At 32.7% G+C, this 72089-nt stretch overlaps 2 protein-coding genes and 1 pseudogene across 6 annotated transcripts in view; 2 read left to right on the top strand and 1 right to left on the bottom strand.

The window, feature by feature from the left end:
- The window catches only part of LOC143224647 (uncharacterized), a 17883-nt gene extending 9432 nt beyond the window's left edge, over positions 1–8451 (top strand). The window contains exons 5-7 of the mRNA XM_076452777.1: positions 1–160; positions 7533–7694; positions 8341–8451. The exon at positions 1–160 is cut by the window's left edge and continues 55 nt beyond it. Coding sequence (XP_076308892.1) covers positions 1–160; positions 7533–7645 — 273 coding nt within the window. The 3' untranslated portion in view covers positions 7646–7694; positions 8341–8451. The remainder of the gene's footprint in view (positions 161–7532; positions 7695–8340) is intronic.
- An 18805-nt stretch (positions 8452–27256) lies between these two features.
- On the top strand, positions 27257–36847 carry LOC143224649 (protein GVQW3-like). Of its 4 annotated transcripts, none has more exons than XM_076452780.1 (4): positions 27257–27454; positions 28501–28571; positions 33663–33772; positions 35097–36847. In XM_076452780.1, the coding sequence occupies exons 2-4, from the start codon at positions 28514–28516 to the stop codon at positions 35112–35114; spliced, it is 186 nt and encodes a 61-aa protein (XP_076308895.1). In that variant the 5' UTR covers positions 27257–27454; positions 28501–28513; the 3' UTR covers positions 35115–36847. The 4 variants fall into 4 exon arrangements, with proteins under 4 accessions (XP_076308895.1, XP_076308893.1, XP_076308896.1 ...); XM_076452781.1 differs by having other exon boundaries at positions 27449–27553; XM_076452778.1 differs by lacking the exons at positions 33663–33772; positions 35097–36847 and adding an exon at positions 29905–33655 and having other exon boundaries at positions 27268–27454.
- A 1031-nt stretch (positions 36848–37878) lies between these two features.
- On the bottom strand, positions 37879–64034 carry LOC143224646 (target of rapamycin complex subunit lst8-like; annotated as a pseudogene). Its single transcript, XR_013013387.1, has 9 exons — positions 63898–64034; positions 61850–61987; positions 60494–60545; positions 43740–43911; positions 42298–42448; positions 40141–40218; positions 39044–39169; positions 38496–38725; positions 37879–38041 (listed from the first exon to the last, which is right to left on the bottom strand). The product of XR_013013387.1 is annotated as a target of rapamycin complex subunit lst8-like (transcript).
- Between the last annotated feature and the right edge of the window lie 8055 nt (positions 64035–72089).

Genomic DNA, 72089 nt, shown 5'->3' with positions numbered 1-72089 from the left:
CCAAGCTCACCGTCCCTATTACGTGTAAATTATCCCCAAGATTCAAATCCTACAGTGGAAACAGAAAATAGGGTTCCATCAATTTCTCCTTCCAAAGTTTCTGTGCAAGATGTTTCGTCTCTTTCAGATGTTACAGTACCTTTACAAAGTATACAACCAGGTATTAATGACTTTCATAAAACAAAGTATTGTGAGAAATATAATTTTATTGTTGTTATACTTTACTACAATATATAAATTAATACTACAAGGTATTGATGATGTTTAAAGATAAGTTATTGTAAGAAATATTATTCTTATACTTTACTGCAAGATATAAATGAATACTACCAAGTATAGATGATTCTTTGATAGATTGTTTAGGCAGAGTATTCATGATGAAACTTTGTAGAATGGACGGCAGCTGCCTGTTGTAGAGATACAATTGTAGAAGACGATGTTTTGAAAGTCTTCCGCCTTTCATCTTGAAGTCTGTGCGTGTGTAGGTGCTGACCATCTTTTATAGTGTCCTGTTGGATTGTGGAGAGCGTGTTGTGATTGGTTGGATTATCACTGTTTCTGATTGGAGGAGAGATTTCCTGTAGATTTAACCAATGACAGCCACAGGTTACTCACCTGTAATCCAGAATCTATGTTAAGTGAAGGTTTAATAGTGTTAATATAAAATGATTCTTTCATTTTTCTTGTCTTCCAGAATATGTCTGTGTTGATGATTCTAGTTTTCTCACAGTTTATTTTGTTTCCAGTTGATGTGGCATGCTCTGCCATGGCTGAATTTTGTCTTTTCATGAGTCTTGTACTATATTTATGTTCTTTTATTCTTGTCGAGTTTTCTTCCTGTTTCTCCAATATATGTATCATTGCATGAACACGAATTTTGTAGAGGATGTTTTGGAGATTCTCTTTGGTAGGTCACTGTTTATTTTTTACCAGAATGACCTTAAGGTCTCCCAAACCCTATGGCTGAACAATTCCGACATCAAACTTACACCATTTTCAGAAAGACCGAGAAACCAAAACCAAACATCACTAAACATGAATGAAGCACATTGAACCTTCTAAAACAAGACAACAACATGATTCTACCAGCAGACAAAGGAAACAGTCATCCTAGATGTCAACAGTTAGATCAAACAGTTACTAGACAAACACCAATATAATAAGATCACCATGATCACCAGAGAGACTCTTCAATAGAGTGCTGAACAAATTAAAGAAAGAAGGCTTAATCAACAAAAAAACTAACCAAAGACTTAAGTTCCAATGAAAATTTCCCTCCTTTGTTTTAACGGACTACCTATGGTACACAAACCTTATATACCTCTAAGGCCTATTATCAGTGCTCAAAACTCACCTTGCCATCAACTGGCTACTTTGCTAGTACCTATCTTATCTCCACTATGTGGAAACACAGAACGTCACGTTGAAAACTCAATAGATTTCATAAGACAGCTCAGAAAGCTACACATCAAATTCCAGGATACTATGTTCAGTTTTGATGTCACAGGTCTGTTTATCAATGTTTCAACCTCAGAAATCCTTCACATCACCAGAAAACGACTGCTGAATGACAACTCTCTACCACACAGAAAAGATATGAAAATAGACTTCATAATGGAACTAACAACCATTTGTCTACAATCAACCTATTTCCAATACAATGAGGAATTCTACAAACAAACAAATGGTGTAGCCTGGGGTCACCACTCTTTTCCAGCCTTGCAGACACTTTCATGGAAGACATTGAAGAAAGAGCCATTTCATCCACACTGATAAAACCAAGTTTCTTCAGGCGTTATGTCGACGACACCTTCGTTATTTGGCCCCACAGTCATGAAAACTTACCAGCTTTCTTAGAACATCTCAATTCCATGGACAAAAGAATCCACTTCTATGGAAATAGAGAAACAAAACAAATAACCACATATGTATACAGAAAACCCACCCACATGGACAGATACCTACACTTCCAGTCCTATCATCTAACCTCGATGAAATGTGGTATAATCCAATGCCTAAACAAGAGAGCGGAAAACATTTGTGATAAGACATCTATCAAGCAGAGCGCCAAAAGATCGTAGAGAGTTTAAAACAGAATGGTTACACTTCCTTCTTCATCAAAACTCCTTGAAGACCACAACAGAAAGAAAACATCAGTAAGTCACCACCATTTAATTACCATATCTATAACATTTCAGTGAAAAACTGAAACACATAGCCAACAAATTCAACATAGAAGTCCGGTGAAAATCCTACAATACCTTAAGGTCCATTCTAGTAAAAAAACAAACAGCGAATTACTAAAGAGAATCTTAAAAACGTCATCTGTGAAATTCCGTGTTCCTGCAACAATACATACATTAGAGAAACAGAAAGAAAACTCTCGACAAGAATAAAAGAACATAAATATAGTACAAGACTCATGAAAACACAAAATTCAGCCATGGCAGAGCATGCCACGTCAACTGGACACAGAATAAACTGCGAGAAAACTAGAATCATCAACACAGACAAATTCTGGAAGACAAGAAAAATGAAAGAATCATTTTATATTAACACTATTAAACCTTCACTTAACATAGATTCTGGATTACAGGTGAGTAACCTGTGACTGTCATTGGTTAAATCTACAGGAAATCTCTCCTCCAATCAGAAACAGTGATAATCCAACCAATCACAACACACTCTCCACACTCCACCAGGTCACTATAAAAGATGGTCAGCACCTACACATACCTATTTGAAGACGAAAGGTGGAAGATTTTCAAAACGTTGTCCTCTACAACAGGCAGTTGTCATCCATTCTACAAAGTTTCATCATGAATAGATGATGTTTAAAGAAGATAAGTTATAGTAAGAAATATTGTTGTTATACTTTACTGCAAGATATAAATTAATACTACCAGGTATTGATGATGTTCAAAGAAGAAGAGATACTGTTAGAAATATGGTTATACTTTACTACAAGATATAAATTAATACTACCAGGTATTGATGATGTTCAAAAGAAGAAGAGATACTGTTAGAAATATATGTTTATACTTTACTACAAGATATAAATTAATACTAACAGGTATTGATGATGTTCAAAGAAGAAGAGATACTGTTAGAAATATTGTTGTTATACTTCACTACAAGATATAAATTAATACTACCAGGTATTGATGATGTTCAAAGAAGAAGAGATACTGTTAGAAATATTGTTGTTATACTTTACTACAAGATATTAATTAATACTACCTTCAGGTATTGATGATGTTCAAAGAAGAAGAGATACTGTTAGAAATATTGTTGTTATACTTTCACTACAAGATATAAATTAATACTACCAGGTATTGATGATGTTCAAAGAAGAAGAGATACTGTTAGAAATATTGTTGTTATACTTTACTACAAGATATAAATTAATACTACCAGGTATTGATGATGTTCAAAGAAGAAGAGATACTGTTAGAAATATTGTTGTTATACTTCACTACAAGATATAAATTAATACTACCAGGTATTGATGATGTTCAAAAGAAGAGATACTGTTAGAAATATTGTTGTTATACTTTACTACAAGATATAAATTAATACTACCAGGTATTGATGATGTTCAAAGAAGAAGAGATACTGTTAGAAATATTGTTGTTATACTTCACTACAAGATATAAATTAATACTACCAGGTATTGATGATGTTCAAAGAAGAAGAGATACTGTTAGAAATATTGTTATACTTCACTACAAGATATAAATTAATACTACCAGGTATTGATGATGTTCAAGAAGAAGAGATACTGTTAGAAATATTGTTGTTATACTTTACTACAAGATATAAATTAATACTACCAGGTATTGATGATGTTCAAAGAAGAAGAGATACTGTTAGAAATATTGTTGTTATACTTTCACTACAAGATATAAATTAATACTACCAGGTATTGATGATGTTCAAAGAAGAAGAGATACTATTAGAAATATTGTTGTTATACTTTACTACAAGATATAAATTAATACTACCAGGTATTGATGATGTTCAAAGAAGAAGAGATACTGTTAGAAATATTGTTGTTATACTTTACTACAAGATATAAATTAATACTACCAGGTATTGATGATGTTCAAAGAAGAAGAGATACTGTTAGAAATCTTGTTGTTATACTTTACTACAAGATATAAATTAATACTACCAGGTATTGATGATGTTCAAAGAAGAAGAGATACTGTTAGAAATATTGTTGTTATACTTTACTACAAGATATAAATTAATACTACCAGGTATTGATGATGTTCAAAGAAGAAGAGATACTGTTAGAAATATTGTTGTTATACTTTACTACAAGATATAAATTAATACTACCAGGTATTGATGATGTTCAAAGAAGAAGAGATACTGTTAGAAATATTGTTGTTATACTTTACTACAAGATATAAATTAATACTACCAGGTATTGATGATGTTCAAGAAGAAGAGATACTGTTAGAAATATTGTTGTTATACTTCACTACAAGATATAAATTAATACTACAGGTATTGATGATGTTCAAAAGAAGATACTGTTAGAAATATTGTTGTTATACTTTACTACAAGATATAAATTAATACTACCAGGTATTGATGATGTTCAAAGAAGAAGAGATACTGTTAGAAATATTGTTGTTATACTTCACTACAAGATATAAATTAATACTACCAGGTATTGATGATGTTCAAGAAGAAGAGAGATACTGTTAGAAATATTGTTGTTATACTTTACTACAAGATATAAATTAATACTACCAGGTATTGATGATGTTCAAAGAAGAAGAGATACTGTTAGAAATATTGTTGTTATACTTCACTACAAGATATAAATTAATACTACCAGGTATTGATGATGTTCAAAGAAGAAGAGATACTGTTAGAAATATTGTTGTCATACTTTTGTTTACTACAAGATATAAATTAATACTACCAGGTATTGATGATGTTCAAAGAAGAAGAGATACTGTTAGAAATATTGTTATACTTTACTACAAGATATAAATTAATACTACCAGGTATTGATGATGTTCAAAAGAAGAAGAGATACTGTTAGAAATATTGTTGTTATACTTCACTACAAGATATAAATTAATACTACCAGGTATTGATGATGTTCAAAGAAGAAGAGATACTGTTAGAAATATTGTTATACTTTACTACAAGATATAAATTAATACTACCAGGTATTGATGATGTTCAAGAAGAAGAGATACTGTTAGAAATATTGTTATACTTTACTACAAGATATAAATTAATACTACCAGGTATTGATGATGTTCAAAGAAGAAGAGATACTGTTAGAAATATTGTTGTTATACTTCACTACAAGATATAAATTAATACTACCAGGTATTGATGATGTTCAAAGAAGAAGAGATACTGTTAGAAATATTGTTGTTATACTTTACTACAAGATATAAATTAATACTACCAGGTATTGATGATGTTCAAAGAAGAAGAGATACTGTTAGAAATATTTTTTATTATACTTTACTACAAGATATAAATTAATACTACCAGGTATTGATGATGTTCAAAGAAGAAGAGATACTGTTAGAAATATTGTTATACTTTACTACAAGATATAAATTAATACTACCAGGTATTGATGATGTTCAAAGAAGAAGAGATACTGTTAGAAATATTGTTGTTATACTTTTACTACAAGATATAATTTAATACTACCAGGTATTGATGATGTTCAAAGAAGAAGAGATACTGTTAGAAATATTGTTGTTATACTTTACTACAAGATATAAATTAATACTACCAGGTATTGATGATGTTCAAGAAGAAGAGATACTGTTAGAAATATTGTTGTTATACTTCACTACAAGATATAAATTAATACTACCAGGTATTGATGATGTTCAAAGAAGAAGAGATACTGTTAGAAATATTGTTGTTATACTTTACTACAAGATATAAATTAATACTACCAGGTATTGATGATGTTCAAAGAAGAAGAGATACTGTTAGAAATATTGTTATACTTTACTACAAGATATAAATTAATACTACCAGGTATTGATGATGTTCAAAGAAGAAGAGATACTGTTAGAAATATTGTTGTTATACTTTACTACAAGATATAAATTAATACTACCAGGTATTGATGATGTTCAAAGAAGAAGAGATACTGTTAGAAATATTGTTGTTATACTTTACTACAAGATATAAATTAATACTACCAGGTATTGATGATGTTCAAAAAGAAGAGATACTGTTAGAAATATTGTTGTTATACTTCACTACAAGATATAAATTAATACTACCAGGTATGGATGATGTTCAAAGAAGAAGAGATACTGTTAGAAATATTGTTGTTATACTTCACTACAAGATATAAATTAATACTACCAGGTATTGATGATGTTCAAGAAGAAGAGATACTGTTAGAAATATTGTTGTTATACTTCACTACAAGATATAAATTAATACTACCAGGTATTGATGATGTTCAAGAAGAAGAGATACTGTTAGAAATATTGTTGTTATACTTTTACTACAAGATATAAATTAATACTACCAGGTATTGATGATGTTCAAAGAAGAAGAGATACTGTTAGAAATATTGTTGTTATACTTTACTACAAGATATAAATTAATGGCTCAGTCTCTTGTGATACGCGTTATTTTACCATACAAACAATGTTGCTACAGTGACTTCAGTTTCTGAATATAATTCTTTGTCTTCTTACTCATTTCTCTGGCTTCAACAAGTTTGTTAGATTAGTCAGTAAGAGTGATGCAACTGTGAAGTGTATTAAGCTGTCAGTTAATTGTCTTAGGTTTGTTTAAAACATTTTAAGGTTGTTGTGAAGTAAACATTCATTAATGAAGTAGTGCCATAAGAGCTGTCTGTACTTCTAACAGACTGGAAACATTTGTTAATGAAGTAGTACCATAAGAGCTGTACTTCTAACAGACTGGAAACATCCATTAATGAAGTAGTACCATAAGAGCTGTACTTCTAACAGACTGGAAACATTTGTTAATGAAGTAGTGCCATAAGAGCTGTACTTCTAACAGACTGAAAACATTCATTGTCATCGCACAATAAATTTTTCATTAGAAAATAAATTATTTTCAGGGTATTGGTAAATTCTTACATAAGATAATATTAGCTGTATATTTGTGAATATTTAATATTATCTTGGATACAAAATAGTCATGAATACAGCTTTTTAAATACACTAATCTTGCTTATAAAGATTAGAATACATTGTTATATTGTTTGTGTACTGTCACTGTCAAAGATATTTTTGGATGTGGCACATAAAAGACTAAATGTGGAGAAATTTCCTACTATATTTGTTTATTATTTTCTAAAACGTGTTTTTAAAATCAGTTCTATTCACAAATAAAATGTAAAGTTTATATTGGAAGAATTTATAGCTGTTGTTATTACAAATGACTAGCTAGTTTGAAATATATACAATGACATGTTAATCTGCAAAAAAACAATTATTTATTAGAGACTAGTATTTAATTTCAACTTTTTATTATCCAAATTATTTCAGGAGAAACTCCACCATTAACTCTTCAAGAGAAAAATGGCCTAACTGTTGTTGTTCATTTTGGTAAAGACTCTCCGAGCAGATGTCACTGTGATGGTTGTATCAACTATGAGTAGAAATTCTTGCCCAGTTAAAAGTTTCTACTTTCAGGCTGCAGTACCAAAAGTAATTAACCTAAAAGATAATTGGTGTTTATCTGTATTATTAATTTAGCAAAAACACTGTCCAATCAAACATTCTTCTCTGTTGTGTGACTGATTGATTAATACTTTCTGCATTATTCTATGTAAGGAACAGTGGTTTAACAGTTGTCACTATCTTAATAATTATAGGAAGTGTCCTGGAAAAAAAAATTTATTTTAACAACAGCAGTTAAAAAAATAAGATTATTTTTTACGGTTACAATGTGAACGCAATCATACAAATAATACTCCATTTATCCAACAATAAACAGGATTTTTGTTATCACAATCTTGGAATCATTGGTCATTCATATTACTAATAATACTGGTTTGTGTTTAACAATACTACTGTTCATTTTCTTTTGTAGTAGTAACAGATCTGAACCCATTCTTGTTCACTCTGTCTTTATTTAAGATTACAGATTTTCATATTTAAAAACTGTTTAACCCTCAAACAACAGGAATGCTATACATAGCAGCATCAGTTGATGATGGACACCATTTTTCTGATATGTTTATTTAGTTTTAAAGGTTTAAAATAAAAATGACATTATTATTTGTTGTTTTTAGCCTGTCTGTATGGAGAGATTACATGTTAAGGTTAATTATTAAAAGCTTTTCTGTTTCAGACTATGAGAATCAAACTGCAACCCCCTTCTGCCACAGATCTGCCACCTTACAACCCTATTCTACCCCCAGCAGCCATCACCCAAGTTATGCTGCTTGCAAACCCCAATAAAGTAAGTTAACATCTAACAGTATAAAATTTATGTGTCTTTGAGAAACATTAAAGACAGAAATGTACAGTCAGATCTCTGAAACAGTGCTAAAAATGTTTAAGTAATAAACTCAGAGAATAGTTTTCTTAACTCTATCAGCTCTGTTAATTATGATGTGAAACATGTTAATGGTTCTAAGCATGTGTATTTCAGCTTCAAGTTTTTTACTGAGCTACCAGAATGTTTTATACAGGATACAATGACCTGAATAAAATTTATCAAAACAATATGAAAATTGCAAGCCTCTGGTTTTGCAACCATGAAATGCAGTTGTACTTTTAAATTTAATACCAGAAGAGAAACCTACAAAGTGAATGATATCTTTTTAGACGTGATTAAAGTTTTCAGTATGTTTTACCCCTTCTTCATGATGAAAGTAATATATAAAGTTTGTCACAAAGTACCCAACTGAAGAATGTGCCATTTTCAGGCTATATTCACAAGAAATCTTGTGTCATAAATATCATTAGTATTGAAACTTACATGAACATGATACCAGTATGATGTTAATACTTCAAATAAACAGTTATCTTCTAACTTACATGATATTAATAGGATGTGAATACTTCATATAAACAGTTATCTTTTAACTTACATGATATTAATAGGATGTGAATACTTCATATAAACAGTTGTCTTTTAACTTGCATGATATTAGTAGAGGTGAATACTTCATAGTTATGTTTTAATTTACATTATCAGTATGATGTTAATACTTCATAGTTATCTTTTAACTTACATAGTATTAGTAGGATGTGAGTACTTCATAGTAAGTTATATTTTAACTTGCATGGTATTAGGAGGATGTGAATACTTCATAGTAAGTTATATTTTAACTTACATGGTATTAGTAGGATGTGCATACTTCATAGTAAGTTATATTTTAACTTTGCATGGTATTAGGAGGATGTGAATACTTCATAGTAACAGTTGTCTTTTAACTTACGTGATATTAGTAGGACATGAATAATTCACAGTAACAGTTGTCTTTTAACTTACATGGTATTAGGAGGACATGAATACTTCATAGTAACAGTTATATTTTAACTTACATGGTATTAGTAGGATGTGCATACTTCATAGTAAGTTATATTTTAACTTTGCATGGTATTAGGAGGATGTGAGTACTTCATAGTAAGTTATATTTTAACTTTGCATGGTATTAGGAGGATGTGAATACTTCATAGTAACAATTGTCTTTTAACTTACGTGATATTAGTAGGACATGAATACTTCATAGTAACAGTTGTCTTTTAACTTACATGGTATTAGTAGGATGTGCATAATTCATAGTAAGTTATATTTTAACTTTGCATGGTATCAGGAGGATGTGAATACTTCATAGTAACAGTTGTCTTTTAACTTACGTGATATTAGTAGGACATGAATACTTCATAGTAACAGTTGTCTTTTAACTTACATGGTATTAGGAGGACATGAATACTTCATAGTAACAGTTGTCTTTTAACTTACATGGTATTAGGAGGACATGAATACTTCATAGTAACAGTTGTCTTTTAACTTACATGGTATTAGGAGGACATGAATACTTCATAGTAACAGTTGTCTTTTAACTTACGTGATATTAGTAGGACATGAATACTTCATAGTAACAGTTATATTTTAACTTACATGGTATTAGGAGGATGTGCATACTTCATAGTAACAGTTATATTTTAACTTACATGGTATTAGGAGGATGTGCATACTTCATAGTAACAGTTATATTTTAACTTACATGGTATTAGGGAGGATGTGCATACTTCATAGTAAGTTATATTTTAACTTACATGACATCAGTAGGATGTAAATACTTCATAGTAAGTTATATTTTAACTTACATGACATCAGTAGGATGTAAATACTTCATAGTAAGTTATATTTTAACTTACGTGACATCAGTAGGATGTAAATACTTCATAGTAAGTTATATTTTAACTTACGTGACATCAGTAGGATGTAAATACTTCATAGTAAGTTATATTTTAACTACGTGACATCAGTAGGATGTAAATACTTCATAGTAAGTTATATTTTAACTTCACGTGACATCAGTAGGATGTAAATACTTCATAGTAAGTTATATTTTAACTTACGTGACATCAGTAGGATGTAAATACTTCATAGTAAGTTATATTTTAACTTACGTGACATCAGTAGGATGTGAGTACTTCATAGTAAGTTATATTTTAACTTACATGGTATTAGTAGGATGTGAGTACTTCATAGTAAGTTATATTTTAACTTACATGGTATTAGTAGGATGTGCATACTTCATAGTAAGTTATATTTTAACTTACATGGTATTAGTAGGATGTGCATACTTCATAGTAAGTTATATTTTAACTTGCATGACATCAGTAGGATGTAAATACTTCATAGTAAGTTATATTTTAACTTCATTGATATTAGTAGGATGTAAATACTTCATAGTAAGTTATATTTAACTGCATTGATATTAGTAGGATGTAAATACTTCATAGTAAGTTATATTTTAACTTGCGTGATATTAGTAGGATGTGCATACTTCATAGTAAGTTATATTTTAACTTGCATGGTATTAGTAGGATGTGCATACTTCATAGTAAGTTATATTTTAACTTGCGTGATATTAGTAGGATGTGAGTACTTCATAGTAAGTTATATTTTAACTTGGGTGGTATTAGTAGGATGTGAGTACTTCATAGTAAGTTATATTTTAACTTACATGACATCAGTAGGATGTGCATACTTCATAGTAAGTTATATTTTAACTTACATGACATCAGTAGGATGTAAATACTTCATACTAACAGTTTTCTTTTAAAAGGTTTTCTTACCGCATTAGAGACTTTAGGTTTTTTGTTGCATTTTTACCCAAAATTTCATTATAAAAGGCACAGTTCACAAGTTACGTACACTTGGACAGTTAAAATTTTATCTTTTGCTTCAAGTATGTTGGTATATAGTTATCAAAAACAATCAAAAATAATATAATGTTCTTTCCAAATGGACAAATTAAAATAAATAATGCTGAACATTTTCAAACTTCTTGAATATCTAAAGTAAAATGTTCTGGTCAGTGATAGAAAAGGAATGAATTTACTGATTTGTTTTGTGAATTTGAACAATTCAATTATGCTACAGTCACAACAAGTTTGTGTGATGGTATTGTTATGCTACAGTCACAACAAGTTTGTGTGATGGTATTGTTATGCTACAGTCACAACAAGTATGTGTGATGGTATTATGCTACAGTCACAACAAGTATGTGTGATGGTATTATGCTACAGTCACAACAAGTATGTGTGATGGTATTATACTACAGTCACAACAGGTTTGTGTGATGGTATTATTATGCTACAGTCACAACAAGTATGTGTGATGGTATTGTTATGCTACAGTCACAACAAGTATGTGTGATGGTATTGTTATGCTACAGTCACAACAAGTATGTGTGATGGTATTGTTATGCTACAGTCACAACAAATATGTGTGATGGTATTATACTACAGTCACAACAAGTATGTGTGATGGTATTATACTACAGTCACAACAAGTATGTGTGATGGTATTATACTACAGTCACAACAAGTATGTGTGATGGTATTACACTACAGTCACAACAAGTATGTGTGATGGTATTGTTATGCTACAGTCACAACAAGTATGTGTGATGGTATTATACTACAGTCACAACAAGTATGTGTGATGGTATTATACTACAGTCACAACAAGTATGTGTGATGGTATTATACTACAGTCACAACAAGTATGTGTGATGGTATTATACTACAGTCACAACAAGTATGTGTGATGGTATTATTATGCTACAATCACAACAAGTATGTGTGATGGTATTATTATGCTACAGTCAGATACAGTTAAAACAATAATGTAGAGAAACCTGAAAGACAAGTAACTAGTGCTTTGACAATATAAAAAATGTTCCATTGAAATCATAAAATTTTCAAGTAAAAATTAGAAAAGTATATAATAATTTCTACCAGAAGAGTTGGACAAATCTGCAGTTACGATAATGAATAATCTTATTTCTGAATAAGTGTTAAACCTCAAAAGATTTCTGTGATGGCTTTAGGTTATCAGCTGGTATAGGTAATAACACTTTTATTACTAAAGCAAAGAATAACATTTCAACTTTCCTAGGTCATCTTCAGTTTGCTGGGCACATCTTGGGGACAAGAGTATAATGGGTACGGGATTGTAGGGGGCATTGCAGGTGGATGTTAGGTTTTTAATTAGTATAGGTATAAAGGTGTTCCATTATTAAGGTTCAATTTTGGTTTTAGTTGCTGTATAAGTTGGACTTCTTTGATTTTGCATTTATTTATATTTGTTTTCCTACTTTGTATCTAGGTGTTTTCTATGGTTATGTTGTGTTTATTTGATTTGCAGTGTTCATAAATGTATGAAGATGTGTTTTTGTGTTCTATGAATCCAGTTTTTGATATAGAAGTTGTGGCAGTTGTTGCATTGTATTTTATAAATAGTGTTAGTGTTGTATTTGTCAGTGTAGTTTTTACATGGTATAGACCTCAGTTTTGTATCTGTTTTTAAGTAAGTTTGGTGTTTACTGGAATGTTGTATTTTTTCCAAATGTTTGTTATTTTTTCACTGATGTTGGGAACACATGGTATTTAGCAGTGTAAGGTTTTGTAGTTTGTTGTATCTTGGGATTTATTACTATTTGTTTATTGTTGATTCAGGTGTGTGAATATAATTTTTTCAATTGTTTTTGGAGGAAATTTGTTGATGTTGATCAAGTGTTGTTTTATTTTGTTCATTTCATTGTTAATTTTATGGGGTGAGTTTAGTTTTGTGGCTATGTTTATTTGGTTTCTTAATATGTTGAGTTTTCATTTTGTTTTGTGTGTTAAGCCCCAGAGAATATATAATCCAGTATGGGTGATTTTTCATGGATTTCTGTTTTGAATTGTGTATCAATTCTTTTGATCTTGAGGTTAAGAAATGCTGTTTGGTTAGTTTTTTTCCTGTTCACAGATGAACTTGATATTGGGGTGTATAGAGTTAACATGGTTGAAAAAACTAAGTGTTTGTTCTGTAGATGTGAATCCAGTAGTGTATCATCAACATACCTGTACCAGTATAGTGATGGGTGTAAGGCTGAATTGATTGCTTGAGATTCAATCTTGTCATAAAAATGTTGGCTAGAACTGGTGACACAGAATTCCCCATACTTAGGCCATTTATTTGTAGGTAGTGAATCATGTAAGGGTTTTTAATTGGTTCCTGGGAATGTGTATCAATGGGTTGGGGTCTTGGATATAAAGTTCTAAGGCTATCTTACAAGCTTCAGTGGTTAGGATTTCTCTGAAGAGAGAGATTACATCAAAACTGGATAGTCAAATAGCACACGTGCACGTGACAGTGCTGTAGTCGAATAGCACACATGCACGTGGCAGTGCTTTAGTCAAGTGGCACACATGCACGTGGCAGTGCTGTGGTCAAGTGGCACACATGCACGTGGCAGTGCTGTAATCAAGTGGCACACATGCACGTGGCAGTGCTGTAATCAAGTGGCACACTTGCACGTGGCAGTGCTGTAGTCAAGTGGCACACGTTCACGTGGCAGTGGTATAGTCAACTGGCACATGGAATCATAGGACAGACAGTACACTTTAACTTTAATCAACCTTGAATACCAACAGTAAAGTCCTTCAGTGACAATAATGTGAATTTATTACACATTTCACAATATCATGGACCTACTCATCCAACTCTTGATTGTATCACATGTTGTATATGTTAGGATATTCTCACATTACCGTCACAATATTATGGACCTACTCATCCAACTCTTGATTGTATCATATGTTGTATATGTTAGGATATTCTCACATTACTGTCACAATATCATGGACCTACTCATCCAACTCTTGATCGTATCATATGTTGTATATGTTTGGATATTCTCACATTACTGTCACAATATCATGGACCTACTCATCCAACTCTTGATCGTATCATATGTTGGATATGTTAGGATATTCTCACATTACTGTCACAATATCATGGACCTACTCATCCAACTCTTGATCGTATCACATGTTGTATATGTTAGGATATTCTCACATTACTGTCACAATATCATGGACCTACTCATCCAACTCTTGATCGTATCACATGTTGTATATGTTAGGATATTCTCACATTACTGTCACAATATCATGAACCTACTCATCCAACTCTTGATCGTATCACATGTTGTATATGTTAGGATATTCTCACATTACTGTCACAATATCATGGACCTACTCATCCAACTCTTGATTGTATCATGTTGTATATGTTAGGATATTCTCACATTACTGTCACAGTATCATGGACCTACTCATCCAACTCTTGATCGTATCACATGTTGTATATGTTAGGATATTCTCACATTACTGTCACAATATCATGGACCTACTCATCCAACTCTTGATTGTATCACATGTTGTATATGTTAGGATATTCTCACATTACTGTCACAATATCATGGACCTACTCATCCAACTCTTGATTGTATCACATGTTGTATATGTTAGGATATTCTCACATTACTGTCACAATATCATGGACCTACTCATCCAACTCTTGATTGTATCATGTTGTATATGTTAGGATATTCTCACATTACTGTCACAATATCATGGACCTACTCATCCAACTCTTGATTGTATCACATGTTGTATATGTTAGGATATTCTCACATTACTGTCACAATATCATGGACCTACTCATCCAACTCTTGATTGTATCATATGTTGTATATGTTAGGATATTCTCACATTACTGTCACAATATCATGGACCTACTCATTCAACTCTTGATTGTATCACATGTTGGATATGTTAGGATATTCTCACATTACTGTCACAATATCATGGACCTACTCATCCAACTCTTGATTGTATCACATGTTGTATATGTTAGGATATTCTCACATTACTGTCACAATATCATGGACCTACTCATCCAACTCTTGATTGTATCACATGTTGGATATGTTAGGATATTCTCACATTACTGTCACAATATCATGGACCTACTCATCCAACTCTTGATTGTATCACATGTTGGATATGTTAGGATATTCTCACATTACTGTCACAATATCATGGACCTACTCACCCAACTCTTGATTGTATCACATGTTGTATATGTTAGGATATTCTCACATTACCGTCACAATATTATGGACCTACTCATCCAACTCTTGATTGTATCATATGTTGTATATGTTAGGATATTCTCACATTACTGTCACAATATCATGGACCTACTCATCCAACTCTTGATCGTATCATATGTTGTATATGTTTGGATATTCTCACATTACTGTCACAATATCATGGACCTACTCATCCAACTCTTGATCGTATCATATGTTGGATATGTTAGGATATTCTCACATTACTGTCACAATATCATGGACCTACTCATCCAACTCTTGATCGTATCACATGTTGTATATGTTAGGATATTCTCACATTACTGTCACAGTATCATGGACCTACTCATCCAACTCTTGATCGTATCACATGTTGTATATGTTAGGATATTCTCACATTACTGTCACAATATCATGAACCTACTCATCCAACTCTTGATCATCACATGTTGTATATGTTAGGATATTCTCACATTACTGTCACAATATCATGGACCTACTCATCCAACTCTTGATTGTATCATGTTGTATAAGTTAGGATATTCTCACATTACTGTCACAGTATCATGGACCTACTCATCCAACTCTTGATCGTATCACATGTTGTATATGTTAGGATATTCTCACATTACTGTCACAATATCATGAACCTACTCATCCAACTCTTGATCGTATCACATGTTGTATATGTTAGGATATTCTCACATTACTGTCACAATATCATGGACCTACTCATCCAACTCTTGATTGTATCATGTTGTATATGTTAGGATATTCTCACATTACTGTCACAATATCATGGACCTACTCATCCAACTCTTGATTGTATCACATGTTGGATATGTTAGGATATTCTCACATTACTGTCACAATATCATGGACCTACTCATCCAACTCTTGATTGTATCATGTTGTATATGTTAGGATATTCTCACATTACTGTCACAATATCATGGACCTACTCATCCAACTCTTGATTGTATCACATGTTGTATATGTTAGGATATTCTCACATTACTGTCACAATATCATGGACCTACTCATCCAACTCTTGATTGTATCATATGTTGGATATGTTAGGATATTCTCACATTACTGTCACAATATCATGGACCTACTCATTCAACTCTTGATTGTATCACATGTTGGATATGTTAGGATATTCTCACATTACTGTCACAATATCATGGACCTATTCATCCAACTCTTGATTGTATCACATGTTGGATATGTTAGGATATTCTCACATTACTGTCACAATATCATGGACCTACTCATCCAACTCTTGATTGTATCACATGTTGGATATGTTAGGATATTCTCACATTACTGTCACAATATCATGGACCTACTCATCCAACTCTTGATTGTATCACATGTTGGATATGTTAGGATATTCTCACATTACTGTCACAATATCATGGACCTACTCACCCAACTCTTGATTGTATCACATGTTGGATATGTTAGGATATTCTCACATTACTGTCACAATATCATGGACCTACTCATCCAACTCTTGATTGTATCACATGTTGTGTAGGTTAGGATATTCTCACATTACTGTCACAATATCATGGACCTACTCACCCAACTCTTGATTGTATCACATGTTGTGTAGGTTAGGATATTCTCACATTACTGTCACAATATCATGGACCTACTCACCCAACTCTTGATTGTATCACATGTTGTTTATGTTAGGATATTCTCACATTACTGTCACAGTATCATGGACCTACTCACCCAACTCTTGATTGTATCACATGTTGTTTATGTTAGGATATTCTCACATTACTGTCACAGTATCATGGACCTACTCACCCAACTCTTGATTGTATCACATGTTGTTTATGTTAGGATATTCTCACATTACTGTCACAGTATCATGGACCTACTCACCCAACTCTTGATTGTATCACATGTTGTTTATGTTAGGATATTCTCACATTACTGTCACAGTATCATGGACCTACTCACCCAACTCTTGATTGTATCATATGTTGTGTAGGTTAGGATATTCTCACATTACTGTCACAATATCATGGACCTACTCATCCAACTCTTGATTGTATCACATGTTGTTTATGTTAGGATATTCTCACATTACTGTCACAATATCATGGACCTACTCATCCAACTCTTGATCGTATCACATGTTGTATATGTTAGGATATTCTCACATTACTGTCACAATATCATGGACCTACTCATCCAACTCTTGATTGTATCATATGTTGTATATGTTAGGATATTCTCACATTACTGTCACAATATCATGGACCTACTCACCCAACTCTTGATCGTATCATATGTTATATATGTTAGGATATTCTCACATTACTGTCACAATATCATGGACCTACTCATCCAACTCTTGATTGTATCATATGTTGTATATGTTAGGATATTCTCACATTACTGTTTTTCTGACCACTCTGTTGTCCATGTATTCTACTTCACTGAGTAATCATGTTTCTCTCTGTGACAATACTTGGAGGTAAAGAACAGACATAAAGATAAAGGAATATTGCTCTCAAAATACTTGGAGAACTCTAGTCTTACTTGATGTAATGAGTTAAAATATTAATGGTTGTTTTGTTTTTTTGCATAGACCCTGTAACCAACAGTCATGAACTACATGTAATTTAAATGTTTTTAAAAAACTAGTGATACACAGTAGTAAGTTTAAAGTTACCAGAAATACTTGTAAAAATGTTACCTTTGAGGCCAGATGTGTAAGTACATGTAGCCAAAATATCACCTTATTGTTTCGTAAATGTAAAGTAGCAACACTTTGTGTGAAACAGATCTATATAATTGTAGCCTAAATATCACCATATACTCTGGTAAGAGTAATGTAACAAAACTTTGTGTGAAACAGATCTATATAATTGTAGCCTAAATATCACCATATACTCTGGTAAGAGTAATGTAACAAACTTTGTGTGAAACAGATCTATATAATTGTAGCCTAAATATCACCATATACTCTGGTAAGAGTAATGTAACAAAACTTTGTGTGAAACAGATCTATATAATTGTAGCCTAAATATCACCATATACTCTGGTAAGAGTAATGTAACAAAACTTTGTGTGAAACAGATCTATATAATTGTAGCCTAAATATCACCATATACTCTGGTAAGAGTAATGTAACAAAACTTTGTGTGAAACAGATCTATATAATTGTAGCCTAAATATCACCATATACTCTGGTAAGAGTAATGTAACAAAACTTTGTGTGAAACAGATCTATATAATTGTAGCCTAAATATCACCATATACTCTGGTAAGAGTAATGTAACAAAACTTTGTGTGAAACAGATCTATATAATTGTAGCCTAAATATCACCATATACTCTGGTAAGAGTAATGTAACAAAACTTCATAAACCATTTCAGTATAATTGTAGTTAAATATCAGATATTCTGTGTCATTGTAGGACAAAGTCCGTCTCAAGTATAAAGTAACGTACATCATTGAAGAACAGACTTATACAGACATTGGAGAAGTGTATAATCTTCTGGAACATAGGTGACTTTTCTTTCTCAAGCTCTGGTTATACAACAGTTGGAAACCTGTTGATACTAGTCTGTAAATTTTACTTTTATAAAAATGTTTACGAAATGCTTTCTAAATAGGTTTTTGTTTTCCCTAAAGCTGAATTTTTATCAAGTAATGGTATCTAGTGATAACAAAACTGTGTAATAAGTTTAATCTTCGGCATTGTGATGAAAATGTGCCTGCCGTAGACAATAGGCTGCATATCAACTTAAAACATAAATACCAGAAATATTCACCTAACGTTGAGATTTGAAATTAGTTCAGATGTAGATAATATGAAGTCTTTATTTGATATAGTGTTTATCCTTTCAAAGTTTATGTGCCAAGTGCAATCAGTAGATGATAAATGTAGAAAATTTGAATAGAATTGAATATTGCTGGTAATGAATCACAAATGTTGTTGGTTTTGTAACAGCAAATAGTTACATTTTATTTACTTTGTTAAAAGCTGCATCATTTTAAGATGTGGTCCTGATATAACTTTTAACATCTGAAAGTGATGTAATTTGTGGATGAAACATGAATAGGATACTCTGTAGCCAGTGGTTGTATTTGTTACTATCACTGTAATCCACACCTTTGATCTGGTTTAAAAAATGTAACAGTGAAAGATAAATGTGTAGATAACTAATATTCCTGTACTTTCTTATTTTGAATGAATTTGTTTCTAGTGAGGTCAGTTCATTAAACAAAATGATTAAAGAATTTACAATCATGAGAAAATAATGAAATATCACAGAGACCTCACATTATGATGGATTGAAAATCATCTGTTTATTTTGACAGTTAAACATGAGAAGAAGCTAAACAAACGAGTCCAATGTGTACAAACCAAGCTAGCACAGATTTGTAGATATACATGGGTATAAGGTACTCTGTGTGTTAGTTGTCATGTTAAACAGGTTAAGCTTACACAGTTAAAGTACACAGGTTAGTTTATTTATATGGATATTTACAATATCAAGTAAAACAATATATGTTTGAAAGAATTTCTTAGTATCTCAGTAAACCTTGAAACATTTGATGAAAGAAGATAATTGAATGGAACTTTCAGACAATATAGATTTTTCCTGCAAAATATTTTCACTGTTCATTAGCTGTCTGTGGTGGACTTTTATTTTGTAGTTTTAAAATAATATAAGGTAAACTGATGTTAGTTGTGAAATGACAGGTTTCATACAGTTTTAATAATTGTTTATTAACAAGATAATTTGTCTGGTTTCATTGAAGGTAAGTGAATCAGAGGCTGTAAAGAAACATTCCATATTTTCGTTCCCTCAGCTGGTGCCACATTAAATGCTGGCAGCTGAAGCACTGACAGGTGACGGTCAGTAGACATTCCAGAACTTGACAGCATTGAGAATAACACAGTAATCTAAAGAGTGTTTAACTTTATACATGTTTGTCCTTCATTATTAATTAGAAAAAAATATTTTTGACAGAAAAAAAAAAATTCTGTTAATCCAGTGAACTATCCAATCACACACACAGAGCCAGTAACAAATTGGTCTTTTTGTTGTTGTTTTCTTTCAAATAATTAAATTGCACAGCAATGAATAGTTTACATTCCACTTTAAAATGTTCTTATTTATAATAACTTGCGAGTGTAACATTATTATTTACAATAACATTTTGAGATAAAGAATTGAATAAAGTAAACTTAGTAATGCTTTAAATCAGTTAAGTATAACCATTTATTTGTATGTAGTTTTTAAATGTTTGTTAAAAGATATCACTTAGTCTAATAAAAGTCTTTAAGAAACACTTTTAAACAGCATTAAATATAATGCTATGTTTGTAATTGATTTTAACAGCAATACACAAGATGGAGTTTTTAACAAGTAAAAAATGTTGTGATATGTTTTACTGCTGTTGCACTTAGTAAATTACCCCTTGTTTTAACTTGTGTATGATCAGTTAGAAATAAATATACGAACGTTACAACTCTGGCATGAAACTACAAGGTCATTTTCACTGGCAGACTGTGGGCATTGGTGTTTAGTCCCAAAATAAAAATTAGAAAATTGTGAATGGCCTATTGATGGCATGTAATACGAGTGTTGATGTGTTTATTGATATTAAGATAATCTTCCTTATTCTGTCACTTTGTGTTATGTACTGTAAAAATTATTAATAGTGTTTCTTGTGTACTTTTTGCTGCTTTCAAATAAAGTATATATATATATATATATATAATATATATATGAATGTACATAAAGAGATTTCTGTTGCACTTGTATCCTGTCTATATTGAACCACACAAACTGATGTCTGTTGCACTTGGAAGAAAATGGTTTTGGTGTTCTGATTGGTCAGTCTCCGAGGCAATTCAAGCAGTGTGCTGTTTTTAGTGACAGGGCAAATAGAATTTCAAGTTATTTATACAGAAGTAGTTAACTTTAGGCTAAGTAGGTTATAATGTCATTTGTTAGGCTATATTTGTACTTTTACTTTAGAAATACCATTAAATTATTGGAAAGGGCTGAGGTGAGTGTTACTTGGGTGATGCCTTGGATGGAAAGGTTGTCATATGATATGTAATAATCTCTGAAATTTTCTCATGGGGGAACAAGAAAGAAAAAGGAGTTACATTGGACATGAGAAAAACTAGGGGGCACAAATTGTGGAATGGTAAAACTAGGGGCACACACAAATTATGGAATGGTAAAACTAGGGGGCACACACAAATTGTGGAATGGTAAAACTAGGGGGCACACAAATTATGGAATGGTAAAACTAGGGGCACACACAAATTGTGGAATGGTAAAACTAGGGGCACACACAAATTGTGGAATGGTAAAACTAGGGGCACACACAAATTGTGGAATGGTAAAACTAGGGGCACACACAAATTGTGGAATGGTAAAACTAGGGGCACACACAAATTGTGGAATGGTAAAACTAGGGGCACACACAAATTGTGGAATGGTAAAACTAGGGGGCACACAAATTGTGGAATGGTAAAACTAGGGGGCACACACAAATTGTGGAAGATGTCTTTAGCTATAACAGCCTTATTGTTTTAATGGAATTGTTGGTCTTTGGAACAAGTTTCATTCAGATGTGGTGGATACAGTTGAATTAAAAGAAGATTTAATTTGGACAAGAAAATGTGTTTGAGTCTTTTAACATTTAGTGGATGAGGTAGTCATTTACTATTATTTTAAAAACAACTCTAATAACTATAAATCACATTTGAAACAGAAAATTCTAGACCATACAATCTTTGATTCTCTATTAACATCAGACATGGCTTTCAAGACTCCAAGTATTAAAGTAATGTATCTTCATAGAAGCCTCCCCTGGTTTTTATGCCTAGTGACCTATTAGCTATCAAATGCATGTGCACAAGTGACAAATTTATTTGTTAGGAACCAATGAATGTATATCTGAGTAATATTTTTAAATAAAACTGTTCTATCCACATATTTGTACAGTGAATTATTTTACAGGAAATGTTTAAGTAAGGGACTTCTAATGCTGTTACAGCTATTAAAATAGATTAGGCTTAGATAAATTGTTTATTATATAATAAAAAGATAGTTAGAGAGGTACCATAATAACTAAATGATCCACAAATACCACAGCAGAAAAATGATTCTAATACCACCTTTGGCAGTATACATAGCATGAATTACTGAAGTAATACAGGTGAGGAAACAACTATTGCAGTTTGAAATTGCACAAATAACATTAAATAATATAAACTAGGAAACAACCTGGTCATTTTAGCATAAATGACATAAAACAGGAACCAACCATTTTAGTTTACAATAGCACAAATGAAATATAGGTCCAATCTTGGCTATTTATAGCATTGGAAAACAATAGAAGATGGATAAACTTGGAACACTAGAACTATTTAGTATATGTTAGTAACCAACAATTTCAAACTGCAAATGAAATGATATTGGTTTGGAACTTGGCAATTTATAGCATTGGAAAAACAATAGAATATAAATAAACTTTGGGCACCAACACAATTCAGTATAGTTTAAGAACCAACCATTTTAGCTTATGATAGCACAAATGAAATGATGTAGGCTAGGAACAAAATTTGGAAAGTTAAAAGCATTGAAAAACAATAAAATATGGATTAACTTGGAGCACCAGGCCCATTCAGAAAGAGACTTGCAACAAGTATTGTGGGACTAGTTATTCAAACCAAAAAACAACGTTTCAACCTTCTTACCTAATCTTCAGGTTAACAGTGCGCCTCAAGCGAGTTTCTAGTCATCGTGAATAATTTCAAAATGGTTATCACAGATTGAAAATAACTTTTGCTTAATTTATTCTAAATGTGTTGAACTGCTACAAAGTATTTCCAAATATATTAACATTGGCATTGTTTATGAAATAATTAAAGCGACTTTTTTCTGATGGATGAAAAATAAGTGAAAAAAGTAATCAATTTTCTTCTGTAGATCTTTAATTATTTACTTCATCTTAAACTCGGGTGTATTTAAGAATTTATAACATTTACAAACACAACTTTTGGGTTTTAGCATAACTTTGAGAAGAATAAAGAAATGTAGATGCTCAGTTTTATTTATGAAAATGGTTATAAAATTAAGTACATGAGTTTGTGAAGTGTGTTTAATTATAAGCACTGTCTGTTGTCGGACTTAAGTACCTCCCCATGCAGGAGCTAAACTTTCGAGAAAGTATCTTACAAAAACAAACAAGTCAATTGGGCCTATTACAATTTTCATCCACGTAATGATGTTTGCATCATAAAATGTAATGTAATGTTCCCTACTTATGGTGGCATATCTGTTTCATGTAGTTTTTTATCACAGAGCTACAAAATGGGCAATCAATGCTCTGTAAGCCTGTAAACTTACTGCTTACAATAAAACGGGTGTATTTCACGTGATCATATATTACATAACTTTCTGTAAAATATGATCGTGGATATCATTCCCTGCAACAGTCGAGATAATTGGATTAACACCCTCTATCCATTCTACAGAGTATCTACTATTATCATTATTAGCTAACGATAAAAAAAAATGTCGTAAGCTAATAATGATAATAGTAGATACACTGTAAAACAACCAAAATATACATTACGCTATGGGCTCAGTATCACAACAGATGTTCAAGAAAGTTTGTTTGTTTTTTGAATTTCGCACAAAGCTACTCGAGGCTATCTGCGCTAGCCGTCCCTAATTTAGTAGTGTAAGACTAGAGGGAAGGCAGCTAGTCATCACCACCCACCATCAACTCTTGGGCCTTTTTTTTATCAACGAATAGTGGGATTGATCGTCACTTATAACGCCCCCACGGCTGAAAGGGCGGGCATGTTTGGTGTGACTGGTAAATAATATTACAACCAGCATAAAGAAATAAGTAGGATATATACATTAAACGCCCCCACGGCTGAAAGCATAAAGCAATAAGTAGGATATATTCCCTCTATTCCCTTTTTAAAAAAGGAAAAAGATAAAATCTGGTTTTGGAATTTTTGGCTCAAAAGTCAGCATGAAATGAGCGTCAAATTTGTTAATTTTAGAGCTATTGTGGTGGTTGACATGAATTTATTCTCCAGGTTACAAGTTAATATTTGTGAATTTATTCCACTTCGTAAACATTTCACCATAAGTCTAATCATAGCACAAAATAAATTCTAATATATCTCAAGGCGGGTGGGATGGATACTAACACTTCTGAAATAAAGTAGAGAACAATTCTAGATTTTGCAGGACATAACTAACACGTACCAAGTTTAGTTAACTTTAAAGCTGGTGGATAGGGAAAGGCAAGTCTACGTACTTTCTGGTAGGTACAAATTATTTTTATGCAGATTAACGGTATATAACTGCTGGATCAAATACAGTAAAACATGCCAAAGGAGGAATCACACGGGACCGAATATAAATTCCGGTTTGAGCAGGTTTTGCGGCTTAGACAGTGAACATGTATCTTTTAAATTATGTATAACTTTTGAGCGGAACGTTATACTTGCTTGACTCATGGGAAATAAGATGTTTGTGAATAAAGTTATTATACTGTTTGTGCTATATTTATTAGAATGAGAACAAAACCAGACATTCAAAATATACACTGTTTGTTTGTTTTTAATTTCTCACAAAGCTACTCGAGGGCTATCTGTGCTAGCTGTCCCTAATTTAGCAGTGTAAGACTAGAGGGAAGGCAGCTAGTCATCACCACCCACCGCCAACTCCCGGGCCACTCCTTCATCAACGAATAGTAGGATTGACCGTCACATTATAACGCCCCCACGGCTGGGAGGGCGAGCATGTTTGACGCTACGCGGGCGCGAATCCGCGACCCTCGGATTACGAGTCGCACGCCTTATGCGCTTGGCCATGCCAAAGTGTCCAATTTCCACTGTTTCGTTTTTTTTAATAGGCTTTCTCATGCGGTTAAAAGAAAACGCCAATTCTACGGCTTTTTCATGAAGCTTATTTCCTCCCTTCATTTTTGCATACAATTTAATAGCGTTAATGTAACTTAACACTTGCGATGAAGTAGGATTTTCTATTTCTTCACAATCTTTTCCACTTTGTTCATTTTTGAATCTCTCACACCGTTATCATCTTGCGATTCTATTATAGATTTTAAATCAGTTTCATCAACTTCTGTTAAAACATTCTTGTCAACGTTCACAAAACTTTCCGCGTTCACAGAATCATCTGCATCAATCTTCTTAATCAGAGTTTGGATTTCACTGGAATCGTCATAACAAATAACTTCTCCACAATCTCTGCCATTATCAAGAATAAATCCACAGTTTCGAAAGCACTTTATTACGCATTTTTAAGTCATCCAATCAAGAGAGCATCTGAAATGACCATGCTCTCTTCCAATCGTCTATGTTTGTAATAATATGCTGAAGAAATAGTTTTCTGTATTTAAATTTTATACACTGTATAATTCCATTATCTAGTGGGTGTAGAAATGATGTTGTACATGGAGGTAGAAAGATCAAGTGAACATTTGAAAGTTGAACTTTTGTGTGACAAGTTACATTGTCTGGGAAAAGTAGAATATTCCTATTGTCTTGTTCCATTCTTTTGTTTAATTTGTTCAAAAAATTCCTCAAATATATCACTTGTCATCCATGCTTTATCATTCGCTTTCTATTCCACAAGAAGTTAATTCTTCTTTAAATTTACGAAACAGCGCGGAGTTTCAGTTTTACCTATTACCCATGATTTCTCTAGTTTTCCATCAGCAAATGCGATCAAAAGTACAGTCAATTGTTCTTTTGATTAGCGACCTCCGGAATAACGATAGCAGAAAAAAAGAACAGAATATATTTAACCAATTCTTACTGCAACAAAATGTATTAGAATTTATTAATATTTAAACAAATTATTAATTTAACAAGAGCTTCTTAATATTTGAAGAAATGATTAATTGAATAAGAAATTAATATTTAATCAAAACATTTTTCTGCCTTGCTTAGACTCTAATCCCCTTGTTGATAGATGTAATAGGTGAAAGATAGTTTTCCGTCCGCGTTACGCAGGTTCCGCCATATCAGTTTCTGGCTTAGACAGGTTTTATTGTATTAGAAATTACGTCTTTAGGTTTGTGATTCGCTTTGTGATTTAGTTATCAAATGTCGCACATGCATTGTTCATACACTGCCTTAATTACTCAAATTGTCACAAATTTTAGCTTATCAGTTTTTTACCGTTAAGATTTTGTACTCATGTTTTAGCATTTATAAAATAATTGGAACTGTATCAGTTTACGGTTATTATGTTGACTGATCTCGTATATATAATTTTAAATCAGAACTATATTAATTAGAACATTAAATATTCTGTGTTTATAATAAGATGTTTTTAAAAGGAAAAAAATAAAAAATGAATAAAAGATAATTTATTAAATCATTGTCAGATTTACGCTATACTCAATCCATGTATCTTCTAACGACATTTTTCTTTCTTTAAATGCAATAACTTTAATATAATTGAATTAGATAAATGGAAACCGTATCAAAAATATTTTGAATAGTGTTATATTTATATTTTAGAGAAAGTCCCTTTAAAGTCACGTGATATTATGATAAGGTGTGATTAACCAATTATTTTGATAGTTGGTTTCTGCGATAAGAGGGAAGTCGTTATATTCGCGAAAATGAAAGAAAATTGTACTTTTGTAAACAAGAAGAGATTCGTGGGGATTTACGTAAAATTAGTACCACCGTTACAAAGTAGTTGTAAATTATCAACTCAAACCATCAAGGTGTGTTGTATTTATTTTTGGTGTAATGCTAATTGAATGTTAGGCATATGGTATAAAATAGTGCATACAGCATATAATTTTATATAAATTTAGTGATGGGTAGGTTTATCCCGATAAATTGTTTTATTGTTTCTATATAATAATAATAATTTAAATATGATAATATTGTACGTATAGTTTAAGTTTTTAGCGAAGCTCTAAGTGTGGGACAGAAATTGATAAAGGGTGTTCAGATCTTTGAATTTCAGTGAACATTACGTAAAAATTAGGCTTCACATGTTAACTCATTTTCCACTGTTTGGTACGATGTGCTTCTATTTGATACTAAATGTAACCTATGATATATTTTAAGATATACCCAGAACTTTATGCCATTGTCAATTCTTGATCTTCGTGTTTTTTGAAAATTGCTTGTAGTCGTAAATTCTTGCATCCCCAAGAAGTTGTTTTGAAATTTTGTAGTGAAGTATTTCAGTTTCCATACTGACAGTAAGTTAGATTTTACTAAGAATAAAAGGAGTCTCTCATAATGTTTTAACAACTGGCGTGGTAAAGTGTAACTTCATAGAAAAATTATATAACCCATTTTACGTATGTACGGTACTTCCCATTTAGAAAACTTGCATATTGGTAACTTTTTACAGTGTTTAAAACTGATCACATGGTGATGTTACTCATGTACCAGTAGATGTAAACGGAAAAAATAGTGAATTATTATGATGTTAGTTTTTTGAAATGTAACATACAATTTTCTAAAAATCTATAAAAATATAGATAAAAATACATTAGGACATTTTATAGGAAAGAACAGAATGCATGTAGCATTTGAAAAACCATTTTCTTTATTTTTATATTTGAATATAAAAAGCAAATCTTTTTAGATTTTTTTTTCTGTTGATAGTAATAGTAGAGAATGAAATATAAACTTATGTTTAGTTTATAATCAGTAATGCAGCATGTATGTACAACTTGTCAATTAATGAGCAGTATTTTGCACTTAATTAACTAACCTATTTAAATAAACTGCATTTTATTTTAATTATTAGGGTGAGTCCATCTATGGCTGAAATTGAGAAACCTGCTCTCTCTGCAACCTCGACCAGCCCTAAGAGATCAGGTATGTATAAATTAATAGTTTTATGTAGCTCTTGGATAATTACATTTTTAAATATAGGAAAATGCTGAATGATAGCTTACTTTAAAATAATACTTGTTTAGAAATGTATGACAGACTGTTTCTACCCAATGATGATAATGTTGAAATGTTCATTGTATAATAAGGTTGTCTTCATTATCCATTCAAACTTGCACAATTATTTTATTCCAGTTCTTCACATTTTGTTAGCCAGGTTTTTGCTGTATTTGAGCTAACTTACCAGTAAAAATATTAATTAATTACATATGTTTATTAGAGGCTACTTATCATGAATCTACTATATGTGTAAATAAGTTACTTGATTTGGTATTACTTTTGGTGTTGCACATACAATGAAGGACAGTTCATCCTTTTAAAATTAGAGCAAGAAATATACAGTAAGAAACATATTGTCTAGGTAGCTTTAACTGTAATCTGAAGTACCATACAGAGGAATGAAAAATATACTTATTTTTGTGTTAGTGACTCTATAATCCTTTCAACGTAACGTGGAACATGTTTACATCTGTGAGGGTACCCTTTAGTTCATGTGCAGATCCAACCTACACGTGTAAAGAGGTGTATTAACACAAGTATTCATTTCTGGTGTCATAAAACTCAATTTAATAACTACTCGTGAAAACTATGTACATTTTGAAAAATTGTCATGAAGAGATGGAATTTTATGTCAGATGTATAATACTGTATGGCTGAATTTAGACACCACTTGTTATTGGAAATTATCTCAAAATGTGGAATTTTATTTACAACCCTTTAATTCAGAATATCTTTGATAGATAGTCTTTGACATGAGGTCAAATGACTACTATTTTTCAAATAATTGTTCCTTTAATTTTAAAATAAAATTTCATTATTATTATTTGATGTTGATAGAATATGAACTAGAATATTATAGTTCTGACATTCACCATTTATTTTCCTTGGATTCTTCAAATACATATTCTGTAAAACTGAGCATGTTTTTATAAAATAAATTTTTATTTTCCAATTATTTGGCTCAACAACATAATTTTAGATATGTTCTACACATGTTAAGCTTTACTGGTGTTGTAACTACCCAATATTAAGGGAAAACTTGCTGTCTGTCTGTAGATGCATTCATAAACGTGTAAACCAAACCAGACCAATTTTGGCATACTAATGTTGTAACCAAAAACAAACCACATATTCAGATTAACTTGAACCCACCAGATGTACCAAATCCTGTATACCTATCTGATGATGACTTCATTTGATAAAGTCTCTTTGGCTGGAAACTAAAAAAACCATGTTATTATTTATCTCTGATAAATAGACCAAGAAGCTTATAAGGTGGTAATTGTTAAGACATCCTGGAAATAATTCTTATATAACAAGCAACAAATGATGGGGGTTAGTTAACTCTTCCTATATATTGAAAAATAAATATATTTTTATACAGTAATCTATAGATCGTTACTGCAGTAGCTATTGTTTATAGTTGAGTTTGAACAAAACTTGCATCAACAAAATACTACAACTTGAACACTTTAAATAAAATCATCAGTGTTAGTTGTTCCCTCATCATAACTAAAATGTACAGTGGTGAAACATCCAGCTACTTCCCTCGTCATAACCAAAATATACAGTGGTGAAACATTCAGCTACTTCCCTCGTCATAACCAAAATACACAGTGGTGACACATCCAGCTACTTCCCTCGTCATAACCAAAATACACAGTGGTGACACATCCAGCTACTTCCCTCGTCATAACCAAAATACACAGTGGTGACACATCCAGCTACTTCCCTCGTCATAACCAAAATACACAGTGGTGACACATCCAGCTACTTCCCTCGTCATAACCAAAATACACAGTGGTGACACATCCAGCTACTTTCCTCGTCATAACTAAACTATACGAGGGCTGTTCAAAAAATATGCGGACTGTTTGAATTGTGCGGCTCCAGTTGGTTCCAGGGGAATCTGCTTGCTGTCGCTATGTTCGCACAGATCAGCTGATTACGACGCCATTTCCGATTGCAGATATCTTCATTTGTGTATTAGCTATGCGGTTTTAAGTGAAGTGCGATTTTTTCGTTTGGCAGATTTCAGAATGAATGACCTGAAGGAGCAACGACTTGCTGTGAAATTTTGTGTTAAACTTGGAAAATCTGCGACTGAACCTTTTGCTATGCTTAACACGGCTTACGGTGATGTTGCTATGAAGCGTACGGCATGTTTCAAGTGGTATGAACGTTTTAAGGATGGTCGACAGTCCATTGAAGATGATGAGCGTTCTGGACGTCCTTCCACGTCAACTGACGACCCATACGTTGACAAAATCAACACTCTGGTGCGGGCAAATCGACGTCTGACTGTCAGGGAGTTTGCTGAAGAGTGTGGGATATCAGTTGGATCTTGTTACGAGATTTTGACAGAAAAATTGAAGATGCACCGCATTGCTGCGAAATTCAGCTCTCAGAACTCGTGAGTTTTTGGCCAAACACTCGATCACTGTTCTTCCCCACCCACCCTACTCACCTGATATTGCTCCTTGCGATATTTTCTTGTTCCCCAAACTCAAAAGACCCTTGAAAGGAAGAAAATTTGAGACGATTCCCGAGATTAAGGCAAATGCGACGAAGGAGCTGGAGGACATTACAAAAGAAGCATACCAGGACTGTTTCAACAAGTGGAAACACCGTTGGGATAAGTGTGTGCGTTGGGGAGGAGAGTACTTTGAAGGGGTCCCAGACCTGTAACTTCTAAATGAAGTACATTTTGTTTTATGACGTCAGTCCGCGTATTTTTTGAACAGCCCTCGTACAGTGGTGAAACATCCAGCTACTTCCCTTGTCATAACTAAACTATACAGTGGTGAAACATCCAGCTACTTCCCTCGTCATAACTAAACTATACAGTGGTGAAACATCCAGCTACTTCCCTTGTCATAACTAAACTATACAGTGGTGAAACATCCAGCTACTTCCCTCGTCATAACTAAACTATACAATGGTGAAACATCCAGCTACTTCCCTTGTCATAACTAAACTATACAGTGGTGAAACATCCAGCTACAATATAAAAAATAAAGATATGTTGATATTATTTCCGTGTTCTGCTTTGTTTTTTCTGGTACAAACCATTTAACATCTGGTTCATAAGACTGAATTATCTCCTAAACCTGAATTGGAGAAGTATTTCATATTTATTTTTTTTAAAGATATTTGTTACTTTTTAATGTAGAAATAGTTTTCCATAAATCAAACTTGAAGATTATTAACTTTTTAATGTATCAAATTTAGACATACAATTCTTTATCTACTGTAAAATGTGTTGCTTTAAACAAGTGATGCACTTGCTTTGATACTTCTGTTTCTTCAATGTTATCTCTCCACTTCCAATCAAATTCCTTTATTGTAACTTTTTTAAAATTAATTTTAGTGAAAACTTGCCGCTATTTTGCTAGTGTTTTGGTCAATTTGTTTGTGTTTTTGGTGTTTGTAAGGGTAATGATGGAAGAATAGTCTTCTTGAAATAATCTGAGGTAAAACATTTAATGTGCCTTTACAAGAGCTGATTTTAAAACTGAGTCTCTTGAAGTAAGTGTATTATTTGTTGTCTTAAAGTGTGTCTGACAGATACATGAATGTAATACAGATAATAATGGATAATTTGGTACTTCAGTTCTAACTTAGTGTATCCATCACCAGTAAAAAGGCCTAACTTTTAACTTGAAGGAAGGATTGGTTCCATCTTTTATGTTTCAATGTTTTAAAAATGTAATCCACAGTTACAAGTATGATTATTGAATGTTGGAACATGATTATAAGCCAAGATGTGAACATTTACTACAGCACTAATGTTGTTTTATTGGTTAGAAATGATTAGTTGTTATTGATTGACTGGATTGTTGGAATAATAACAAATAAAAGGTAATTGTCATAACTTTAATCAATTTAGTCATAATTTCAATTAATCGATTGGTATGTTTGACACTGTTCAGTGTAATGGATACTTGTAGGTAATATTAACTGATTTAAATTGCTAACTCTAAGTGACATGGAAAAGTTCTATTCAGTTGGCACTTGGAAGACAAAAGTTGTACCCAAATTTGGAAGATAAACTGGTGTCCACACTAGAGGGATAGTGGAATCACGTGTGGTAGAGAAACAATATAACCACATTTTGTAGTGAGGTGACGTTAGAACAGTACATGTAAGAGAGGGAACTATGTGATAGGGAAAAGCAAAGACTGCCATGTTCTTTTGATTTTGTAAGTGGTAAGTAAAACTACTGAGAAAAGCTGGGACTGAACAATGTAATCGAGACTGTGGTGGTTGTTAAAAACAAGAACCGACAATGGTTAAGAAAAACTGACACTATGAGTGGGAGGAGCCAGGACTGGACATAGTTGGAAGAAGTCATGGGAGCACATGGCTGAGAGGAGCCAGGACTGGACATAGTTGGAAGAAGTCATGGGAGCACATGGCTGAGAGGAGCCAGGACTGGACATAGTTGGAAGAAGTCATGGGAGCACATGACTGGAAGGAGCCAGGACTGCAGCTTGATGGGTGAAAGTATATAAAGATCTATTCCTGCATATTATTTAGATTTTTTAAAGGATATGACAAGACCCTGCTACAAAAACCTTATTCCAATCCTTATTATTGTGGTTATAATGGTCAGACAAAACTATCAATTGAAATAGGGGAGTGTGGACTTGTAACATCACATGTTCACATAGTCAACCAGAAAATTAATTTTAATCAATAACATATCATTTCTGAACCAAAACCATTTTATCTTAACCCCCTCAGAGGATGAATAGAAATATTTAAAAACAATAAAATCATGCTTTAAAATGAAATTAGATTCAAACTTTTTAAATCAGCTTTTACACTCTGCTACTGTCAGTGAACTTTGACAATCTTTATCATTTAGTACTTAAATGTACCAGATGTGGAAAATGGCATTCATCCTTTCAGAGCAACAAGCTGGGGTTATCAAACTAGTCACCTTTTTATGTTTTGCTTTAATTATTTATTTTATTATTCTAACATGTTGTAATTATCAACTACCACCACCAGGACACCACAACATCCCAAAGTCTGGAGTTCCCCAATATGGAACTAGCATATGTTTTCACACTTTAACTCCACCTAATGTTGCAGTTGTTGGAGGATGCCCAGCATGCAGGGTAAGAATTTGTTGTCTTTGTCCTTATATATGCTGTGTATATTGAAACAAGGGACTCAAACATCAAATTATTAGGTAGAGTAAGGGGGGGGTAAAGTTAAACTATCTACTGCTAAATTGGTGTGTGTGTGTGTGTGTATCGGAGTACAACTGGGCGTGGTCAAACGATTATTTTGTTACATCAACCAATGGTGTAGAACAGGCTATGATCAAAAGAAAAGTTAAAATAATCTTTGTTAGATGATTACTTAGTAATTAGTTGTGCATCTCTACTTTAAGTAATGTGAATCGTTTGTTTCTTTTAACTTTGGTTACATGGAACTTTTGTTCAGGGAGAGAGGGTAGATTTTTGGAAGAATGTTTTAATTTCTTTCATAAAATATCTGAAAATTAAGAACCCACAAATCAAGAACCTGTAATTAATAATGACATTAAGACAGAACAAGAACTACTACAATAAACTTAGTACCACTTATTAAAGGCTTTCTTATGACATACAGAATGCTTGAGTTTTTCACACACAAACTTTACACTCCTATTTCCATCACCTCTTGATATCAAGAGGTCAAATTCTGTTTGATGTATTTGACCTTGTCCAAAGTCTTGGGTTAATGTACTTTAATCCTGCTTTACAATTTATATACCATTGAGGAAATTCACTAGAAAAATAAAACTAATTAATTCTTGTTTTAAGTCTTTTTGTATTAATGAATAATTAAATTTTGAAAGAAAGTTTGGTTATGTTTTACCTGTCTCATATTGAAAACAGATTTCAATTTTAGAACTTTTTATAAAAGTACCAATAAAGATGTATAGAAAACTGAAACTAATGAGGTTAATATTCATTATTGTTGAGTAATTGAAAGTTCTAAGTTTACATTTAGATTTGATATAATTCTAAGAACTTAAGAATTTTAACAGTACTTCAACCATGTTGTGAGACCAGGCCTCATTAGGCTAACTTAGATATGAAAGACAACAGTGGTCAACATGCTACTTATATTGTAAAAATTGTATGAATATAAGATACTTACAAATTAAGTTAGAAAAATGTTATTTATGAATTGCAGTATGATTAACATAACTATTTATTTATTCTTGAATAAACATTAATCAGTAAGTCATTTACCAAATTTTGTCAAAAAAATGTTTCAAATACAAGTTTAATGCAAACTTGTGCACTGTTAGTAATAATCTGTTTAAAAAAGTGTTGAGAAAAATGTTTAATTGTATTAGAAATAATAAACCTTGACTATTAAAATAAGCCATAATTTTACCAGTACTGTGTTAACCTAGTGAATTTCTAATGTACCTATTTTGTTCAGCTGGTGTACTACGACTGAAGTCTCATATTCTAAGAACAACAGTTCATGTCTGGTTGTAGGCCTCGAGAAAGATGCATATGAGGACCGTCTGAACAACTTGTATTTTGTTAGCCTAGTGACAAAAATTCCAAACTCTATATTGACTTGTGTGTGAATATTATAACTTATTTCATTAACGGGCACATTTTCTCTGTCTTGTGGGAGAACCTTTCTAGTTTACTATATTTTTGTGACATGTGGGTGGCTTGGTTTGATAGATTTCAGTCAATTAGTACATTAAAACTGTTTTTATAGGTGTAGAAAGAATGTTAATAAAAATCACATGAAATAGCCTACAAGCTTTAGTTGTATCACAATAGTGAAACTAATCCATCAGGTGGATATTATTTACAGGGTAATTAACTTGTTAAATTGTCACAATTTAAAGTTGGAATATTATCATGCTTGAAACTTTATTTGGCTTTATTTTATGATAAAGCTATACCTTAGTAATTGAGATAATTACTGTCATTGTGTTCATTTAATTTATAAATTCTGTATCTGTTTATTATGTGAAACTTTGGTCACGTGAGATTGAGTTTTAGAAGAAGAATTCACGTGCTCAGGCATATGTCTCGCTTTGATTTTCTTTCCCTTTGGTATCCTGTGTTGCTTAGCAATGAGACGGAAAAGGTGTCCGAACTGTGGAGCAGCTTTTGGATAAGAAAACAAGTCTTCAACATCCTGTTGAAGTGTAAATCACAGTAATGTACCTTATGTGACTGAAACATGTAGACCTATATTTAGCATTTACTATATTAAATAAGAAATGAAACAGAGAACATTATTTTGGTGTATATATAGGCACCATTTCGAGGAAAGATGGATTTATGTGCTGTTAGTTATGAAAATTAACTGTTAATTGTAAATGTCTTATATTTAAAGACAAGTGTGCCACCATTTAATTATCAACTATTGAAGTTCTATTAATAATTTTGAAGTATTCTTGAGGAAACTTATGTTTGTACATTATTCTCAACTTTTTGTTAACCAAAATGTATTTTTTTTCCTTTTGATATGTTCAATTAACTGATTAATCTTATCTGTGCAAGTACAACTTAAATCTAGTTATTTTCAGAAGTGCAAACTACACCCAGGTATTCCATTAAGTATATTTTATGAATTACATTTATAAAAAGAGGATATACAAATTTAATGTCCTCTATGTAATACATCACTTAATCTGATGATGGTTGTGAATACATTATATTTGGTATCAATTCCTTCTGGCTGGTTAATGTTGTCATCCAACTGCTACACCTGTGATTTATTCATAGAAGAAAGTCTGGTGATGAATGTTTTGTATGATGAAGTGAACATTTTGAGACTTCATAAATGCTCTAACAATACTTAGCATGAGATTATACAAGTAACACTAGTTTTACAACATTTGATTTTCAAATTATTTTTCTCTATATTACTGGTATTTACTTAATACAAATTTAGTCACATCAAGCTGTATGCTGTCTTAACTTTCTTCAACCAGGGGACTCCAGCAAATCTGAATTTCATTTGGTGGTAGTTAAGACAAATTTTTGTAAGTGTATTTACAACTCAATACTGGTAAAGAACTTTGTACCATGCACAGTTGTTAAAGTGTATATTTGTTGAAGAAGCTACTGTTTATAGAATATTTACATCTGTTATATATACTGAAGATCTTTATGAAGGTTTGGCATTATGCAAATAAAATAACTGATTTGAGACTTGAATATGGTAGTATATATATTTACTTCTACCACAAGGTATGAATGGTGGTAGTTTGTCAATGTTAAAAATATTTTAATTTTAAAGGGTGGACATTTTTACAGATATTATCCTGAAGAATCACTTTACCTGACTTGATTATGACAGTTTTCTGAAACTAAAAACTGGGAAAATTAAGTTTCCAGAAGGCAGAATAAAAGTAAGTTTTATAGAAATGGAGCTAATGTTTCTTTCAAACATCTAATTGAACCGAATACACAGCTAACACCCTTCAATTATGTTCATGTCATGTTTATGTTTAGTAGCAAGAGTTAGAGACAATGTTTACTACATAAACAGTAATTTTGGTTAATGTTATTTACCCATTCATACCCTAACCATATCCCATATTTACCTGATAATGGTGTGGGTAGTAACATCACTTGTACCCAGCACCCAACAACATTAGTTACAATTTTGCTACAGCAAGTCCTGTATTACTGTAGTAGTACTCTGAGTGCTGTAGACTGGATATAAACATTGGTTTGAATGCTATTTGTTGTTTTAACCTTAATTTTAACTTTACTAGATTGCAGATACCCAAGTTGCTTTGTGCCATAAAACACCACATCAACCCACCAGTTGATCCAAACTGTTGAAGGATAAATTTCTTTATCACGTAAATTAATATTCTACTGGTATTTGTCATACTTCATTACCAAAACTATCCAATCACATATAAAATGACTTGCATAGTTTCAGGTCAATACTTTGTTCACTTCATTGTAGCTTGTATTTCTCCATTAAGGATGGTGAAATCTTTGAAGCCATTAAACTGGCTTCAGAACAGAGTATATTATTTATGGTAAATGGAAACTTCATAAAATAAACCCTCCTCTTTACAACAATAAAGTGAAATTATTTTTAAAACTAGACTATCATGATGATAATAGATCAAGTTCGTGTATGTTTATTCTCCACACTGTCCCAGAGCTACCTTGTAGTAGCAGGTGAATAACTAAACTACTTCAAGGATGAACTATTTATATAAACAATGTAAACTGATTCAAGTCTTTATTTACAAGAGAACTGATATTACAATCGCATATTTATGAACCATCCCTGAAAGCTAATGCCGTTAAAGCCTTTTGGTGTCCGCTGTACTCGTTTCACTTCTCCTGTGGAAATGCTCCACAATCGTGCATGACTGTCAGAATGAGCTGTAAAAACACATCACCTGGTTGTCATGGAAATAAAACTGTCACAGTATATTTATTTATTGCATTCTAAGAACACTGAGGTTATATTTAGATATTTTAAAATTTCAATTTTACACCCTTTCCTCTAACATCTTACTTAGTTTGGTATTTACAACTGGGCTTCTTAAAATTCAGTGAGTGAAAAGATATGGTATTAATTTACCTCAGCTAGTGTGTGGTGTTTGATACGTTTTCCCAGTAATGGAATAAGAACAGTACAATACTGTTAGATAAACAGCACAGTGTCATTATCAACACGTACCTTCCTTTCAGAAAAATTTTATTCAGCTGTTTGAAGAATCTATTACTGTGTATGTGGTTTGTGTATAAAACAATACAGTGAACAACATGTGCAAGTGGGAAATGAGAAAGAAAATAATTTCTCTATTGAGTGGTACATGAAAACATTCCTCACCTGTTAAAACATACTGCGAGTCTGCACTGAAAGCTACGTCCCATACCCATCGCTGGCCGTCTTCCTTCAACTCTACTAAAGGCATAGCTTCTAGAGTGTACCAGCTCTTTCCAGTCTGAGGTACACTACTTTTATATTCTGGTTGTGTTTCATTCTGGTCTTTCATTCCAAGGAGTTCAGTCATTCTCCATATCTTTGCTGTACTGTCAGCAGATGTTGTTACGAGCAGACTGAACAAGGAAAGATATATATAGCACCAGTGTTATTAAATTATACTTTAAACTCTTATTACATACTCTAATTTGTGGACTCGCCTAGTGGTTGATGCAGAAACAACACTGTGTACAGAATGTCAAATCTCCTTATTAATTACTAACATATTGTTTCAAAGACCTGCTAAACATTAATAAAAATAATTTGTTTGTAATTGAAATTATGTTCTATGTTTACAATCTATAAACTTATAAACTAGTTTTCTTAATTCAGTTTATATATCCAACTAATTTATCGCATGGTTTGATTACAATTTCACACTTTAATTCACTTACTGCGAGTCTGGACTAAACTTGCACTTCAAGGCGTACATCTTGTGTGCTTGGGAGTTTAAGCTCTCTTCGAGGTTGGGAAGAACAAGTATCATTTTCACCATGAAGACTGTAGACATAACAGTTTCCCTGTGAAAAAAGAAAATTAACACAAACACAATTTTTTTATTTTTTTCAAAAATGAAGTTTTAATGGGTCTTGTACTGGCCAAACACCACGATGAATTTATAATATTATGTGATACATGTGCAGTATTTGTCTAAAACGTTTCAAAAATCAATAAAGTCCTATTATCTAGAAGGAAGGGGAGATGCAAACATTGTATGTATGATGTTTAAAACTGGAAGTCAGTAAAAGTACATCACTTGGTACCTTCAGTCACTGAAGAAATGTTAAGACAAAAACCAGAAGTTAATATACAAGTTATTCAAACCTTAAGAACTGTGGATGCTAAAGGCTAACAAAAGAGCATTGGCTGTTTTTTTTTGTTTTTTTTTTGGGGGGGGGGCTCAGTTAATAATCCAGATGTTGTAAACAATTGGTCAATATTATTACAAAAAATAAGGCTAGCTGTGTAAACGTGGTACACAATGTACAATACTTTTCTAGTAGCTTCTACATATTTCAATGATATTTCTCAAGTTTAACTGAATGATTACCATAAAGGCCCTCGGTATGCCTATAATTTCTTTTAACATGCTCCATAGAGAAGTATTACAACATTTTCACACTGAATGCAGTGTTATATGGTTTGTAAGACTTTTCTTCAGGAAAACAAATATATTTCTGGTATTCCCCTTATAATATCAAATCCCCAGTCATTAAATTATTAAAATATGGCACATACAAGCAGTATTCACATAATCTGATAACTTGTATCCTATACATAAAACATTAAGTAAATTAACTGCCAAACATTATATTGTGGTGAAAACAGTTAAATTCTGTTCAATGGTAATTTCAGTTTGTAAAACTAAATCAATTTTTCTATGTTTGACATGTGTATAAAAGTGACTTTTTCTGAAAATAACTGACTTGAAAAGTTTATTACAAGAAAAATGCATTCAGTTCCTATCTTATCATCAAACTGTAAAACATACCTTGTTATCCACCACAGCCAGATACTCTCCTTCCGAGTTTATATGCAAGTGTTGGATCGATATGTCTACATCAACAACCTGTGACATTCACATAAAACAGTACAATGTATTAGCGGACATTAACTATTTGACTAATCTTTGAACTCTGAGACTGATGGACTCTTTATCAGGTTCCTCAAGAATAATATCTTGGTAACTGCTTCAAGATTTAGGGTGCACCAAATGACCTTTAAGTCTTATGATTCAACAAAACAACATGTTTGTAAAATGCTGCTTAAAGATAAATGTTGTCTTCAAATTAATACATGCATTTCCTTTTTTAATAGTAATTCTTGTTGTCATAGCTACCATTCACACATCAAAACAGCAACAAATTAATTACCAACTTGCTTTAATTAATTTCATCACAAGGTTTAATTCTGGAATATATTTCAATCATTTGTTGTTTTCTTTGTACATAGTGTTACAACTTATTCAATCATTTGTTGTTTTCTTTGTACATAGTTACAAATTATTCAATCATTTGTTGTTTTCTTTGTACATAGTGTTACAACTTATTTTACACATGTTTGACATCTTAAGTAGATGAGGAATTTTATTACATTTGGGAAAAATGAACATTAATCACATAGAATACTAGAAAAAGGCACCAAACTCGTAACATGTATAACCAACAGATATCAAAATACAGAACTGTATACCAAAAAATAACCAATAATGGATAAAGTGTTTCTTTGCTTTACTTGTGTTGCTTTCTACAAACTAGGTTTCTTCCAGTTATGGGAATTCTTAAAAACTCACAAGTTCCCTTAACTGGAAGAAACCTAGTTTGTAGAAAGCAACACAAGTAAATATTCATATTTTGTGTTCAGAAAATATAATTACCAAAGTTAGTTCTGGTTGTGGAAAACATAAAAATTAACAATTTTCTACAACAGGTAGTAGGGTAAAAAAAAAATTATGTTGGAAAACTTGATGTTTATTGGGTCCAAGACTTTCTAGTTACATTTTACAAACTATAGCAGTGATTTAAAATAGAATTGGCTCATGCTTAGGAATTATAAATCTAGACATTGGAGAATGAAATGAATATTCCATTAGGTAAGTCAGTTTTCAAATGTTCAGAATCCTACAACAGAATTAAATGTTTCAACATGAACATTTGCTCTTAATCAACTTCAAAACATATAATTAAAACAAAGGTAAAAATACAGGTTTACATAATATATATTATGTTGTCTAGAAACAAATGCTGGAATTCTCATAATGACATGTAGAAGCTGAATATTGAGTAAGGTATCATTTGTGTTGTCACTTGCAAGGTCTCTTTACTGTCTGCTGTTTCAGTTCTATTCAGAATAAGTTTTGCAACCCCTAAGGCAGCATGGACAAGAAGGACTTTCGATCTGATTTTCTCTACAACTTCAAACTTGGACGAAAAGCTATCAAAACCACATGGAACATCAACCAGACATTTGGCCATGGATCTGTTACTGGACATACAGTTCCCCATTGGTTCCAAAGGTTTTGGCATGGAGATGAAAGTCTTGGGGACCACGAAGGTCGTGGAAGGAAGCCATCCTCAGATTAAAACACATTAAGGTAAGCAGTTAAGACAGACCCTCCCACAACATCACATGAACTTGCAGAAAAGCTAGGCACAAGCAAATCAAGCATTGCCAACCACTTGAGTTAGATCAGTGGATTCTGCAATGAAGATCAACAAAGTGGGCTTTATGAGATCTGTCAAGGCTGATGCTCCAAAAATAGAACAATATTGGAATTGAGGTTCTGCCTCATCCACCTTATTCCCCAGACCTTTCCTTACAGATTTTCATTTTTTCAAGCACTTTCACAACTTTTGGAACAATAAACACTTTCAAAACCGAGCAGCTACAGAAGAAGCTTTCAGGGAGTTCACTGACCATAGAAACTACGATTTCTACAGCAGAGGCTTAAACACCATTATTACATGTTGGCAAAAGTGTGTTGAAGCAAATGGTGCTTACTTTGATTAAAGCATGTTTTACAACACTGGTTTATACTTAGCAGTTCAAAAATGACATTTATTTCTGGACAACCTAATATATAGTCACAGGCCATCTATACCAGTATCTTATATGTATTGAACATTTGTAGAATACTTAGAACACTCACCAACTGTTCATTGTGATCGGTTCTTAAATCCCACACGTGTATCAGACCATTCTGATCACCAATGAAAAGTTCTCCTTGATTAGGGTGAAGACAAACGGTGTTGACAGGATGATTTGCTTGGAAAATCCGCTGACACTGAACATTCTTTGATCTTTAACATATAACAATAATGAGAATCTAAACCTACATCTCTTCACTAACTCCCATACAATAAGGAGAATCTAACCATACATCTCTTCACCAACTCCCATACAATGACGAGAATCTAACTCCACATTTCTTCACTCACTCCCATACAATGACGAGAATCTAACTGCACATCTTCCTCACTAATTTCCATACAATGACGAGAATCTTACTGCACATCTCCTCACTAACTTCTATACAGTAAAGAGAATCTAAACCTACATCTCTTCACTAACTCCTATACAGTAAAGAGAATCTAAACCTACATCTCTTCACTAACTCCCATACAATGATGAGAATCTAAACCTACATCTCTTCACTAACTCCCATACAGTAAAGAGAATCTAAACCTACATATCTTCACTAACTCCTATACAGCAAAGAGAATCTAAACCTACATCTCTTCACTAACTCCCATACAATAATGAGAATCTAAACCTACATCTCTTCACTAACTCCCATACAAACAGGAGAATCTAAACCAACATCTCTTCACTAACTCCCATACAATGACGAGAATCTAACCATACATTTCTTCACTAATTCCCATACAATGACGAGAATCTAACCATACATTTCTTTACTAATTCCCATACAATGACGAGAATCTAATCATACATCTCTTCACTAACTCCCATACAATGACGAGAATCTAACCATACATTTCTTCACTAATTCCCATACAATGACGAGAATCTAACCATACATCTCTTCACTAACTCCCATACAATGACGATAATCTAAACCTACATCTCTTAACTCCCAAATAAACCTATAAATTTTTCAAAAGAATCACCAACACAGAATGTTTGTCTTAATATTTTACTGAAATGTACAGTATATAATAGTCATAGTACTAACATATCGCATTCTTTCTGCAAAACCAATCAACTTTTCACAGTGTGAGTGCTCAAAGATTTTGAAAAGTAAAAATATTTCTGTTTGAACGTGTCATCTTTACAAACAAATAATGTAGGCTCAGTAGCAGTAAGACGTGTGAAGAACATGACTATACACTGTTCTCTATAAAAAACACAAACATGTTTATGTCCATTGAACTATGTAGAGACTGTTTGGGTTTAAAGCTTACTATAAGAACAGTGCAAGCTTTAGTTTTTATTAAGGACTCTACAATATATGGGTGTTACAGTATAGCCACAAATAATAACTGTAGTGGTTTATATCTAACAAACGTGCATGGTACTCTTGATTTCTTTACTATTAAGGGAATCTATGTAGTGACTAAGTCTTCATACCTGAGGTCCCAAATCTTGGCATAACAATCATCCCCTCCAGTAAACATGAATCTTCCTTCTTCTTGAAAACCAACAGCTGTGAAGTTCCTGCTTGCTCCTTGTCCACCCTCATAGTTGACCACTGGGCTTGGATTGTTGGAGTTAATGTCATACATTCTTACATGCTGATAGCCTATAAAACATCTTACACTTAAAGTAAAACACCTGTAAATATTTACATGTCTAATCTGTTGTTTTTACTCTACTAACAACTTGTTAACTCAACATAACATTCTTTACTATTCTCCATTTTTGACAGAAGTCTTGACTTTAGAAAGAAATTAGATAATCTGTGATCCTATCAGCCACATGGTGACATATACTGTTACAACAAGTGATCCCATTAGCCACATGGTGACATATACTGTTACTACCAGTGATCCCCATTAGCCACATGGTGACATATACTGTTATTACCAGTGATCCTATCAGCCACATGGTGATATACACCTTTATTAACCGCGATCCTATCAGCCACATGGTGATATACACTGTTATCAATTATTTTACCAGTGATGGTATCAACCACACGATGATATACACTGTTATTAACTATTTTACCAGTGATGCTATCAACCACACAGTGATACACAATGTTATTAACTATTTTACCAGTGATGCTATCAACCACACAGCGATATACAATGTTAACTATTTTACCAGTGATGCTATCAACCACACGGTGATACACAATGTTATTAACTATTTTACCAGTGATGCTATCAACCACACAGTGATACACAATGTTATTAACTATTTTACCAGTGATGGTATCAACCACACGGTGATATACACTGTTATTAACTATTTTACCAGTGATGCTATCAACCACACAGTGATACACAATGTTATTAACTATTTTACCAGTGATGGTATCAACCACACGGTGATATACACTGTTATTAACTATTTTACCAGTGATGCTATCAACCACACAGTGATACACAATGTTATTAACTATTTTACCAGTGATGCTATCAACCACACAGTGATATACAATGTTAACTATTTTACCAGTGATGCTATCAACCACACGGTGATACACAATGTTAACTATTTTACCAGTGATGCTATCAACCACACAGTGATACACAATGTTATTAACTATTTTACCAGTGATGCTATCAACCACACGGTGATATACACTGTTATTAACTATTTTACCAGTGATGGTATCAACCACACGGTGATATACATTGTTATTAACTATTTTACCAGTGATGCTATCAACCACATGGTGATATACACTGTTATTATCTATTTTACCAGTGATGCTATCAACCACACGGTGATATACACTGTTATTAACTATTTTACCACTGATGCTATGAACCACACAGTGATATACACTGTTATTAACTATTTTACCACTGATGCTATGAACCACACAGTGATATATACTGTTATTAACTATTTTACCAGTCATGCTATCAACCACACGGTGATATACACTGTTATTAACTATTTTACCACTGATGCTATGAACCACACAGTGATATACACTGTTATTAACTATTTTACCACTGATGCTATGAACCACACAGTGATATATACTGTTATTAACTATTTTACCAGTGATGGTATCAACCACACTATGATATACACTGTTATTAATTATTTTACCAGTGATGCTATCAACCACACAGTGATATACAATGTTATTAACTATTTTACCAGTGATGCTATCAACCACACAGTGATATACACTGTTATTAACTATTTTACCAGTGATGCTATCAACCACACGGTGATATACACTGTTATTAACTATTTTACCACTGATGCTATCAACCACACGGTGATATACACTGTTATTAACTATTTTACCACTGATGCTATCAACCACACAGTGATATATACTGTTATTAACTATTTTACCAGTGATGGTATCAACCACACGGTGATATACACTGTTATCAATTATTTTACCAGTGATGCTATCAACCACACGGTGATATACACTGTTATTAACTATTTTACCAGTGATGGTATCAACCACATGGTGATATACACTGTTAATAACTATTTTACCAGTGATGGTATCAACCACACGGTGATATACACTGTTATCAATTATTTTACCAGTGATGCTATCAACCACACGGTGATATACACTGTTATTAACTATTTTACCAGTGATGGTATCAACCACATGGTGATATACACTGTTAATAACTATTTTACCAGTGATGGTATCAACCACACAGTGATATACACTGTTATTAACTATTTAACCAGTGATGGTATCAACCACACAGTGATATACACTGTTATTAACTATTTTACCAGTGATGGTATCAACCACACAGTGATATACACTGTTATTAACTATTTAACCAGTGATGCTATCAACCACACGGTGATATACACTGTTAATAACTATTTTACCAGTGATGCTATCAACCACACAGTGATATACACTGTTATTAACTATTTTACCAGTGATGCTATCAACCACACAGTGATATACTTGTTATTAACTATTTTACCAGTGATGGTATCAACCACACAGTGATATACACTGTTATTAACTATTTAACCAGTGATGCTATCAACCACACAGTGATATACACTGTTATTAACTATTTAACCAGTGATGCTATCAACCACACGGTGATATACACTGTTAATAACTATTTTACCAGTGATGCTATCAACCACACTATGATATACACTGTTATCAATTATTTTACCAGTGATGCTATCAACCACACAGTGATATACACTGTTAATAACTATTTTACCAGTGATGCTATCAACCACACAGTGATATACACTGTTATTAACTATTTTACCACTGATGCTATCAACCACACGGTGATATACTGTTATTAACTATTTTACCAGTGATGCTATCAACCACACGGTGATATACACTGTTATTAACTATTTTACCACTGATGCTATGAACCACACAGTGATATACACTGTTATTAACTATTTTACCAGTGATGCTATGAACCACACAGTGATATACACTGTTATTAACTATTTTACCACTGATGCTATGAACCACACAGTGATATATACTGTTATTAACTATTTTACCAGTGATGGTATCAACCACACGGTGATATACACTGTTATCAATTATTTTACCAGTGATGCTATCAACCACACGGTGATATACACTGTTATTAACTATTTTACCAGTGATGCTATCAACCACACGGTGATATACACTGTTATTAACTATTTTACCAGTGATGGTATCAACCACACGGTGATATACAATGTTATTAACTATTTTACCAGTGATGGTATCAACCACACGGTGATATACACTGTTAATAACTATTTTACCAGTGATGGTATCAACCACACGGTGATATACTTGTTATTAACTATTTTACCAGTGATGGTATCAACCACACGGTGATATACACTGTTAATAACTATTTTACCAGTGATGGTATCAACCACACGGTGATATACACTGTTAATAACTATTTTACCAGTGATGGTATCAACCACACGGTGATATACACTGTTAATAACTATTTTACCAGTGATGCTATCAACCACACGGTGATATACACTGTTAATAACTATTTTACCAGTGATGCTATCAACCACACTATGATATACACTGTTATCAATTATTTTACCAGTGATGCTATCAACCACACAGTGATATACATTGTTATTAACTATTTTACCAGTGATGCTATCAACCACACAGTGATATACATTGTTATTAACTATTTTACCAGTGATGCTATCAACCACACAGTGATATACACTGTTATTAACTATTTTACCAGTGACCCTATCAACCACATGGTGATATACAATGTTATTAACTATTTTACCAGTGACCCTATCAACCACACAGTTATATACACTGTTATTAACTATTTTACCAGTGACCCTATCAACCACACAGTGATATACACTGTTAATAACCATTTTACCAGTGATGCTATCAACCACACAGTTATATACACTGTTATTAACTATTTTACCACTGATGCTATCAACCACACGGTGATATACACTGTTAATAACCATTTTACCAGTGACCCTATCAACCACACAGTGATATACTTGTTATTAACCATTTTACCACTGACCCTATCAACCACATGGTGATATATACTGTTATTAACTATTTTACCAGTGATGGTATCAACCACACGGTGATATACACTGTTAATAACTATTTTACCAGTGATGGTATCAACCACACAGTGATATACACTGTTATTAACTATTTAACCAGTGATGGTATCAACCACACAGTGATATACACTGTTATTAACCATTTTACCAGTGATGGTATCAACCACACAGTGATATACACTGTTATTAACCATTTTACCAGTGATGGTATCAACCACACAGTGATATACACTGTTATTAACTATTTAACCAGTGATGCTATCAACCACACGGTGATATACACTGTTAATAACTATTTTACCAGTGATGCTATCAACCACACAGTGATATACACTGTTATTAACTATTTTACCAGTGATGCTATCAACCACACGGTGATATACACTGTTATTAACTATTTTACCAGTGATGGTATCAACCACACAGTTATATACACTGTTATTAACTATTTTACCAGTGATGCTATCAACCACACAGTGATATACACTGTTATTAACTATTTAACCAGTGATGCTATCAACCACACGGTGATATACACTGTTAATAACTATTTTACCAGTGATGCTATCAACCACACGGTGATATACACTGTTAATAACTATTTTACCAGTGATGCTATCAACCACACTATGATATACACTGTTATCAATTATTTTACCAGTGATGCTATCAACCACACAGTGATATACACTGTTAATAACTATTTTACCAGTGATGCTATCAACCACACAGTGATATACACTGTTATTAACTATTTTACCACTGATGCTATCAACCACACAGTGATATACACTGTTATCAACTATTTAACCAGTGATGCTATCAACCACACGGTGATATACACTGTTAATAACTATTTTACCAGTGATGCTATCAACCACACTATGATATACACTGTTATCAATTATTTTACCAGTGATGCTATCAACCACACAGTGATATACACTGTTATTAACTATTTTACCACTGATGCTATCAACCACACGGTGATATACTGTTATTAAGTATTTTACCAGTGATGCTATCAACCACACGGTGATATACACTGTTAACTATTTTACCACTGATGCTATGAACCACACAGTGATATACACTGTTATTAACTATTTTACTAGTGATGGTATCAACCACACGGTGATATACACTGTTATCAATTATTTTACCAGTGATGCTATCAACCACACGGTGATATACACTGTTATTAACTATTTTACCAGTGATGGTATCAACCACACGGTGATATACACTGTTATTAACTATTTTACCAGTGATGCTATCAACCACACGGTGATATACATTGTTATTAACTATTTTACCAGTGATGGTATCAACCACACGGTGATATACACTGTTAATAACTATTTTACCAGTGATGCTATCAACCACACAGTGATATACAGTTATTAACTATTTTACCAGTGATGGTATCAACCACACAGTGATATACTTGTTATTAACTATTTTACCAGTGATGGTATCAACCACACGGTGATATACACTGTTAATAACTATTTTACCAGTGATGGTATCAACCACACGATGATATACACTGTTAATAACTATTTTACCAGTGATGGTATCAACCACACGGTGATATACACTGTTAATAACTATTTTACCAGTGATGGTATCAACCACACGGTGATATACACTGTTAATAACTATTTTACCAGTGATGGTATCAACCACACAGTGATATACTTGTTATTAACTATTTTACCAGTGATGCTATCAACCACACGGTGATAAACACTGTTATTAACTATTTTACCAGTGATGCTATCAACCACACTATGATATACACTGTTATCAATTATTTTACCAGTGATGCTATCAACCACACAGTGATATACATTGTTATTAACTATTTTACCAGTGATGCTATCAACCACACTATGATATACACTGTTATTAACTATTTTACCACTGATGCTATCAACCACACGGTGATATACACTGTTATCAATTATTTTACCAGTGATGCTATCAACCACACAGTGATATACATTGTTATTAACTATTTTACCAGTGATGCTATCAACCACACAGTGATATACACTGTTATTAACTATTTAACCAGTGATGCTATCAACCACACGGTGATATACACTGTTAATAACTATTTTACCAGTGATGCTATCAACCACACTATGATATACACTGTTATCAATTATTTTACCAGTGATGCTATCAACCACACAGTGATATACACTGTTATTAACTATTTTACCAGTGATGGTATCAACCACACGGTGATATACACTGTTATTAACTATTTTACCAGTGATGCTATCAACCACACGGTGATATACACTGTTATTAACTATTTTACCAGTGATGCTATCAACCACACGGTGATATACACTGTTATTAACTATTTTACCAGTGATGCTATCAACCACACGGTGATATACACTGTTATTAACTATTTTACCAGTGATGCTATCAACCACACAGTGATATACACTGTTATCAACTATTTTACCAGTGATGCTATCAACCACACAGTGATATACTTGTTATTAACTATTTTACCAGTGATTCTATCAACCACACAGTGATATACACTGTTATTAACTATTTTACCACTGATGCTATCAACCACACAGTGATATATACTGTTATTAACTATTTTACCAGTGATGCTATCAACCACACGGTGATATACACTGTTATTAACTATTTTACCAGTGATGGTATCAACCACACAGTCATATACACTGTTATTAACTATTTTACCACTGATGCTATCAACCACACGGTGATATACACTGTTATTAACTATTTTACCAGTGATGGTATCAACCACACAGTGATATACACTGTTATTAACTATTTTACCACTGATGCTATCAACCACACGGTGATATACACTGTTAACTATTTTACCAGTGATTCTATCAACCACACAGTGATATACACTGTTATTAACTATTTTACCACTGATGCTATCAACCACACGGTGATATACACTGTTATTAACTATTTTACCAGTGATGGTATCAACCACACAGTGATATACACTGTTATTAACTATTTTACCACTGATGCTATCAACCACACAGTGATATACACTGTTATTAACTATTTTACCACTGATGCTATCAACCACACAGTGATATATACTGTTATTAACTATTTTACCAGTGATGGTATCAACCACACAGTTATATACACTGTTATTAACTATTTTACCAGTGACCCTATCAACCACATGGTGATATACAATGTTATTAACCATTTTACCAGTGATGGTATCAACCACACAGTGATATACACTGTTATTAACTATTTTACCACTGATGGTATCAACCACACGGTGATATACACTGTTATTAACTATTTTACCACTGATGCTATCAACCACACAGTGATATATACTGTTATTAACTATTTTACCAGTGATGCTATCAACCACACAGTGATATATACTGTTATTAACTATTTTACCAGTGACCCTATCAACCACATTGTGATATACAATGTTATTAACCATTTTACCAGTGATGGTATCAACCATACAGTTATATACACTGTTATTAACTATTTTACCACTGATGCTATCAACCACACGGTGATATAGACTGTTAATAACCATTTTACCAGTGATGGTATCAACCACACAGTGATATACTTGTTATTAACCATTTTACCAGTGACCCTATCAACCACACGGTGATATACACTGTTAATAACCATTTTACCAGTGACCCTATCAACCACACGGTGATATACTGTTATTAACCATTTTACCAGTGATGGTATCAACCACACAGTGATATACTTGTTATTAACCATTTTACCAGTGATGCTATCAACCACACAGTGATATACAATGTTATTAACCATTTTACCAGTGATGCTATCAACCACACGGTGATATACAATGTTATTAACCATTTTACCAGTGATGCTATCAACCACACAATGATATATACTGTTATTAACGATTTTACCAGTGACCCTATCAACCACACAGTGATATACACTGTTAATAACTATTTTACCAGTGATGCTATCAACCACACGGTGATATACAATGTTATTAACCATTTTACCAGTGATGCTATCAACCACACAATGATATATACTGTTATTAACGATTTTACCAGTGATGCTATCAACCACACAATGATATATACTGTTATTAACGATTTTACCAGTGACCCTATCAACCACACAGTGATATACACTGTTAATAACTATTTTACCAGTGATGGTATCAACCACACGGTGATATACACTGTTATTAACTATTTTACCAGTGACCCTATCAACCACATGGTGATATACACTGTTATTAACTATTTTACCAGTGATGCTATCAACCACACGGTGATATACACTGTTATTAACTATTTTACCAGTGATGCTATCAACCACACGGTGATATACACTGTTAATAACTATTTTACCAGTGATGCTATCAACCACACGGTGATATACAATGTTATTAACCATTTTACCAGTGACCCTATCAACCACACAGTGATACACATTGTTATTAACTATTTTACCAGTGACCCTATCAACCACATGGTGATATACAATGTTATTAACCATTTTACCAGTGATGCTATCAACCACACGGTGATATACACTGTTATTAACTATTTTACCAGTGAGCCTATCAACCACACGGTGATATACAATGTTATTAACCATTTTACCAGTGATGCTATCAACCACACAATGATATATACTTGTTATTAACTATTTTACCACTGATGCTATTAACCACACGGTGATATACACTGTTAATAACCATTTTACCAGTGACCCTATCAACCACACAGTGATACACATTGTTATTAACTATTTTACCAGTGATGGTATCAACCACACAGTGATATACTTGTTATTAACTATTTTACCAGTGACCCTATCAACCACACGGTGATATACAATGTTATTAACTATTTTACCAGTGACCCTATCAACCACACGGTGATATACACTGTTATTAACTATTTTACCAGTGACCCTATCAACCACACGGTGATATACAATGTTATTAACCATTTTACCAGTGATGCTATCAACCACACGGTGATATACAATGTTATTAACCATTTTACCAGTGATGCTATCAACCACACGGTGATATACAATGTTATTAACCATTTTACCAGTGATGCTATCAACCACACGGTGATATACAATGTTATTAACTATTTTACCAGTGATGCTATCAACCACACAGTGATATACACTGTTAACTATTTTACCAGTGACCCTATCAACCACATGGTGATATACAATGTTATTAACCATTTTACCAGTGATGCTATCAACCACACAGTTATATACACTGTTATTAACTATTTTACCAGTGATGCTATCAACCACACAGTGATATACAATGTTATTAACTATTTTACCAGTGATGCTATCAACCACACAATGATATACAATGTTATTAACTATTTTACCAGTGATGCTATCAACCACACAGTGATATACACTGTTAACTATTTTACCAGTGACCCTATCAACCACATGGTGATATACAATGTTATTAACTATTTTACCAGTGATGCTATCAACCACACAGTGATATACACTGTTAACTATTTTACCAGTGACCCTATCAACCACATGGTGATATACAATGTTATTAACTATTTTACCAGTGATGCTATCAACCACACAGTGATATACACTGTTAACTATTTTACCAGTGACCCTATCAACCACACGGTGATATACACTGTTATTAACTATTTTACCAGTGACCCTATCAACCACACGGTGATATACAATGTTATTAACCATTTTACCAGTGACCCTATCAACCACACGGTGATATACACTGTTATTAACTATTTTACCAGTGATGCTATCAACCACACAGTGATATACAATGTTATTAACTATTTTACCAGTGATGCTATCAACCACACAGTGATATACAATGTTATTAACTATTTTACCAGTGATGCTATCAACCACACAGTGATATACACTGTTAACTATTTTACCAGTGACCCTATCAACCACATGGTGATATACACTGTTAATAACTATTTTACCAGTGACCCTATCAACCACATGGTGATATACAATGTTATTAACCATTTTACCAGTGATGCTATCAACCACACAGTTATATACACTGTTATTAACTATTTTACCAGTGACCCTATCAACCACATGGTGATATACAATGTTATTAACCATTTTACCAGTGACCCTATCAACCACATGGTGATATACAATGTTATTAACCATTTTACCAGTGATGCTATCAACCACACAGTTATATACACTGTTATTAACTATTTTACCAGTGATGCTATCAACCACACAGTTATATACACTGTTATTAACTATTTTACCAGTGATGCTATCAACCACACAGTGATATACAATGTTATTAACTATTTTACCAGTGACCCTATCAACCACATGGTGATATACAATGTTATTAACTATTTTACCAGTGATGCTATCAACCACACAGTGATATACAATGTTATTAACCATTTTACCAGTGATGCTATCAACCACACAGTTATATACACTGTTATTAACTATTTTACCAGTGATGCTATCAACCACATGGTGATATACACTGTTATTAACCATTTTACCAGTGATGCTATCAACCACACAGTTATATACACTGTTATTAACTATTTTACCAGTGATGCTATCAACCACACAGTGATATACAATGTTATTAACCATTTTACCAGTGATGCTATCAACCACACAATGATATACAATGTTATTAACTATTTTACCAGTGATGCTATCAACCACACAGTGATATACACTGTTAACTATTTTACCAGTGACCCTATCAACCACATGGTGATATACACTGTTAATAACTATTTTACCAGTGATGCTATCAACCACACAGTTATATACACTGTTATTAACTATTTTACCAGTGACCCTATCAACCACATGGTGATATACACTGTTATTAACTATTTTACCAGTGATGCTATCAACCACACAGTGATATACACTGTTATTAACTATTTTACCAGTGATGCTATCAACCACACAGTTATATACACTGTTATTAACTATTTTACCAGTGATGCTATCAACCACACAGTGATATACACTGTTATTAACTATTTTACCAGTGATGCTATCAACCACACAGTGATATACACTGTTATTAACCATTTTACCAGTGATGCTATCAACCACACAGTGATATACACTGTTATTAACTATTTTACCAGTGACCCTATCAACCACACAGTGATATACACTGTTAATAACTATTTTACCAGTGATGGTATCAACCACACGGTGATATACACTGTTAATAACTATTTTACCAGTGATGGTATCAACCACATGGTGATATACACTGTTATCAATTATTTTACCAGTGATGCTATCAACCACACTATGATATATACTGTTATTAACTATTTTACCAGTGACCCTATCAACCACACAGTGATATACACTGTTAATAACTATTTTACCAGTGATGGTATCAACCACACGGTGATATACACTGTTAATAACTATTTTACCAGTGATGGTATCAACCACATGGTGATATACACTGTTATCAATTATTTTACCAGTGATGGTATCAACCACACGGTGATATACACTGTTAATAACTATTTTACCAGTGACCCTATCAACCACATGGTGATATACAATGTTATTAACCATTTTACCAGTGATGGTATCAACCACACAGTTATATACACTGTTATTAACTATTTTACCACTGATGCTATCAACCACACAGTGATACACAATGTTATTAACCATTTTACCAGTGATGGTATCAACCACACAGTGATATACTTGTTATTAACCATTTTACCAGTGACCCTATCAACCACACGGTGATATACACTGTTAATAACCATTTTACCAGTGACCCTATCAACCACACGGTGATATACACTGTTATTAACCATTTTACCAGTGATGGTATCAACCACACAGTGATATACTTGTTATTAACCATTTTACCAGTGATGCTATCAACCACACAGTGATATACAATGTTATTAACCATTTTACCAGTGATGCTATCAACCACACGGTGATATACAATGTTATTAACCATTTTACCAGTGATGCTATCAACCACACAATGATATATACTGTTATTAACGATTTTACCAGTGACCCTATCAACCACACAGTGATATACACTGTTAATAACTATTTTACCAGTGATGCTATCAACCACACGGTGATATACAATGTTATTAACCATTTTACCAGTGATGCTATCAACCACACAATGATATATACTGTTATTAACGATTTTACCAGTGATGCTATCAACCACACAATGATATATACTGTTATTAACGATTTTACCAGTGACCCTATCAACCACACAGTGATATACACTGTTAATAACTATTTTACCAGTGATGGTATCAACCACACGGTGATATACACTGTTATCAATTATTTTACCAGTGATGCTATCAACCACACAGTGATATACAATGTTATTAACTATTTTACCAGTGATGGTATCAACCACACGGTGATATACAATGTTATTAACCATTTTACCAGTGATGCTATCAACCACACGGTGATATACACTGTTAATAACCATTTTACCAGTGACCCTATCAACCACACAGTGATATACAATGTTATTAACTATTTTACCAGTGACCCTATCAACCACACAGTGATATACTTGTTATTAACTATTTTACCAGTGATGGTATCAACCACATGGTGATATACACTGTTAACTATTTTACCAGTGATGGTATCAACCACACGGTGATATACACTGTTAACTATTTTACCAGTGACCCTATCAACCACACAGTGATATACTTGTTATTAACTATTTTACCAGTGATGCTATCAACCACACGGTGATATACATTGTTAATAACCATTTTACCAGTGATGCTATCAACCACACAGTGATATACTTGTTATTAACTATTTTACCAGTGATGCTATCAACCACACAGTGATATACACTGTTATTAACTATTTTACCAGTGATGCTATCAACCACACAGTGATATACTTGTTATTAACTATTTTACCAGTGACGCTGTCAACCACACAGTTATATACACTGTTATTAACTATTTTACCAGTGACGGTATCAACCACATGCTGATTTATATATTCATGAAATACAGATTCTAAAAGAAAATCATTTTCCTGGACCTAGTTTAGTTCCAAAAATCTCTAGCTGCAACATTACAGCCACTTTTGAGAAAATAAACATCTACAATCTTTTGATAAAAAACATATACAATATTTTGAGAAAAATATACATGTATTTGTAAAAATGTAAGGGCCTTTACTTTGCTTCAAAATCAGTATGAAATACAGAGAGGTAAACATCTCACAGAGAATCTGATAAATCACAAAACATCTTTATTTTTCACCATCCAAGATTTTCTTTCACTTCCTAAATATGACTGAAATTGGTTCAAGTACAGAAGGCTATCTGTTATCAACAGGTTCACTGCACAACAAAGTTTTTGCTTCTTGAACACTGTTGGGTGTTCCTTGTATATAGATCACAAAAATCACATCCTAATTTGTCTATTATGTACTGTTTCATCAAAATATTCAGTTTTGTCACGTTTTTCTTATATTTGTGTCCAAAAATGTTCGTTTCTGTAAGAGACCTATGAACAATGTTTTGTGCAGTCTGGGCATGTCCAGGCATGAAATCAGGCCAGGGTGGAAGCTGTTCTTTGGAAATATACAGCCTTGGCAGGCCGAAGCCAGCTTGACACTGTCTCAGCAGACTATAAAAGTGGCTTGCTTACACAGATACTGCTCATTGGATTAATATAGACCTTATAGTGTGTACGTATTGTTTCAGAATACATCACTGCCTCAGTAGCACCATAACAAGTTAGATATTATAGATGTTTTACAGGACAACTGGTGTCTGTCAATATGTCTTGTGAAGAAAGCATATCATCTGTACTTTGGCTTTAAATTGGTGATCAAGGCCAGGAATAGGTGCCTCACATTCGTTGTGCAACATGTGCTGTCTGTCTGAGAGCTTGGCTCAGAGGCACTCAAAAGACAATGCCGTTTGCTGTCCCAATGATATGGCGAGAACAGAAAGACCATGTGACGGCCTGTTACTTCTGTTTGACTAATGTGTCTGGTTTTTCTTCCAAAAACAAGAAGTCAAATGAATACCCTAATCTGCCTTCAGCAATGAGACCCATGCCACATGATGACAGTCTTCCAATTCTGAAACCATCAGAGGAATGGAACTTAGATGAACCAGATGAATAAACTGCAATGCAGGGAAATGGCAGTGACATTGATCCAGATTTTGAACCGCGCTCCTCAGGAGATCCACATCTCATAACACAGTCAGAATTAAACGATCTGGTCAGAGATTTGGGTCTGTCAAAAGCAAAAGCCAATTGCTGGGTTGAAACTGCAGGAATGGTGTTTGCTGTCACCAGGTACAAAAATTTGTTTTTGAAGCCGCCAAGATGATATAACCAAATTCTTTGCAGAAGTTGACAGTCTCTGTTTCTGTGTTGACATCGAAGGATTGTTCTCTGCTTTGGGTTGTGACCATGACCCTTAAGAGTGGCATCTCTTTATTGATTCATCAATGTCAAGCCTCAAAGCTGTTCTGTTACACAATGACAACGTTCACTCATCAGTACCTGTTGGCTATGCAGCACACATGAAAGAAACCTACGAGAACATGGAAATGTTGCTGAAGCACATCCAGTACAACAAGTACAACTGGAATATCTGTGGAGATCTGAAAGTCGTTGCTCTGTTACTGGGACTGCAGCTTGGCTATACAAAGTACTGTTGTTTCATCTGTGAATGGGACAGTCGTGCCAAAGAGTCACATTATTCTAGACAGAGCTGGTCACTCTGTAAAAAGTTAGTTCCAGGACAGAAAAATGTGATGCATGAACCTCTTATCGACCTGGCAAATATTTTTTTGTCTCTTCACATAAAATTGGAAATTATGAAGAATTTCATGAAAGCAATGAACAAAGAAGGCAAAGATTTTCGTTATTTAAGACAGATGTTCCCAAGAATAACTGAAGCCAAGATCAAAGAGGGCATTTTTGTTGGGCCTCAGATTAGACATGTTATGAGTGACAAGAGGTTCAAAGAACTGTTAGTTGGGCCAGAAAAGATTGCCTGGAAAGCCTTCAAAGACGTTGTTGACAATTTTCTTGGCAATTACAGAGCCCCACATTACATTCAGCTGGTAGACAAACTTCTCAAAGCACACAAAACAATGAAGTGCAACATGTCACTCAAGATTCATTTCCTCCACTCACGGTTGGACTTCTTACCCATAAATCTTGGTGCTGTCAGTGACAAACACGGTGAAAGGTTTCACCAGGACATTACGACAATGGAAAAACGATATCAGGGCAACTGGAGTCTGTCAATGCTTGCTGACTACTGTTGGACACTGCAACATGATCCATCGGACATTGAATACAAACGAAAATCAGGAGCAAAACACTTTTAATTATGTTGAACTTAATAGCGTATTAGAAACATAAACGCAATTAAATACATTATTGCTGGTAAACAGTTAACCATCTATTTCTCAGAGTTCCTACGTGATGAAGCAAAACCAGAACTATATTTGTGCATACCCACCAGGTATGTGTCACAATCAGCAAAAACTTTTCAAAAAAACTGTTGTGCAGTGAATTAGTGAAATAAATTACAGAATGGGTAGGATAGTATCACCCAGAGAAGTTGGCTAGGAACAAGTTCTATTTGAAGCCTATTAGAAATGAGTAACACCCTGTATTCATTAAAACACAAAACAATGTTCTTACTTAAAGATAAATGTTTTTGATGAACTTAACAGTTTATACTGAACACATAGTTCAGAAGTGTAATTTGTTATAAAGAATCTATACTTTCATATGTGATACACATTCAGTTCTTATTGTACATTGTTTATAAGATAAGCCATCATCTTAAAGATACAAGCATCTGGGATGAAAGGCTATAAAAGACATGAGAAAACATTGTGATAATTCACGAAGCCGTGTAAAGCCCAATTAAGAGCTGGTAGTTCCCGAAAGACCAAATCATCCTATTGAAACCAAAGAAAGTGGACAACCTCATTTATTTCATTAGTAAAATTTACAACATAAGCAAACCTTTCATTAAGCTTGTATATAAAGAATCTAAATAAACAGAAAATAATGAGTTAATCTAATGGCAAAAATATTTCTGTTCTTCTTTCAAATCATTTTTATGAATGTGGTAATTAAAAACAAGATTAGAATTACAAAAAGAAACTATTAAAAAATAAAATGTAAATTGAAGGTCAAAAATAAATTATTTTTTGATTTTTATTCCGCTAATAATTATTTATTATCAATATATAATTCACTTCAAAATTTAGTAATAAATACATATATTGCTTATATTAAGTTTCCTAACAAGCACCAAGTAACTCTTCATTTAATGAAAAATCTAAAAATACAAAAGCTTAAATTGTGTCTATTTATAAACAAAAATCAAATGTGGGACATCACAGTGCTCATTCACTTTGTTTTATTTTTGAGATTCAGAAGGTTATGAAATGTGAGAACTGAAAAGTATAAATAATTCTATAATATACATACCTGCAGCTGCAAGCAGTTGTCTGTCTGGTGTGATATCCAAAGCATTCACCTGCTTTGCTCAAGTAAAGGAAGAATCCAGTTTTTACAGTTTAAACCTTAATATCCTGAACTATCACACACATTGTTTCAAAACTATATTTTATGGTATTCAACTATATAGTTTACATTCAATTCTAAATTATATTGGCAATAAACTGGGGTTAGTAACAGACAGAAAACTGAATTTAATAGAACAAAATGCTGGGATAATATCTGTGGATTAGGACTTCCATTTTACAATATTAGTTGTCCCTGGTTTTAACCAATATTTTCCACTTTGCCAAAATTCAGTTCTTATAAAGGATTGTGTGTTACCAGAACGTTCTGCAGTATACCTTCATAAACCATCTTGAAATAATGGCTTTCACAAACCAAATAAACATTTTCAAAGTCACAAAAAGTTGGATAGCAAGTTCACACTTTTCTGTAGTAAAGTGATTTAACAACTAAAACCAACTGCAGATCTACTAACTTATTCAGTAGAAATATTCTTCTATCTGAGAACATTGATATCATGTTTATATTTAATTTTCTGGTCACAGAAGTTCAGATCCTCACCACATATTGTTGTAATGTTTTATTTAACGTTAACTCGTTTACAAGTGATGCACTCAGTCCGAGGTGGATTGCTAGATTTAACCTTGTGCCCTCTAGCAACCATTTGAGTAAAAAACATGAAAAATAGCCTGCAAATATTTAAAAATTACACATGTGCATAAAGGATAAAAAACTGATGTAATTTACTCCAAAAAATTTAATAAAAAAACAGCTGAGTTCATTAACAGCTATTTCTGAAAATACAGTGTAAATGGAGATAACCTCTGATGACAGGTTATGAGTCCATGTTTCCCATTTTAAAACTAGAATAAAAGTTGTTGCCCATAACATGGATATGGGTATAAAATTTATAATTACTATTGTGTGAACATGTTTAAAAGTGTTTAAAGAAAATTCAGTAAACTAGTATGAATACATAAATACAATGTAACTTGGAAGTCTGAATCTAGGTTAATTTCAAGTAATATAACCTCATGTTAAATAGTTATTAGTTTCTGAAACAGTCTGGCAGAACAGAAGATGCAAATAATGTTAACATTTTGGTGGATACAAGTACTGATTAACAAGTTTTATTTGTGTCTAACTAGAAAGAAGGTCTTGGTATTTCATCTCCACATGGTGTTAAGTTTTCTGGCTACTAAATGATTACAACATGAACAATTAAATAGAACTTCACAAGTAGTGCAAGAAAGCATATCTATGATTCCTAATTCATAACACCACACAGATGTTAAGACTGTATCTACTTGAAAAAGATACAGAGTCTGCATGTTGAACAGTTCTTTGGCAAATTCCACTGTGAGCTTGCCAGAAACGAATTGTGTGATCGTAGCCCCTGTGGTGAGAATCACTTGTTAAGCTATCAGTACCCATTCTTTTGGTTCTCTTTTCTTCTCTCTAAAAGTATTCAATACATAACTTAACACATAATAACAGTAAATAAAATTCATTTATGTGAATAACTTAATAAATATCTTATACTAATCCATGTTGTATGTTTATCTACAAACTTCTTCCATTGTTTTAGAGATAGCAAAACAAACTTTGCAAGTTAACTCAGGGTTACCTACATGGCCAGGTAGGATGATGGACTGACATGAACCTGGAAAATCACTAACTTGATAAGGATCTCAATTAAATGTTCATGGTTTCTATAACTTCATCTGGCATTTGATTTTGTGTTTACTATGTTTGCAACTGTGTTTATACTCCTGAGTTAGCAGAACCATGTCTGAACACACATACTCAAGTGAAACATGCAGTTCTAATAACTGGGTTTTTAGGTACAGACTCTCTCCTTGAAGTAGCTATAAAATGACTGAGGACAATGTGGGAGCTAGATCTGATTCATAAGGGTGCCTCTGAATCTCACAGCAGAAGATGGATTTTGTTTTTGGTAGTTTCAGTAATTGACTGATCACAAATTTCTTCAGAATAATTTTCAATCATTTCAAATTTATTGAACTTCATTAAAGTATCACATTAATAAAGCATAAATTCACACTGCAAGCTTTCCTTTTAAAACTAGCATTAAATCAATAGATTCTGCTACATCCAGTAGAAATCAGACCAGTGAGGTTTTTGTTATCCAAGAGAAATTTCTAAAACACATCGAAAATTAAATCACTGAAATAAATTTATGGAAGATTATAATAAATTTCAAGAACTTACGAGTTACACCAAAGAAAGTGTAATAATCCATCAACTGCACTATATCTAACATATCCAACATCAGCAAGGTCTTTCAATTCACAAAATACCAGGGCTGACTGCGACAGAATAGGTAATGGTCTGAGCACCATTTATATTATAAATCACAAATAATATCAGTGATGGTATAAAGTACACCAAGTAAGTAAGATGTAAGTAGTATAAATTTTATTTAAGTAATTAACAATCATAATTATGGTAAGGAATAATAACACACTGTTATATATATTTTAATGCCAATCATTTGTTGTTGTTATTATCTTTACTATCAATATCATAAACTATCAATTTTATCTTTTTGTTCCAAACCAGGTAAAGAAGCCACAACCTTGCTGTGAGAAAACTACATAAAAAATTCTAAAAACAAGTAAAAAGCTGTAATTATCATTTCCTGTTTTAGCTACCTTATAATAATGATATGATAAACCATCATTATATAAATACAGTAATGAATGTTATAAATATAATGTAGGTTTATGAACCATGTGTTCACACAATAAATTCCACTTAGCATCTTAGAAATTATTCAGTGATTACTTCTTTATCATAAGCTTATACTTTATAGTTTAGACATTAGAATAAATAAAAAAAAACTGTGTTACCACAAAAACAGTATGGCATATATAACATACGATATGTCATATCATTTTTTGTGGCATACCTAATACAGGGTGTTCGGAAAGTCACTGTGCATTTATATATTTATTAACAGACAAAACTCCACAGTGACTTTCCGAATACCCTGTACTTTAGATTTCAAATTTAACACAGGCTTGGTAAATAACTAGATGACAATATTTATCCATTGCCCAATAATAATATTTTATATGAAGTAATTCTCGGGGCTAAATAATAATAAAAAAAGTAGCACGGACAACAATTAATATAATAAGATCTATCAGAGATAAGCTCAAGAAGTTTGAAAGTAGGCTATAGAAGAAGAAATTATTCGATCTTCGAATTTCAATTTTTACTTTAAAGTTTTAACCATCGAGCTTTTGCCAGATTTGTACCAATTTCATTTAATGATAACTCCATTAATTTATTGATGTAACTTTTAAAAACGGTTATAATGTAGAATGATAGAGTCCACATACCAGCCAATATTCCAATTAATGAAAAATAAACTTACAATTACCACACAACAAAACTTAACTTTTCACAATACTTTTACCACCATCACAACTGTAATACCAATACTACAAATAAAAACATTACTCTTCTTATTCGAAATGTGCGCCCTCTGATGGTTTTAATTATCACCAGCCTATGTGTATTTATTATAATTTTACATGTTCGACTGCTGTATAATTTTAATACAATATAAAAAAGCAAAATTAATAAATAATAAACAAATAAAGTAATTTATGGTGAGTTTGAAAATCTAATTTACCAACAAATGTTAAGAGATAGTAATATTAACAAAAGGGGGAAACTAACAATACTATTTATCTTTTTCTTTTAACGCTTTGTTTATTTCGTAACAAAGGGGAAACCCGTTTTTACTAAATTTCTTCGGTCTCATTATTTCATATAAATTAGGGACACTAGTTAAAGTTGTCAGATTTAAAATTACTTCCCTTATTTCTTGAGTTAATCCGTTATTATTAACGGACATAACTAACTGATACTTATCGGAAAGTCAAATTTTTATCTGAAAATACCACAGTGTCAAAAACATTATTCTAAAAATGAAGCGTATGAAGTAGTATTATATACTGGCAAATTGTATCTCAATGTTAGCCATCAAGAACGTCTGTCGGTAATTTTAAAATTACCAATAGATATTCATCTATATATCTGAATAAAGTATTAGTTAATTTATAAATATTGAAGACACTCTGGAATTCGCTTTGTTAGAGGTTATTTCTAAAGTGTTTACGAAAGTTGAAATGTTGCATGGCCCGGCATGGCCAAGCGTGTTAAGGCGTGCGACTCGTAATCTGAGGGTCGCGGGTTCGCATTCCAGTCGCGCCAAACATTCTCGCCTTCCCAGCCGTTGGGGCGTTATAATGTGATGGTCAATCCCACTATTTGTTGGTAAAGAGTAGCCCAAGAGTTGGCGGTGGGTGGTGATGACTAGCTGCCTTCCCTCTAGTCTTACACTGCTAAATTAGGGACGGCAAGCACAGATAGCCCTCGAGTAGCTTTGTGCGAAATTCCAAAACAAACAATGAAAAGTTGTTAAAATAACCAAAGTAACGAATATGATAATGACATAAATGTTAGAGACCAATGAAAGTGTATGCAATCTAAGGTGTCGCAATTGAATAAAATGACATTTTAGGTTGTTTGTGAATAACAGTTACCCCACATTTTTGTTATTACTATTATTTCTAAGATTTATGGTGCACATGAAAACATTACGTAAAGTTTAAGTTTTTTTTTTCCCGAATATTTAAACAATTTTTTTTCTTTCGTGATGACGAGAACTCCACTTGAAGTAAAAATGGTTGTTTGTTATTTTAATTTTGCGCAAAGCTACTCGAGGGCTATCTGCGCTAGCCGTCCCTAATTTAGTAGTGTAAGACTAGAGGGAAAGCAGCTAGTCATCACCGCTCACCGCCAACTCTTGAGCTACTCTTTTACCAACGAATAGTGTGGTTGACCGTCACATTATAACCCCCACAGGGCTGAATGGGCGATCATGTTTGGTGCGAAATATATATGCAAAAACGGCTCGTTTGGGTTGAGAAAATATTTTACGTAGAAGAGCGAACAACGTTTCGACCTTCTTCGGTCATCGTCATGTTCACAAAGAAAGAGGTAACTGACCACATGTTTAGAAGGGGTTGTGTAACTGAGTGTCGGAATGTAGAGGGCGGTGTTAGATATTTGAATATATAATTTTATATTATTTATTTTATTATATTTAATATAGGTATAAAGGCGTTCCTTTATATTGGTTTATTTTGGGTTTAAGTTGTTGTGTAAGTAAGGCTTCTTTAATTTTGCGTTTGTTTATGTTTGTTTTTTTATTTAGTATTTGAGTGTTTTCTATGGTTATGCTGTGTTTATTTGACTTGCAGTGTTCGAAAACGTGTGAAGGTGACTTTTTACGTTCTTTGAATCTGGTTTTCATTTTTCTACTTGTTTCCAATATAGAAGTCGTGGCAGTTATCACATTGTGTTTTATAAATAATGTTGGTGTGGTGTTTGTCAGTGTAGTTTTACATAGTATAAACCTCAGTTTTGTGCCTGGTTTTTGAATAAATTAGGTATTAACTGGAATGTCATATTTTGTTGCTAGTTTTTACCAAATGTTGATTATTTTTCTGCTGATGTTGGGAATATATGGCATGCAGCAGTATATGGTTTCGTGAGATGTATTTACTTTTGTTGGTTGATTTTGCTCTCTGTCTAGGTGTATGCGTATAATGTTTTCTTCGGTTTGTGGAGGAAACTTATTGATGTTGATGAAGTATTGTTTATTTTGTCTAATTCATCGTTAATTTTATCTAGTGAGCATAGTTTTATGGCTGTGTTTATTTGGTTTCTTAGTATGTTGAGTTTTTGTTTTGTTTCATGTGCTGAGTCCCAAGGAATGTATGGGTTATTTTTCGGTGGATTTCTGTTTTAAATTGTGTGTCGTTTCTTTTAATTTTGAGGTTAAGAAATGATATTTGATTGCTTTCTTCCTGTTCACATGTGAAGTTAATGTTGGGATGTATAGAGTTAATGTGGTTGAAAAAAATTAAGTATGTGTTCTGTAGATTTGAATCCCGCAACCGTGTCATCTACATATCTGTACCAGTATAGTGGTGGATGTAATGCTGTGCTAATTGCTTGTGTTTCAACTTGTGTCATAAAAATATTGGCTAGAACTGGTGATACTGGGTTGCCCATGCTTAGGCCATTTGTTTGTATATAGTTTTGGTTGTTGAACATGAAGTTTGTCTTTATCATGGTGAATTCTATGAGGGTTGCTAATTGGTTACTGGTAATGTCTATTGATGGGTTAGGGTCTTGGATATAGAGTTCTAAGGCTATCTTGCAGGCTTCAGCGGTTGGGACTTCTGTAAAGAGGGATATAATATCGAAACTAGCCATTAAGGCTTTATGATTAAGTTTATTTAGATTAGACTTGAAATTAAAAGAGTCTTTGATGAATGAGCTGGCTGATGTTACATATTTGGGGAATGCCCATGCTATGTATTTACCAAGATTGTAATTAAACGATTCATGTGTGGACATTATTGGTCGTAATGGATAATCTGGTTTATGAGGTTTGGGGATGCCGTATATTTGTGGTGTGCGTGAGTCGGTTTTACGTAGGTAGGAATAAAGTGTTTGTAAAATTGTGTCGGCTTTTTTTCATTTTTAATAGTAATTTGTTTAGTTGCGTCTCGTGTGTATTTGTTGGATTTGTGTGTATTGTTTAAATTTGTTCGTGTCTGATAGAATGTTCTTAATTTTTTGGATGTATTCATTCGTGTTCATTATGACTATAGCATTACCTTTATCTGCTTTTAGAATGTTTGGTGCGACCGGGATTCGAACCCGTGACCCTCAGATTACGAGTCAAACGCCTTAACCCACCTGGCCATGCCGGGCTTAAGTAAAAATGTATTCTCAAGACGGTTGGTAATATTAATACTTTAATTAAAATAAAGTACAGAACAACGTTGTTCTATGCTTTATTTTAATTAAAGTACTAATACTCATACTATCGCCCACTGGTACAGCGGTAAGTCTATGGGTTTACAACGCTAAAATCAGTGGTTCGATTCCTCTGGCTGGACTCAATCTACATCAGTCCGATGTGGCTTTGTTATAAGCAAACACTCATACTAGCCGTCTTGAGAATATAAATTGTTTCTTTGTTTCAGAAACATTCGAGCAAATTTTTCAGAGTTATACAAGAAACTATCTGTACAAAGATATCTTTACTTTTAAACTAATAATTAGACATAAGTTACTATAAAACCAATGCCTCTGACTGTGACTTTTCTGCTGCTGTTAACTGATCGAATAACGAGGTTTGACTGCCACTCTTGTTGTGTAATATAAGACCGAAAGTGCGGATATGTTTTGAAAATGTAATTATTATACATATACATATGACAAGAGTTACATTTTTATGGATTTTTATTCATTTATTGTTAAATTTGTATTCACTAGACATATTCCAACTTTTACAAAGTCGACGTTTGTTAAACGAATAAAAGCACCAGTTTTTCCTTTATGAACTATGACGACACTGTTTTTCGTTAGTGATAGCAGAGGTTTACGAAGTAAAGTTATATTAAAATAAACCATATCTATTACCTAAACATTTTCAGTCGTTAAAATTTGGTGTTAGTTATTTCCTGTAATAAGAATAGAATGGTAGGAGTAGGTTTAAGATATACTTTTCGGGCTGTTGCTGGATGGGGTAACATAAAACATGCGCTTATTTGAAAATCAGTTGCTTATTCATTTTAAAGAGGCACGGCGATTTATACCAGGTGAATTTGTAATTTTGTATTTTATTTTTTTTAATTTTATTTATACTTCCAGGTTTTCAATTTTCAGTGGCCAAGTGAATGTTAGCCTTTTTTTCAGCTTTAGAAATTGCAGTTTTGGGAGAGTTCATAAATTTTGTTTCTTCAGTGAATCCCAGTATTTAATTTGATAATAATAGTTCCGTATCAGCTTTTTAATACGTATGAATTATGCAATGGTAACGTGTTAAAAAGTAATGTTCAGAGTAAACTAAAAATGGTTAAGAAAGAAAATATCTTATGTTTTTGGATTTATTTATTGTTATTTGTTTAAAAAAACAGATACGTTTCTGATGATGATATTTGTAAAAAAATGCTGAGAATAAAAATGTTTTTAAAACTCCATATATTATACCTAAACTAATTTAAAATAGACTAGTTTTTTAAAAGGTACGTGAAATTAAGCTTTAAAAATAACAAATCAAAGTCAGGTATTTTTCAATTCAAATAATTTTCAAGCCTTCTGTAAAATTTAAATTTCCTTCCTACATCTAAAGCCATTAAGAAGGTCAACGACGATATTAGAAAATTAAAAGTTTTAATTGAAAATGACTACCCCACCAAAATGTATTTGTGTCCCCTAGTCCAACCATTATCACTGTTATTTAATATTAAGTACGAAAAAAGATAATACATCAACACTATTAATTCACTAATAATCTTAAACAATGCAATCAGATTCCCTTTTATCTTTTCAACATTTCAATGCTCTTTGTAACATAAGGAGCTTTTCAATTTTCAATGAACATAATACTCCAAATAAGGTATAAAAAATGACATATAAAATGAAATTCTAACCTCTTTAGACTCATATTCAACATGTCTGTGGATATAACCGAAAATCACATTTTCCCTGCTACAAGCAACAACATATTGCTTAGATGGGTTAAGAGACTGATCAATCATAACACCAAAATCTTTTCTTTCATAACACCATTATGGTCATTCCCATCAAAATTATATTTATAACAACATATGCATTATCTTGCATTTATTATAATTAAAACCTGTCTACCATTTATTATAATTACAACCTGTTTACAATTTGTTATACTTTAAACCTGTCTACCATTTATTATAATTAAAACATGTGTACCATTTGTTTGCCCAACTCACCCAATGTTTTAAATTCTTCAGCCAACACTCAAGACCTTAATATCATCAGCTAATTTGAGTAATTTGTTAATGATTCCTTCATTTATTTATTTTGTGTAACTCAAGAAGGGCAAAGGTCTTTTTAGTAGACATGTATGCAAGAGTAAAAACATGTTCACACTCTAAGTAGACGTGTATGCAGTAGTAAAAAATGTGAACACTTAGTAGATGTGCCTATGCAATAGTGAAAATGTTCAACTCTTGGTAGACATGCCTATGCAAGAGTAAAAAAATGTTCACACTCAGTAGACATGCCTATGCAAGAGTAAAAAATGTTCACACTCAGTAGACATACCTATGCAATAGTAAAAAATGTTCACACTCAGTAGACATGCCTATGCAAGAGTAAAAAAATGTTCACACTCGGTCGACATGCCTATGCAATAGTAAAAAATGTTCACACACTCGGTAGACATATAAATGTAATAGTAAAAAATGTTCAACTCTCGGTAGACATACCTATGCAATAGTAAAAATGTTCAACTCTCAGTAGAAATGTACATATGCAATAGTAAAAAAATGTTCAAACTTCGGTAGACATGCCTATGCAATAGTAAAAAATGTTAAACTCTTGGTAGACATACCTATGCAATAGAAAAAATGTTCACACTCGGTAGACATACCTATGCAATAGTAAAAAATGTTCACACTCTTTAGACATACCTATGCAATAGTAAAAAATGTTCACACTCTTTAGACATGCCTATGCAATAGTAAAAAATGTTCAACTCTCAGTAGACGTACATATGCAATAGTAAAAAATGTTCAACTCTCAGTAGACATACATATGCAATAGTAAAAAATGTTCACACTTGGTAGACATACCTATGCAATAGTAAAAAATGTTCACACTTGGTAGACATGCCTGTGCAATAGTAAAAAATGTTCACACTCGGTAGACATGCCTATGCAATAGTAAAACATGTTCACACCTGTAGACATGCCTGTGCAATAGTGAAAATGTTCACACTCAGTAGACATGCCTATGCAATAGTAAAAATGTTAAACTCTTGGTAGACATACCTATGCAATAGAAAAAATGTTCACACTCGGTAGACATACCTATGCAATAGTAAAAAATGTTCACACTCGGTAGACATGCCTATGCAATAGTAAAAAATGTTCACACTCTTTAGACATGCCTATGCAATAGTAAAAAATGTTCACACTCGGTAGACATGCCTATGAAATAGTAAAAAATGTTCAACTCTTGGTAGACATACCTATGCAATAGTAAAAAAACTGTAGACATCCTATGAAATAGTAAAAAATGTTCAACTTTCGGTAGACATACCTATGCAATAGTGAAAAATGTTCACACTCAGTAGAGACATGCCTATGCAATAGTAAAAATGTTCACATCTCAGTAGACATACATATGCAATAGTAAAAAATGTTCAACTCTCAGTAGACATTCATATGCAATAATGAAAATTTTTCACACTCTTAGTGGACATATATGCAATAGTAAAAAATGTTCACACTCTTGGTAGACATGCCTATGCAATAGTGAAAAATGTTCACACTTGGTAGACATGCCTATGCAATAGTAAAAAATGTTAAACTCTTGGTAGACATACCTATGCAATAGAAAAAATGTTCACACTCGGTAGACATATCTATGCAATAGTAAAAAATGTTCACACTCGGTAGACATGCCTATGCAATAGTAAAAAATGTTCACACTCTGTAGACATGCCTATGCAATAGTAAAAAATGTTCACACTCGGTAGACATGCCTATGAAATAGTAAAAAATGTTCACACTCTCGGTAGACATAAATATGCAATAGTAAAAAAAATGTTTACACTCGGTAAATATGCCTATGCAATAGTAAAAAATGTTCAATTATCAGTAGAAATACCTATGAAATAGTAAAAAATGTTCAATTCTTAGTAAACATACTTATGCAATAGTGAAAAGTGTTTCCACTCAACAGAGATACGTGCACAAGTGTTACAAAATGTTCACACTTTCAGTACATGTTTTTATACAAGAGTAACAAAATATTGTTATGCTAGTAGATAAATGGACATGATTGTTAAACACATTGGTATTTATTGTAAAGACATTAAAAGTTGAATAAATTAACTTAGAATGTATTTGCAAGATTCTATGCATTAATATTTGTCTAATTTTTAGAAATTTCACTTAAAATTAGAATTTTAAGTCTTGTAAAGGATTGGTCTTAAAATTTTAACTTGATTGGTATTGGTTGACAGCTGCAAGAACCACTAGATGATATTAGACCTTTAAAAGATTCTAATAGGAGAGTCTTTATTGTTGAGAAGAACATAGGATAAGAGAAGATTTCAGTTACATCATATAACCTAAACTTTGGAAGAATTTTAATTTGAAACCCTTTATTATTAATAGATATATTTTAACCCTGCTGGACTCCTATTGTTTATAAAATGAAAACAACCTATATGGTTCATGCTTTTTAAAAGATATTGCTGAGAGAGATCATGGATGTATAAAAGTATTGTTGTGAGAAAGGGGCATTACACTAGATCTTGGAGAAGCTTTAGCCACTCAAAACTTTATCTGATCCCCTCCAAATACTGGGCAAGATTATAGTAGCTATTTTATATTCTGTTTGGCCTGCCACAGTTTCCCATACCCTCCTTTCCCACTTGGAAAGGGCTGGT

Source organism: Tachypleus tridentatus, chromosome 9, assembly GCF_004210375.1.
Source record: "Tachypleus tridentatus isolate NWPU-2018 chromosome 9, ASM421037v1, whole genome shotgun sequence".
NCBI classification, from domain to species: Eukaryota; Metazoa; Arthropoda; class Merostomata; order Xiphosura; family Limulidae; genus Tachypleus; species Tachypleus tridentatus.
Note: the sequence above shows the minus strand (reverse complement) of the source record. Positions and strands in the feature narration are given on the sequence as shown.

Coding starts and splice junctions, on each gene's coding strand:
- LOC143224649 (XM_076452778.1), top strand. CDS start 30,686: ATGAATGACCTGAAGGAGCAACGACTTGCTGTGAAATTTTGTGTTAAA.